At 35.5% G+C, this 64,247-nt stretch overlaps 1 protein-coding gene across 1 annotated transcript; it reads right to left on the bottom strand.

Moving 5' to 3' along the window:
* Window positions 1–9,552: 9,552 nt before the first annotated feature.
* Window positions 9,553–58,458, bottom strand: LOC117334244 (prolactin-releasing peptide receptor-like). The gene is made up of 3 exons (XM_033893747.1): window positions 57,197–58,458; window positions 14,072–14,287; window positions 9,553–13,057 (listed from the first exon to the last, which is right to left on the bottom strand). Exons 1-3 carry the CDS (start codon window positions 58,070–58,072, stop codon window positions 12,716–12,718), a joined length of 1,434 nt encoding a protein of 477 aa, XP_033749638.1. The 5' UTR covers window positions 58,073–58,458; the 3' UTR covers window positions 9,553–12,715.
* Window positions 58,459–64,247: the final 5,789 nt, after the last annotated feature.

The following is a 64,247-nucleotide window of genomic DNA, read 5'->3' as shown; positions in this document are numbered from 1 at the left end:
TTATTATCTCGTAAGTTTTTGTATAACATTCGCGACTCATCAAAATATGTAAACGTTATAACCATTCAGTGACAAATACACGTACTTACATTTAATAGCAGTAACATATATTCCAGATAAGCTAATATACAGCCAAACATTTGGTACAGCTAATTTTGTTGGTAGCTACCCTGCACCTGTTCACCTCATTGCTCTAGTGGCGTTATGACCTGTAACATTTATCAGGCGTTATGACCTGTAACATTTATCAGGCGTTATTTGTTAGGCTAGAGTTCTAACGGCCATACCACCATCTTCGTTACAATCAGCAACAATTAATGAATGAGTCCTCAGAGACGGTATCGGGAACTATCGTTCTGACTCCAGTAATAAGTGAATCTATCCCTGTCCCTCCACTCACCAATTATTCAAAATGCTTTGGTAATTGTTTGGGGAATTCCAACTGCATTGTATGCATCCTTGACTTGATTAAGACTTTTACATGAAGTAGATGTACCGAGCAAGGATTTCCATGCTCGCTATATTTGTCCAGGTCGTAATTGGAGAATGATCCCACATGTCCAATCTTGTCTGATGTATAAATAGCTGTCCCTGACAGAGACAGAGTAACACCACTGGCCCTGGCTAATCAGGGTCATCTCTAGCATTTAGTTGTATAATACAAACTGTTAGCCACTCATGTGATGTCATAGTTTTGTCTCCTGGACCAAAACAGAAACCTTTCCCCCATACCAACCATTGCAATGTTCAACTCATTAATTTTGCATACACTTTCAATGTTTATCCTAAGCTTTCTACATTCTACATTATGTTTTAGAAGATGGTATCAATTACTTATAAGTCAATGCAGCAATCCATCATGCAGTGTCCTATTCAACAAACCCACCCGTGCGTAGATGGGACATAATTCGTCTCCTATCCTCACAACACTACCCTTTATATGTACTCTTAAAGCCAGAAACAATAGAAAGCTATAACATCAATATCTACAACACAAGCTGGTCTATTCCTCGAGCTTTGTTTGGTCTTAAGTTGTAGAATATAAAATACCAATCAATATAATTATATGACTGTAAAATCTTGGCATGCTCCTTTATAAAGGGGAAGCCGTTTGTTATAAAGGGGAAACGTGAACATATGTTTTAGACTTGTAATTAATTTTAGCAAAGGTGAGCCAGAATTGCGGCATGATGGCCGCCGTACAAGGTCAGTCACCATTCGAGATTTATAACGCTACTTCTAAATATCTAAATATAGCAATAGGTCTCTCTGCTAAGTTATGAAACCAGGATAAGTTCGTTAGATTCCTTAAGATTCCTGGACTATGATGATATTTTCGTTAGATTCCGCAAGATTCTTGAACTATCAGGATAAGTTCGTTAGATTCCGTAAGATTCCTAAACTTACAGGGTAATTTCGTTAGATTCCGTAAGATTCCTGGACTACCAGATTAATATCGTTCGATTCTGTAAGATTCCGGGATTATGATGATAATCTCGTTAGATTCCGTAAGATTCCTGTTGCAAGGGTACCAGGATAATTTCGTTACATTCCGTTAGATTCCTGGACTATCAGGATCATTTCGTTATATTCCGTAAAATTCCTGAACCCTTTAGGATAATTTCGTTAGGTTCCGTAAGATTCCTGGACTACCAAGATAATTTCGTCATATTCCGTAAGATTCCTGGACTACCAAGTTATTTCGTTAGGTTCCGTAAGGTTTCTGACCCACAAGGGTACCAGGATAATATTGTTAGATCCCGTAAGTGTAAGATTCCTGGACTACTATGATAATTTCGTTAGATTCAGTAAGATTCCTGAACTACCAGGACATTTTCGTTAGAATTCGTAAGTCTTTTGAACTACCAGGATAACTTCGTTCAATTCCGTTAGATTTCTGAGCTACATATGTACATGTACCAGAAGACCAAAATTCAGTTCTCGGAAGAATATGCTATTGCGGTTGTTGTGATGCTTGTGTGTTTCCGTATCGGACCGATTATCAGGCATCAATTTCCATCAAGTCATTTCATATATTGGGGGTAAATATATTTATATATTTATATAAAGTACACGGAACTTTCGACCTTTTGAATACGAATTTATCTGGCCATCACACAGTTTACAACAGCATAATCCATCTTTACAGCAATGATTTATCATTTCCTTGTAAGAACGCTGTGACTTACACAGATATACTTACGCTGTATTTTACTGCCGCTTCCGTAGCCAATCGCACATGCTTCCCAGTTAGGAGAGATGAAAATCTCAGCGGGCAGATGTGTCTACCAAGTAAACCTGATAAACCACAGATGTCTAGTGTCTTTGAAGTCATTTTTAGAGTCGATGTCTACGAGCCGTTTCAATATTATTTGATCTATACGAAATATAAAGCGTACGGATGTACGGTATAGTGTAGGTCGGTACAATAACATATATTTCACAGCAGGTTACATTGTTTGTCCTATACATAACTACGGATTTTCATTTCCTGTTAATTTGTATAATCAGTTTGCGATACCTATACAGTAGTCGCTAACTATTATTCTGGTTTTACAGGACGCCACCTAAATAAAACACTTAAAACGCTAACAATGTGCTAAGAAGATTTCCCTGAAATATTCCAGAAATCTGCCCCACGAGATTCGTCAACGATACCAAAGAATACATACAAGTACGTGTATGTTCGGCGAGTGTTTTTACATTGAGTTGTGAGATGTTTCGGTGCGATTTCTCCATACAGACAGGATGTTTTGTCTATAAAATAAGATATTCAGTTTTTTATCTTTGTCCTAGTTTTTGTACCGATACTAACTAAGAGTACACAGACAGCATTTAACTGGCTGGAGAGAGAAGTAATCTACTTCCTATTTTTTTTTATCAAACATGTATTCACACACGTGAAGGACATCAGCTGTGCTGAATAGATGGATTTCCGTTTACAATATCATATACATTCATTGCATAAAAGTAAACACTAATATTTATGTTAAACTTTGGAACCTTTTTCTATGCCCTCTTAAAAAATATCTTATAATTTCTCATGTTTCCAAATATCTACAGAACATTTGTAAACAAAAAAGTAGCGGTATCTCAATTTCAGCGTCCCCCCATGCTGCGTATGAGGTTAGTTAAGTCTATTGAGAATTAGTTTTGAACTCAACTTTATGCATTTTCAAATATTTGTGTCGTTAATGCCGAATTAAATACATTTTTTACAGACTATTGCAGATGACTTAAGCTTTGGTCGGTTCCGGCGATCTTCTGGTGGATCGTCTGAAGATTACGATTTATATAAATTGGCATGGACATATCTTTACTTCATCCTCATGTCTCCTAGACAACCGTCACTGAGTAGATTTAGGATTACATACATTTGTATGCTGACCTGGCGCAGTTAATATCTCTACCATGCGTTTGATATCTCTGTTTCTTTGCGCTGTGCATCACTATATATACTTTGTATTTTGGCGAGTTGATCCCGGTCCATGATAATATATTCCTGATTGTCTCATTATCAGTACATTGTATATGGATATGAATTTTCTTAGACGACTGACTGGTTCCTTGTCTTTTAATGACGCCATTTATTACATTTCAAAGCATCTTTTTATTTCCCGTAAACCGGACAGTTTCTGATAGCGTACCTTTTCCCTTTCAGTACATTATGACATTTGAACAGTAATTAATTCCTAGATCATCTGGTGGATAACGCTTCCTGTGCGTGTGGTGCACCTAGAGAGGTGAATTTTTTCTTTCAATGTCCCCAATATGCCGATTTTATACACCATATTACATCTATTTATAATTTATTATATTTTATAAATCTTCATTGTTTATTATACGGTATCCTCAATGCATCTGATCATTTAAATAATTTATACACTATATACTGATATATACCATGTTAACTTATATATTAAATCATCTAAGCGTTTCTCTATATAATATGATAACAACTTATTGGTAGTAAACATATTATACATAGAGATATATACTTCTATCACTAGCAAGTTAAACAAGTGCCGTTTTGTGTAAGTTACCAAGGTAATCGATGGAAATCTGTGCCTATAATAGTTACCAAGATAAAATATGACGTTTTTTGTCTGTGATAGTAACCAAGGTTACATGTGTCAATTTGTGTTTGTGATAGTACCAAAGAAAAGTGACGTTTTGTGTCTGTGATCGTTACTAAGGTAACAGGTGATGTTTTGTGTCTGTGATAATTACCAAGGTAAGAGGTGACGTTTTGTGTCTGTGATGGTTTCCAAGGCAATATGTGACGTTTTGTGTCTGTGATAGCTACCAAGGTAACATGTGCCGTTTGTGTCTGTGATGGTTTCCAAGGCAACATGTGACCTTTTGTGTTTGTGGTAGTTACCATGGTAACATATGACGTTTTGTGTCTGTGGTAGTTACCAAGGTAACATATGAGGTTTTGTGTCTGTGGTAGTTACCAAGGTAACATATGACGTTTTGTGTCTGTGGTAGTTACCAAGGTAACATATGACGTTTTGTGTCTGTGGTAGTTACCAAGGTAACAGGTGACGTTTTGTATCTGTGATAGCTACCCTTTTAACCGACGATACTTTGTGTCCATGATTGGTTGCTATGTGGCTGGTATATTATCTACCAGGAGATAAAATCTGCCAATCACAATGGGAAACAAGGAGGCTTTTTATAGGTTTGTTCTGTTTAAAGAAAATGCCGATATTTTTAGTTCCCGCAGTCTTAATATAAACAGGACTAGAACACGATCAACTAGGTCAAACAATTTTTAATGCTTAATCTGTTCATTTTGACGACTCTCAGTTAAGCCTAAATGTCTCTTTCATTGTGACATTGTTAATATGGCTGCCCACGTGATGTCACGGGAGTGTTTATGAAGGCCAGGTTATTGCTGTTTGTCTTGACTAGTTGCTGGGTATGACAACCCCCATTTCCAGCCTCGTCAATCACACTTGGTGTGTTAGGCGGTACAATGAAATCCTTCTTTATCTTAGCACAGCGTAGACACTATAGGGAGCTGCCGCCCAATTACACTGGTAATTAAGGTATATCTGTTTACACATCACCAATACCAAAACCTTGTAGTTTTCTTCATTTTTTTTCTCGTTTTACCAATATTTCTGTTAACGCATTGCGCAATTGCTTAGGATTTCTGGTTCCCAGATGCAGAGGTTTATTTACAGATAAAAAGATAACAAAGTACGGGTTTAATTCGAAAGTAATTGAATTGTATGCAACATAAACTTCCAATTTGCTCTACTTGTAGAAATTGCTCGTGTTGCGTTATTGATCAACAAGCTGAATTAACAATGGAAATTGATTTAATGCACAAGCGACTCTATTAGAAGGTCACCGTTAATCTTCCGCCTTATTGGCGAAGACATGAGCAGCAATAACATTTTTGCGTAAACGTAAAATTCAAAAGGAAAACTGCGATTAACTATGAAATATTCATTTGTTTTTTCATTTTTTTTCCCATTAAGTCGGAGTGAAACAATGCCATGTTCAGTTCCAGTAAAAGCTTAAAAATGTTTAAAAGGTGTTTTTCAAAATTTGCAAAATCGGGGAAATGGTGTTCACATTGTACATTAATCCGTCAAATTGTTGATAATTTATAATAGTGAATCGGTAATTTGTTCGTTCCGCTTTTCCCCAATGACGCATTATAGCTAATTGATATTTGTACGCTTGTTAATCAGTGTTGACTGACACTGCGGATAACCTAGTTCTATCTGGGCGCTATGTGGCCGCTTGTTCTCAAAATATCTCCGTGTTTTCTATCTCATGGAAAATAACTAGTTAAACTGGAGGAATAATGGCACACTACATCTGCCGACTATTCTCACATGTTGAAAACAGATGTTTGTAAGTTTAAAAACGTGTATGGACAAATGTTTCCAAACACTGAAATCTTTTCTTATGTGTTTATACGAGATAAGTGAGGATTTGTTGCGGAAACATAACAGTATAAGTCTTTCACAGGAACGTACATTCAGTCACTCGTTATCGGATGATAAGCGGATACTACGCCTATTAATTGGTATGATTACATTTTGAAGCACTGAGAGGCCATTATTAATGCTCCTTAAAACCCTGATAAACAGAATTTTATAAGGTATTGCGTAGGGCGGACGCATGAAGGCACAGAAATATTTTATCTTCTTCGTTTGATCATATATATAATCGATATCTGGAGCTCCGAAAGCACCGATAACTGGAACGGTTTAAGATGAGAGGCCACCGATGTCGGTCTGTGTTGCCTCTGATCCACGATAGACACAGAGCTTTGCTTTACTAGTCAGTAATTGTAGTACAGAGGTTATAATATCTTGAATTCACAAATTAATTGCAGTTTATTTGTTCTAGGAATAAATAAATTCAGGAAAAAAACCGGAATAAATATTTTTGCGATTTGTCAGTATGTAAATCATTATGTCTACTCCTTCAAACGAAAGATTTATTTGAAATGTTTGACGTGGAAATGTATTCTTTCACCGAGAAAATTCCAACCTGTTGAATTATAAATGGATTATTACATTCAATCGATTGCGCCTACGCCAAATGGTGTCGTCTTAACTTTACATGAGGAATTCACAATTCTGTATCCGACTGTTTACCGATTTAGTTATCTTCCAGACAACGTTTCGATCCTAGTCTACGAGCAATAGGTTTATCTAAACAGGCATATTGACCCACAATGGCTTTGGTGACGGAAACGAATTTTATATTTCGACATTATTTCTGTAGATGTAGTATTTATTCGTTTGATAAGATTTGATAAGAGTTATGAATTATTGAGTAGATAAATAGTCCTTTAGATTTACTCTGATAAAGATTTATCATGTGGAAAATTTCATTTGTTACAGTTACGTAATTGTGTCTTGCGCAATATACAACACAATTCAGAATTTGATAAAGACGGATTTGCATTTTTGTGGTATACTTCACCAGATGTAGAGAATGCATAGTGTTTTTGTGTTGTTTTCCAAGTCTATACTTTCGAAATATCACGTGATCTGATCACATGATCTATTATAAGGGCTTTGATTTAATCTATATGAATTATTTAAACGCTATCTATTTTCACAATCGTTAAAATGATGGAAACCTGCCAGCAGTCTTGTAATGAGCTCTCTGTGAATAACCCACGTGGTCGGGCATGTGACCAAACGTCCGATCGGGTTATCGAACCCTGATGAAAGGCAAGTAACCTACCACTGCGTCAAACCCGACAAACATGTGTCTGTTTTTTCAAAATGTCATTTAAAACTGCGCACTATTGATTAACAGTTACTTAACAATTCTGTGAGTATAAGTTGTTTTTGTGGCCAATATAGTTGTTATTTCTTATGTAGCAAATACTATCTTTTTCAAGTGCTAATGAAAACAAAAAGTGTTCTATTTACGCAGTATTGAACCGTCAAAAGTATAGAGAATGTTTTATACGCTGTATAATTATTAATATCAGATTAAAATAAACAATCAACAACAATTTTATAATCCCTAGGATCCATCGCCTGATGACAATACATACAGGTGTAAGGTAAGCAGGACTAATTTGAGTGTGGTATATCCCACATCCTACCTTGAACTAATGGTGAGATGCTTTCGACACTAACACCACTATGTATCGTTAAAGTCCTTCATTGTCGGAACGGTTTCTTGGCGTAAACCCAATTTAACAATATTAACCTACAATAGTTGTAATTTATGTAGTATTTAATCGTTTGAGCGGAGTTGATGTGTACACATTTAGAACAAACTGTCAAAATTAGCAATTATATTCAGATGAATGACAATATACTGATACAAAATGGTGGCGAAAGTGAATTTGATTCTCCAGAAATACTTCGTATAAGTAAACACGGATTGACTGGATTGGTCCTTTGTGTACGGGTTTAAAGATATTAAACACGATGGTTTGTTCCTTTACGATGAGTTATATAATCAATAAGCTGACAATAAAAAGGAAGATAAGTAAAGCCATGCTATTAATTTGGATAGGTGGTATAACACATTCCTTCGACAATTTTATTTGCATTGTAATTAAGAAAATCTGTTATTTTTGTATCGTGTTAAGGTTCAAGATTCATTTTGTTAAGATATGAAGTTTTCACAAAATCCATTAGCCGCAACTTAAAAGACGTTATGTTGCACGCCTTACTGAAGTAATTCCACTCATTACAGATATTGCTGGAACGCTTTCGAAATTTTCATATTTGAAGCGTTTTCTTCTGGTTTAAATGTAAATGTTGCTTATCTTACAGCAATAACGGAACTAGTTACATCAACTTACATGTATATAAATCACTCTTGTTTTCCCGGACGGAGGCGCGTGTGGGGTCTTTCTATGGACCAGACTACCCGCGAACCTCCACGCGATCGTGCAGGATACTCCATACAGTACGTCGGATCAGGGTATGAAATATTCAGGCACCGACAGCGTAGTTGTTTTTTAACCGGTAGTACTCCAATCAGCACGTGAAGAATTTTCTTTCAAAATGAATTAAAACCTTTGTTGTTTTTTTTTACAACAATTGCAAAACAAGTAATAACAACTTATATTAATCATGCTTGTTGGCCCGGACTGAAGCGCGCAAAGGGTCTTACTGTGGGAGGAAACGTACCGGAGCACCCGGGGAAAATCCACGTGGTCGGGCAGGTGACTCCATACCTTTACACGTCCGATCGGGTATTGAACTCCGGCCGCCTAGGTGAAAGGAAAACCACTGTTCCACCCCACCACCCTGAACTTTAAAAAATGAGAAATTTACGTTAGTTAACAGGATATGACGGAATATATTTCGATGGACGATATATTACGGAAACGTTGGATATTAGGATAATTCTCGAATAATGATTATCGTAAGGCGTAATACTAAAAAAAATGTAGCTCGTAAATAGAATTAAAGTGGTAATAATTTTTTTTTTTTTTTTTTTTTTTTTAGAAATATCATCTTGTAATTCAAGATAAACATGTATTCGGTCTTTTAATAACTTCACGAGCAAGAAAGATATGCCACTTTTTCCAACACTGATACGCAAGATTCGACTTGGATATGGCCTTCCTTTTGGATTACGTGATGCAGTCTGGTATCTTTTCTTGTCCTGTTTAAAGTTGCGTGTCGGCCTTTAGTGGAGAATTTTACTTTTTTTGTGATAACGACATGGTGACATGTATTACCAAGTTGACATACTCAAATGTACATATCTTAGCGGTTATATCTTATTTCAGTATTGTTCCCGCGCGGAAAATATTTCGCTTAATTATGGTTCCGTTAATTGTACTTTAGCTGCATTTGTTTCTATGGCAACCAGTGTTGTTGGGCTAATTCATCATTTCGCTTCTCTGATTCAATTTGGTTTTGCGCAAAAATTTGAGTGCGGCAAGTTAAGTACGTTTACGATATTTGCCTGAGCAATCAGGAAAACAAAAAAAGAACAAAACACTGAAGGTTGTAACTTGTTGCTTCTGGAGTTGAATATAAAAAAATCACAATATTTGCATTAGAATCAATAAAAACAAATCCAGACATCCAATTGTTCAATTGAATAATTTAATAGCAATTTATACATTATAATTGTTCATAATGAACAATGGAAAAGGACAAAAATGCACTTGTACTCACTCCTGAACGCATTCTCACAATTGACCTGAACCACTTGTAATTAAAAAGTTGTTCAATATTATACAGCAACAAATAAACAACAGCATTTTAGACCAAAACTGTGTAAGCCATGTCGAGATGGATACATCAGGTAGTTTTGACGTAAATTGAGATGCCCTAATGTAGTCATATAAATAATGATTTATTTACAAGTTTTGTTCGGTAGTTTGATTATCGTCCGATTAAAATATACTTCTATTTGCAACTTAGACCGGTCATATAATAATATTAGAAATATGACTAGTGGCTATGATCTGTGACTTAGTATCATTGGTATCAATATATTTGTTTGGCACAATTCAAAAACGTGTTATAATCAAACTGATTACCAGTTTAACGTTTTCTTAGTTGTACAGTATGTGGTATATAACCGTCATTACTCATTCCAGTGACAGTGATTTCTATGTAAATGTTTACCAGCTACATGTTCGGTAAAACTGATTATTCCGTGAATACTTCTTTAGACGAACTCAATATCACTAAACGGCAAATTACTGTATTATTATCTTAACACCTTTAACGTCATTTGTGACGCATTATATTCTCTATCAAAGGAAATGAATTTGAAGGTTATTTTGATAAAATTTCAAATCAAAATCGTGAAGACTCAAATCACCAAACAAAGAAACATATAATCTTATGTTACAAGTATGGATGTTTGTCTCGGTGAATATAATTATGTCCGTATGGACCGTTAATTGAATGAAATCACTGTCGATCCTGTCAACTCGGGCTATATCGCTTTCTTAGGTACAAGTTGTTACATATATCACGTCAACAGACGTCCTTGCTTGATATTTATCAACGTTCAAAGTGATTTTGGAAATGCTACATAATTGATTGTCTTCCAGTTGCTTGGAAAAACCGAAAGTTCCAATGATTAAATTTTGTATCACATAACTAAACTATAACGTTATGTAATTTTGAAAATGATGTACAGTGTAGTTAATATATATAGTTTATCTTATATAAGAACTCCAAATACTAGATATATGATTTGATGAATACGTTATTCAGAAAGGAAAAATGTGCAATATAATAAAATGGGACTTTTAAGATTATAAGCGGGAGTCTCCAATATGATAATCACTTTAAATATCTTGCTAATGGATAAGAAAAAGTGTGAAAGACTACTAACCTTTTTCGAAAAAGTACATGCGTATTATTTTTAACACTTTATACTGATTATTTGTTTATTCAATAAAAAAGTATACTCACACTAAGATTGCGAGTAAATGACTGTAGGTGATATGTGTACAGTTGGATTTAATTTGCAACCTTATTTCACGTATTCAAAATCTGTGAAAAAAGTTTTACGGGTCTTGTTGGCAAGGAACCTAGTGCACGGGGCACCATTTAATGACAGACAGATTGCCATATGTGTTTACATGCTCGATCGCGGATCAAATTCCTGTGGAGTTGATGAATGACTAGTGTGTTAACTTACTGTTTGCTATTTGTTTTAGATTGATAATGATTCAGCGGTGTAAAGGAAGTTCGCAATCACACTCCATCTTTTACTTTTTTTGAAACTTTTCAAATTTCCTCCCAACGTGTTATATCAAAACCATGTTTCTTTAAAGGCGACTATAAACGAATAATGTTTTCAATACAGACGAAAAATGTGTATGATATACCTCGTTCCGTGATGTAATTACACCAATGACGTGAAGACTAAACACGCTTGTCAAAGAACTTGGATCTACATATCTTTATATGTAAACAAGTTATGGACGTTTACAATGATATACTGATTGCTCGTTCTAAACAAACAAAATCTTTATTACTCTGTTTTCCAACACATTTGGTTTTGCTTATGGTACATATCGTGTTTATGACTCTTTGATTCTTTACTGTTTGAAAACTAAAAGCAATATAATAGCATCCTCCATTATGGAAACATACCAAAATATCTTTCAATACTGTTGAATTTGCGGTTAATGAGTCTGTGCATTATGTAGTGAATAGAAAAAGATAGTAAAAATAGTCATTATATCCTGTTTATATGTTTATAAAAATACCATTGAAGAAGTTGCACAAATCTTCACATCATGTACAACGCAACAAAATATAACGTGTTTAACATTGAAGTATGCTAGACATTCGGCTTATTAAATCAAATTTAAGATGTTCATTAATTAATCTATAAAGTAAAGAAACATTGTACACCATTTACGTAACGCTCCTGTCATCTTTGACCATGACGGAAACTTCCGCGATATTCACGGATGATGTTAGACAATCCCGTGGGTCTATACAGCTTAGACACACAACAACGCAGTGACAACGATGTGAAGGAAGCATTTCTATTCCGATACGTCAACATTGACGGAACAAGTTATTCTCGGGACTTTTAGTAAGATTGACATCAATCCCAGTAGTAATAAGATTTTTGAACTCCATAGACCATATATCTGGGCAAGCAAAGTTCTTTGACTTGGTGTGAGATTTGTCTGTCTACCACATCAAACGTATGATGCCTTCTATCAATATACGCCAGGCGTCTTGGCAAACTTTATTAACCCACTATATAACACGTCTACGCCCGATGAGTAGTTTGATTTTATTTTATTTTGGTAATCTTCACAGATACTAGGATATGGTTCCTGGCCAAATCCACCAATTGGTTTCGATTAAATTAGCTGTCCTTTTGTTCCGATTCAAGTGATTTAATGGAGAATGTTAGGAAGCACAGAGAGAAGGACAGACACACAGGGAGAGAGAGAGTACAAGTAATCCTTGCAGAAAAAAAGTTAAAAAATAAGATTGCTTATTAACTATCCAACGGTTTACGGCGTTGTAAAGCTGTTTTCATGTAGTGAAATAGAATATTGTGATTCCGCCATATAGACAAACAAACATATTTCACGACTTTCACAACTTGTTACTGACTCAAATATTACCACTAAAAACCTACATCACATGAGAACAATTGAAATTCCAGCGGAATGGATTCCTTTAGACTAAGTGTACGACATAGACAGTTTGCTATCTATGTATTGTTCACTGTTACGGAATAGCACATTACATATCAGACATCACTCCGGTGCACTTCCGCTTGATTTGAATGATGGTGCTTTAAAAGAGTACACGTGACCGTTCTGTGCACCATTCACCGTTACTCTTTTCATGTGCATTTCTGATCTAGTTCTTCTGAATCCTTGAAAATCTTTTCGATTATCTCCAACGTACTGCATGGGTCTTGAGCGTTTAAAAGAGTCTGTTGAGCCCATGCTGTTTTTCACACTCCCGCCTCTGATGACTGTATGTTTTCTATATATAATACTGTCGTAGTTTGAGAGACTATACGTCCTTGTCATCATGTGTTTAAAGCAGCAACAGCACGGGAACCATTTGTTGAGTAATACTGCCATGTCTGCCTGAAACACAATAATAATCACATTTATAACACACCTTCATTGCGTAAATAAAACTGTTTTTAATATGATTATGTTTACAACACCATCAATATAATCAAAGACATAAAGTGTTAGTCAAAACAGAAAACGTTAAAGAGGATAACTTGCTTTAGTGATTACAGATCCTCTGGACAGTAAGTTCCTACACATATGGCATTTTTTAAACTGTTGATTGATTTGTTTTGCTACTTGATAAAACTTACTCTTGGTTATTTTATCAGGCTACAAGTACCGATATTATTGTGTTACTTGAAATAAATATAACGGTGACATTATTTATTATATAACTTGTAAAACTATAATGGTCGACATCGTCACGATTTCCTTTAGATGTACATATTTCAATGTGGGATACCATATATTGTTCAATATGAAGTACGTGTTTAATGTTCGTTCAAATTCCTGGTGGATCTTTTTCAACAACCTTTGAAATTAGTACATGCAATTTGCTATTACATTAAGTGCGTGCATGCACGCAACATAGCACCATCATGTCTACATATATTGTCGCAGATCATTTTTTATCGCGTATATCACAATTGACTATAGTGATACCATTTTAATTCAGTTATAAATTCTTAGGTATTAAAACAAAGTCCTGTTAAAAAGCATTTACTTCACTGACTCACTGACATTCGGACAGACTAAAGTTAGCTATTAGAAAACGGATCATGATGTGTTATAACCTTAAGTCGAATTACGCTATTTCGGATCATTGGTTGTTAAATCCTGTTTACGTATATTTTGCAACTAATTTATTCTATTTTACCAGATTTTTCTCAAAATGTCGGAAACAGAATTCTAAAAGGCATCATTGCTCTACTTAGTGTAGTGTTGAATTCTTCTTTGACCTACTCTGCTTTATGACAGTGATTGCCAAAAAATATTAAAACCACCATGAAACCTCCAAATACGGTTTTATTATATTTGAAATTTGCAAATACTGTAACGAAAGTTATATATGAAAATACATACCCTGAAGCTTGCGTTTGTAAAACCATAAATGATTGGGTTAGCAAAACTATTTGACATGGCCAGCCAATGGGCTGTTAGATAAATGCCCATAAAGAATTGGATATCCTCGTTTGTGGCCAAGAGCTCTGGATGAGAGTCTATAAACAGTGTGAAAGCGTGGATAGGCAACCAGCAGATACCGAACATCACGACGACAATCACCAGCATCTTCACCACCTGTGAATGTGAAAAAAACCCTTATATTTAGGGACTGAATGATAAAGGTTAAGCATTAAAACATGACAAATATACAGAACTATTTATGTATGAAGCATGATCATTAAATGTGAAAAAATAATTAAAACAAATATACAAATAATTACCAATAAATTATAATGAAAAAATTTAATAAAAACAATAAAAATAAACGACGTAGTCTTTGATACGTGTAGTTTATGACCAACCACTATGAACTGGTCATCATTATACACCGAGGTCGTATATTCATTTATATAACTCTATAAAAAAAACCCATTACAGGCACGTTATTTTACGTTTTGTAGGTACTTATGATATACTCATTATTATAACTAACTATACTAAGTGTCATCGAGATGGCGACATGTCGTCATCAACATGGCTGTCCAATCTAAAAAAAATACATTGTCGATAATGTATCACTTATTTAAGATCAAAATAGAATGATAAAACTGCCGATATATAGGAAATATGAATACCTTCAAATATTTGTCGTTTATAACAATATAAAAAAAACGATGCCAAGGCGTATCAGTGTTGAAGTAAAAACGCCCTTTGAACCTAATGGAATGGTTTGTGCATAAGCCTTGTAATTTCAAAATACCGCGACTTGGACCTGGTTCGCATAAAAATCTATATAAACATATTCAAGTAAGTTGTTTATTACATGTAGCGTGATACTTTATTGTCATTTTGTTTCATATACTATTCTACCGAGTAAAAGTTAACAGTATTTATTTATTTGATAAAAGCTAAATGCAATAATTTGACCTCAATAAAAGTATCAAATTACAACAGTATGTCGAGTGAACAAAGTAATCTCCAGAGATGTCCTTATGTTTCCGTTTGCTTTTATACTGCTTCAGTACGTACATCTGTCACAGGTTTATCTAGTGTGCTGTCCCAGTAGAACTATTCTGAAGTCATCAAACGGCGCAGCTCTACTTACAGACCGACAATTTAAAAACATTGCAAAATCGATGCGCCCTTATGGACATTTTCAGAAACGAGGAATGTCAATATTCTGCAGGCCATGAATTAATATTCAAATAACGGCAATTGAACAGGTTTTTTTTAAATATGTTCAGCATATAACATATATCATCTATTCGACAAACTGACAATATCATTTATTTGGCTAAAGTACATTTATGTTTATGTACTGCAGTTACCATGTCCATCTTTATTTTAAGTTAGATAAATATAAACGCTTTTTAGAATATCATTTTGAGAAATTGTAAAGCCCATTGTGGATATTACATTCAATAGATAAACTACCAGATTGTTTACTGCACGATAAAAAATAATCCTACTTCCACTTTTACACAAATCCTTCCTGCCAATTTTCGATAGTTCTTTCTCAGATGTAAACACGTGTAGCATGCAATCTTTATTACTGTCATGTAACACCAGTTTGGAATGAGGTTCCTGTAATAGGAATATCATAAAGTACATGTACACTGTATATGTAATGTGTAGCATGTTTAAGGCAGGCACTTAGGAACCATTGTACCTACTTTCCAGGAAACATTATATAATTCGATTTTAACCTTTGTGATGGAAGCTGGTGCTTAGGGATGTGGTGCACTGTGCTACAAGTGGTTACAATTTCAAATCCTTTTAACTGCAGTACTGGCGTCACAAATAGTTGACATTTGTGAAACACGTGCGTTGGTACAGTATAAATATATTATCGCTCTATCTAAAAACGTATGCACCCCAGTTCGTTTCTGCACATAACTATATATATATATTATTTATTGTTTAACTAAAAGGATATGTTGCCAACAATAGCTCGAAAGGTTGTAAGGTTACTTCCGTCAATAAGTCATAGACAGAAGACGTTTACCGTGTGGCTGTTGTTCTGCTGCCATGTACTATTGGTAAGACAGAGACTGTATCTCATTAACTACTTTCGGTGTAATAACCAGTTACAATGTACAATATATAACACTAAAAGGTATTTTGCTTACACAGCCGAGACGATCTTCCCGCAAATATACATGTTAAAAGTTAAATAATATTTGAACATCTTTAATATCCTAAACGTGATCTATTCAGATTCTTTGCATATGTCTTTTGTTAACTTTACGACTTTAGTATGCTGTATCCTACACAATGATAGGGTAATACACCAGCCGGTAAAACAAGGCAATTAGTGAAATAGCCATATGTACTTTACAGAACTCAGTTATGATGCATCTAAGTTTTATTTCCTTTACCTTGAATAGAAAAAAATCGTCTGTATAATTCCGGTAAGCGATGTTTCCTGACAAACCTAGTTATGGTAAATAATAATAAACGGGAGTATTTTGAAATCATGACATAAATGAGATTAATGGGACTTTTAAGCGTTGCTCTACAGCCATTGCAGGTGGTAATTTGGTGTCTATGTCAAATGTCATTGGACAGAGCGTATCCCATATCTGTCTAATGTGTCCAAAACAACGGAGAAGCATATATATATTTCCATTTAGACCAATTTTAGTAGTTAAATATGAAAAAATTGTGTCTAGTATGCCGTCTGGAAGTGTTGACCACTTAGACCCTTTCAAAAGCAGCGCATTATTTCCTGCTGACTACGTCCTGTTATCAGACTTAGTGTCTTCACCAAGGACCTCTATATCTTCTCTGTGGGACTAGAGCATTAAATGAGTGTTGAACCGGATGTTATTGGGAACCCACATTACCAGCGTAACCCAAACTACTTAATTAATTGGGGATTTATCACTGGGTTAATTTGAAGGAAATGAAACACGTGAAGAAGATTATAGCTGGTATGGAAGAATAGCTATTTTCTCTACGTCTACTTTGTCATTACTCCATAGCCACATCATATCATCCATCATGTTTATAGGCGGGAGTGTCAATAACTATACAGGGCCCAGTACGTGTGAAGTATTGACGAGTGATGTTCGTGCATGAATGGCAGACGTAATAAAGCTTTAGATTACGTAAGAAGGAAAAGCTAATTGCAAGTAACGATGTTTTATCAGACACAAAGCCACACGGACGCGACAGAGCATAAGTAACATACAAACAAATATATAGATACAACACAGTCTTTAATGTATCCGATAGATTGTATATCAGCCTGTCTATTACAGTGTAGTTGTAGACGTCGTACCATAGGTGATATATATGCAACGTTTCTCACCTATACTAGTAGTGTTGCATTGCGGAGTCAACAAATTAAATAAGATCTGTGACATCCAGGCCTCCATTTATGACAATGTTCCTGACATTTCTCTTTTTACATCTAATGCATTATCAACCGTACCCAGCATAAAGCGGCAAACAAGCATTATCTATCTCAACCATTATATACTATTGAGAATGCAGTCTCACTATCCTCAAACGCCGATTAGGTCATTTAACGGCGATAGGAGAGAGAGAGAGAGAGAGAGAGATAATGCATATTGCTTTGTACATTGTCTCCTATCACCCACGATCTGTCGCCTCCTGAGATGAAAACAGTTTGTGTTGTATTTGCCCTATCCTATATCACACCTTTTCCCGAGCCCGTGTAAACACATAGCACGATCCAAGTGCCAAGTACACTCAGATCGGGACGGATCAGTGATGGCGCTGTTATACACCTGCTTGCATTAAAAGCTTCCGAATCTTAAGATGTTGTTTAAACAGTAACTAAAACGGTATCTTTTGACAATCAAGCTTGAATATATATGTATTCCGCAGAGTGGAACGTGCAGCACAATATATCTTTATTAATCTGTAAAGTAAGATTATAATAGATAGAGTCAAGATAAAGTGTACATCTCGGGTAACGTAACGTCAAGCCGACCGCACTTTTAATACGTTCCTTATTAGAGTGATAGTTTCCATTACCTCCCACAATGTAAACACATAAAACTGTGATATTCTACCTATTCGCCTACGCCTTTCACGCCCAGGTTTGATGCTGTTCACGTGACATCTAAGACTGCCATAATGACACGTTTATTTGATAGTACACAGAAGGAACTCGTTCTGTGTTCAAATATTATTCAAGAGAAAAAGCTTTTTTGTTCGCTTATCCAAGTATTTGTATAAATGTATATATCGAAACTCATGCGAACATTCGAAATAAACAAAACTTCTCAGAATTCAGATAACAATATGTCATGAATGAGCTTTATGTCTACTGACAACCATCTTTTGGAATCTAACTAAGGCATTCATTGTCAATGTAATAGTTTTAAATTACTAAATGTTGATATCCCACGATAAGTTTTTGTAGCTAGGGCGTGATTCTAGTCGTATTAAGTTTGAAAGTTTTGAAAATTCAAAAATAGGAAATATATATCAGTCATTTAAAGTTTCCAAAGGTACTTTTGAGGAAAAATAGCCATAACTTTGAAAACATTTAAAATTCAATTGGTATTCTCAGACTTTAACTAACAGCGTCATTTCTTATTATGGATATCACTATTGACACCTGTACCATGTTCTGTTAGAAGGTCTTAATAGATGTGCCATTCCGGATTTGGATATAGACATATATCGTGCGTATTTACTATTTTCACCTTAAAACAATAACAACAAATATTAGGAAACTAATACAGTAATGCTTAAGATTTATAAAAGCAAGTTTCCTATAAGAAGAAGACACATAAACTTAACTTGAAAATTTGAATTAAATTCTTATGATTCAGGAACAGATTATGTAAAAGACCCAGGAAACCTCTTGAATCAAAAACGATGACTAGGAATTATCATACACCACACCTAAAAAAATACTAGAAACAGCTATGTGGTTGTGGATTAAGTATCCGATTGACTAATTGAACCTCCTTCTTGGAGGAAATCTGCATACCTTTATCCTTCACTTCCGGTTCTGCTTTGCTCATTGTGAGTCAGGTCATACAACTATTATACGCTAATTAGCATTAACCTTGAACGGTATTTGACTCGTCTTAGCCTGCAATTAGACCAAGACGATACTATTATTAACATGTTCACTAGCTGTTATCTGATAAATACATCATGACTAGCCTTGAGATTAGCATTGATGACCGTACGGTAATTACAACACGGATTGTGTTTTTATATTTATTAAGACATAAACACATACTCAATTTAGACGATCGGTTTTTCTTTATTTTGACGCTTTAACCCCAAAGGAACCTTGTAACCTGATTTTCAATCGTCACAATTAAATATTAATTGATGATACAAGGGTAATTTATCTTATTTTCAAAGATACTATAACGGTATCAATGGTTGTGGTATAGTATGTCCCTTTGTGCTGCCTTTTTGACGTTTGACTTTTTGACGTTTTGGTATATGTTGTCTTGCGTATTGAAGTTGTGGTATATGTTGGTTTGTGTATTGACGTTGTGGTATATTTTGCCCCTTTGTGTTGACGTTTTGGTATATGTTGTCTTGCGTATCGACGTTGTGGTATACATGTATGTTGGTTTGTGTATTGACGTTGTGGTACATTTTGCCCCTTTGTGTTGACGTTTTGGTATATGTTGTCTTAAGTATTGACGGTGTGGTATATGCTGTCTTGCTTATTGACGTTGTGGTATATGTTGTCTTGCATATTGACGTTGTGGTACATTTTGTCACTTTGTGTTGACGTTATGATATATATTGTCTTGCATTATGACGTTTTGGTATATGTTATCTTGTACAATGACATTGTGTACAGGTTGTCATTGTGTGTTGACGTCGTGGTATATATTGTGGTATATGTTGTTTGATTTTCATATGCTTACTATTTGGAAAAAAAAGTAGTTTAAGATACATGATATTATTACTAAAAGCATCTCTTGTGGTAAGAACCCGAAGACAAGCTAGGGCAACCTCGTCTCGGCGCCCGTCTCGATCTTTCTTCGATAGTTGGTTTAATCGGTCATAATTTGTTGTTTTGTTCCAATCATCTTGCCGTTGTACTATTAAACATTGTGATGCAAATGATTTAAAATCAGTAAAACGAAGTTTAGAATTAGTGGGTGGTAGCGATAAAGCCAGTTTTGCGGCGCGATAGGTATTTCATTACCAGATTTTCCTGAATTTGACAACATGAGGCTAGACAACGTAAATGTTAATAACTTAATCGAATCGAGATGAGTGTCCAGATGTCTGTTGCAAATCGAAGACACACAGGTATAGTCAGAATAGATGATTTCTCTTGGTCGATTTAAAACTGTGAAAACTGTTAACAAAATATGTTTTTCAAAGTTGAAGTAGATAACATAGCATTCTGTAGAAAAAAACCCAACTGAAGCATCACTTTGAAGCGGGAATCACAAGACTACATCTTTTGAAATCATTGCTGTGGTTCGCTTATCATTCTTTGAACCATCATTGTAGACTGATCTAAACCTCTATATTTTGACTGGATAAACGGAAGATATAAGGGTCAATGAAAAATTTGATTGTTTTACGAAGTACGAAATATAAGTTAAGCAATAAAGAATATCAGCGGTTCTGAAATGTTGGTTTGTGTCAACCTTAATTTGATCACTTCTAAACGAGAAGGAATGGGTTTACCAAAAAATGGAGTAAACTGTGGTTTTTATTTTAAAACAAATCTTTATAATTTTGATTGAATATACGTGCAACGCATGGCTTGTTTTTTTAAATCTAGGATTGGTATTGCAACGAAAGACAATTTATAGCAACGATTATACAGTAAAGTTCGCATGCAAATTGGGCATAACCATTTTGGACATTATTTCGTGTAACATAGTAACGCTACAATGATGGGTTTACAATAATCGCTTGTACATATTATCAAATATACCAGGGATATGGATAGTTAACAAGTTGCTAACGGGTTTCTAGGAAATCGCTAATCAGTATTGCATGCTCAGAGGTCGTTGCCGTTTCTACCCAAAAGCTCATTATCGGATTGTCTCATATCGTCAGCGAACTAAATCAAATTAGTAAAATCAAACTCTACTTCCTTCATAAACAGCATATGGTTGCACGCTATATCGGACATTTAAAACGTTTTTGCATGTATTTTAGTCGGTCCGTTTATTATGTTTTCATTACAGAATTATCAATTCATTTTGTGAGAAGGACAATAGATTTCATGGCGATAACAGGACAGCGTAAATGTGGTATCAGATGGATGAGACAGAACTAGATACGCTTTGTACGTGTGGCCTAACATGTAGACTCATCATAGTCACATCATGCGTGCAATTACGTTTTTAAGAGCAGATGGATGTATTGTATAGGGTTAAAATAAGAGACAATTCAAACAATACTACTTGCTGGAAATTGGTGTTTTTCTTTAATCTGCTTTTTTTAACATCCACTTTTTTATAACAATTTTATATAAAGGGATATCGTTATGTTAACCATTGGTTTTGGCCGGAATGAGGCTGCGAATAGTATCGGAATGCGTAAAAAGTAATTCGAACTCTTTTCGGATCCGATATGGTAACCTCGCTCAGGCCGTCTTGGTGAAAGACAAATTCGCTATGTACTCGACCAACAAACATACACTCTCACAGTGGATTGTACAACAGACTATCAGAATATCGACAAGCCTCGTGCTAGCCAGCCAAACCCTTACACGAGGGTTGAGGTGTCTCTATCGGCGTAACAGGCCGATGTTTGATATTTTTCTGATATACATTTTTACTTAAAAAAGTAACAATTTGCAAGTTGTTGCGAAACCTATCTATCGCACCATCATCAATTTCCCATTCAAAATGCGTCAAAATTGATGACGTTATCAATTTACGACATGGTTACTCTACATAAAACGATGACGTTATTGTGAATAGCGTAATTTACAGTGCCAGTTGCATTTCCCTAACTGGTATAGTAATCTATCAAATCAAATTAGGCCTAAACAAATATCAAAATGTATGAACTGGAGGTACACTGACATCGCAATTTAGGATTCTTTTAGTACATGTGCTGAACCGGTGTCACTATTTATAAGAATTAAAACGTGGAGTGTAGGATAACGGCTTACACAGGCGACATTAGCAAGGCTTACTAACCGGCACTCTACAGGATTGCACTAAAGACACACAAGTGTACAAAAAATAATTCGATATCAAAGCAATAATCAATTCTTTTCTAGACTGGAAACTTGGTAATGCACATGAAACCTTCTTTGTTTCGGAAGATAAATTACTTTTATCCAGTTTATTTGGCAGAAGAAAGATACCTACTAAGTAAAACAATTGTAAAGAAAAACAACAAGATAAAGACCTGTAAACAAAACCATCATTATAACTGTAATTATAGACAGTATAGTGTACCTCTCCTATACGCTGATGATCCTTCCTGACATTTTAACGAGTGCTGATATACAAATTGAAGCCGTGAGGGTAATGTCCACCAGATATCAGATGTGTGTTTAATTAGAACAACCATTACGCTGACTCGGTGATTAAGGTTGGGATATAAACTTCTGTGTTATGTGGATCTCCACCTGTGTTACCTATAAAATAGGCGAGTTTTTCTACAGCTTTAGTGTACCTAGTTCCACATTTGATATGAAAATGTAACATAGTCCCGCCTAATTGCGGTTGTAAAAACAAGTATTCCTTCAAAAGAAAACATTAAGATTATTTCTCAGGACAAACTGTAATGTTTAAACGCCCAATGATGAGAAAACCGTAGCATTTTTGAAGGGTTTGTGATCTGGCTATAAAAACAAAGCGTGAATTAAACTAATAGTCTTACAGTACATATCATAATACATCCGCACCTTTCCAACCTGGGGTTAACCAGTTCCACGCAGAAAAAATAGGTCAAATTCATTAGAAATGCTCTCTTTTTTGTTATTCAGACATGTGATACTTCAATACGTCTCTGTGCCCTGTGCTAAACTTATATATAAAATAGTCCTCTATATCCTAATGTTGTTTGCCTGTGGAATATAGCACAGTAAAAGATTGTCATCTGGCATGAAATTTCTGCTATTTCTTTAGGGATTTGGCGGTATTAAACAACAAATACAACGAATCGAAACGGTGTCCACATTTATGTTGCGAAACAAAGACCTTGATACAGATATAGTCAGAATAGGTGATTACAGTTGGTAAATTAGCAGCTTTTATGTTGAGGTAGATAGCATGAACATCTACAGAGAATATTGAAGCATCACTTAGAAGCAAACTGAACATGGCTACATCTGTTGAAACAATTGCTGCGGCTGTCCAATAATGATTCTTTGAACCATCATTGCAGACTGACAGAAAGTTACCATATGTTGACTGACTGAACGATGGTCATAATGGTCAATGAAAAATGTAATTGTTGTATGGTGTAGGGCGAATGACGTCAGCGATTCTGAAAGATTGGATGGTCTCAGTATTCCTAAAAGAGAAGGAATGCATATTATACCAAACAATCGAATGCATTGACTTATTTTGAAACAATTCTTTATAATTTGAATTATTTCAATTATAAAAAAATCAAAAGGATTTAGTTAGTAATTTGAAAATTAAATATAATTCCGAAATATTTCATTTCGAAATGTCTCCTAAAGATTTGGAAAACGACACCCTTCACCTCTAGGTGCACATAGATTGCACAGATTTTTTTCTGACTTAACGGTACCTTTTCTGTCAGTTCAGTATGGTAAAAGACGAATCCTGTACATATATACACGTTATAAGTCCTTTCAGATTGTACGAATTTAATTGATAAGCATGATCATACGTATTTGACGTCCAGATATTCTGTATAATAATGGCGTATCGGTTGGTTAGTGACCGAGTTAAGTGTTTGAAATATCAGCAGAACCCCTTTGTGTCGTTCGTAGCAAGGTATCAATGGTTAGAACTATCACTAGCCATATATTGAAAATAAACGAACTGTTGATTGGTGATTGTTACGTAATTAAGGGGCAGCGGTGGCCGAGTGGTTAAGGTGTCCCGACACTTTATCACTAGTCCTCCACTGGGTTGCGAGTTCGAAACCTCCGTAGGACAGTTGCAAGGTACTGACCGTAGGCCGGTGGTTTTTCTCCGGGTACTCCGCCTTTCATCCACCTCTAAAACCTGACACGTCCTTAAATGACCCTGACTGTTGATATGACGTTAAACAAATCAAACCAAACAAACCAAACCAAGTTACGTAGCTGTGACGGAAAGTGTACACTTTGGGGTAGAGCACATAACGAAACAGGTCAGTTCATGTATGAAACATAGTTTCGTTATTATATTTAGGAAAACATAGATTATTATTAAGTTATCATTAATTATGATATTATACAGCAATCCCAGTGATAATCGTGCTCGACACAAGTAAACAAGAAACACGTGCATGTATGCATTGGGTATCACTGCACTATTCAAATACAAAATGTACTGTAACCATATCTAAAATCAAGAATTCCATGAACGAATATTGAGTAAGATTTATTACAGCTTATTACAATGGATTGAATGCCATGTTGAGTATATGCGTGCCTTTCTAGTACAAACTATCTACATTGCAGGTTGTATATGACATCCACTGTTCTAACCGTCACACCAGGACGCGAACCTTACAAACCTAATTGCCTGGGTCCGATAGGTCAATTTCAATCTGGTAGTCAATTAAAGAATTCATCAGGAAAATGACACTACCTTATGTCTATTGTAATGACATTAGGCCCACGGACACATCACACGAGCGATTCAAGGCTGCTTTTGTATCAAAGGCTGTCACACAATGGAGCTACTCCGAAAATAGAATACAATTTTGATTGCAATGCATTGCACCCTTTTGGATGCACGCAACTTTGCATGTTTCTTGTGCATTTTAAATAGATTTTGCTCCGTAGCAAATACATGGTTTTGCACCGCAAGGACCCCGTTGTGACAATTGCTGATTCTGAGAATATCCTCAGGTTTATACTAGATATATTATATACAGCGACAAACTGACATAGTTAAGCTATGTAATGCTAACTGAAGTTGTCATGAGTAAAGAGTTTAGTTTGGCTTCTGTTATTCCTATGAGGAAGTGATATGGTTGATATCGTGAAATCAAGAAATATTTTAATTAAATGTGCAATATGAACTTCGATGGGTCCAATGCTGTTGATTTATGCCTGGTGTTTCTGTTGTCACAAATTCGGCGCGTTATGATTTAAGGATGTCAATAATATGTAGACTTACAATCATTATACTGTGCCTTTTCAGACACCCCTTTTTAATATTTTTGTTGATGCTTAACCCTATTTCATCATTTTTGAATTCGAATTCCAATTTGGTTTACATTTATATTCTTATTGTAACGTTAGGACAATCACGTGACGCCATCTAACAATTGCACATGTTATCCGTATGAAACCTGTATAACCGCAATAGTATGTTGTTGTTTTTTTTGCATAAAACTTTAAAAAATCTCCCGCGTTCCTATGTCTTTCTTAAAGTCATATTGATGCAGTATAAACATTTGATTCACAATATAAACCAAATTTAATCTCATTTAATGACGTCACGATTTTATATATCATGAATAAGTACGCGTGATTATTACATAACGACACATTACTGGATACGTCGATGATATGTATGTATATGGCTTTCGGCAAGTGAACTATTATCTTATGATTTGAAACCTGAACGATATGTTATGGTGCACGATTTACACAAGTGAAAACAGTGCGACGATAAATATTGTTAACAAGGCGAAAAGGGCTGATGAACTTTAAAATCGCTCCAGATAATTGCGTTCAGAATACATCCCCGAATATCGGAAAATCTAGGCGCCCGAAGCTCTACACGCGCCTTAACTTGAACAAGCCGCAGCATTAGACAAATTAAAGACATGTTTCAACATTAAACTGTCCTGATATGGTATCTATAGTCAATTTAAATGCAAGAGCTTTGCAGTGGAACCTCATATGTCCGATGCTCTGAAATACCGCATGAAGACAAACACAACAGTTGTTACAATGTTATACCATATATCTATGTGTGGTAAGTATATCTGACACAGATACGTAGTCAGTAGGTCAGACAATGTAATACCACATATCTATGTATGGTAAGTATATCGGACACAGACTCGTAGTCAGTAGGTCAGACAATGTAATACCACATATCTATGGATGGTAAGTATAGCCGACACAGATTCGTAGTCAGTAGGTCAGACAATGTAATACCACATATCTATGTGTGGTCTACATGTGTATACAATCTTTTTTCGATGTTTTGCAAACTAAACTGCCAGTTTTTTTTTGCGGTATTTGGAAAACAAAAATACTGTTGTATATTTGGATACTTCCTTGATTTGATTTCTTTAGAGTCTACGCGTTTCGAATTGCAAAGCACCTGCAATATCTGCGGAACACCTGCGTATCTGTGTTCAAGTGCAGCTGATTTTTAGATATAATTAACGCTCTTTGAGAAAAGATATTTTCTGCTATTTTTTTGCTGTTTTTTTTTTGCGATTGCTTTGTGTGGATATTTTGTCATATTGGATAAAATGGACAAGCTCAATGGTCATATTGATCTCATGGAAATTACATTTCTTTGTGTTGCACGAATGGTGATGTGTTAAATGATAATCACAAGGGTGTTGTATGGTTCCTTGTCACTTCCTCGGTTCTCAATTTGGGAGCTTGACATTACATGTCGTATGATACAATCCAGAGTTTCATGTCACAACTTAAACAAATATTGCTTATTATCCGGACGCATTACCTCGCCTTCCCTCTAGTTATTGAGGATGTTTTACATGTATTGCTTATTACAATGATGTCAGATTTAAAACAAAAACTAGGAAAATCTGTCATTAAATTCAACAAAGATCTACACAGCATTGTAGGTTATACCAATCTTCACTATGAATACACACACAAACTATCATCATTCGTGCATTCACTGGCTACACCATTCGATCCTATAGGAACTCATTATTGAAACCTTTCTGAAGTTCCAACATGTTTGTATGTGCTCACTCTTTGGATCCGTTTTGCTGAGAGTTCAATTATTGGCACTTTAAATCTTCTTGTATGTATGTATTCTAACACTCTTACTTGACGTTTCTATGCATCGGTGCGTTAAATAAAATATTTACAAACGCGATAAAAGCGTAGCTTTTTAATGAAAGGAAATGGTAGGTTGGTTACATTGCTATACATGTGTACCCGCACACAACACACTAGAAATGCTAGCATGCGCGGCGGTTCGTTTCACATTAAAAAAATGTGATAATTGTGTTTCCTCGGTATAGATGTACACCGAAACAACCACCTGATGGCGTCAATGATGTTCACGTGACCCGCACATTAACAAGAATTGAGGGTTAATATGCATTCGAGTCGTTAATTAAGACAATAGTTGAGGGATGTGCGTCTGTTTCCACGAACCCTTTCACCTCCGCAATAGTTATAGAGTCGCTCATGGAATGTGAAACCAGTTATAAATGCTTATTCCAGGTATTAGACAAAGTAGTGAACAATTTATTCTGCCAGAAAAAAATAAGCATACATGTAGCTATATCACTAGCATGCCATTGCTCCACTAAAGTCCATTGGATCATCTTGCTTTTCCTGTGCAATACACAAATTGGTACGAGGACCAATTGATAAGTTGTGAACTTCATATTGAAGGATTTTAATTTGAAGGACATATTTTAATATTTCAACATAATCCCCTTCAGTATCTATACACTTTCTTGCTGCAACCATATCATCATGGATATTCTTAGGTGTTAAACCTTTTATTGGATCACTTCTTTTTCACCGATTTTGTCCATTTGGGCAAAAGCCGATTGTCTTGTTTATTTTAGAGTGCTACCTCGTCGATATAAACTAACCAAATGAGACCAGTCCTTGGGTACACGGCCTTTATATAGTCAGAGAATAGTAGGACTTAAAAAATAACATCCTGACTTCCTCCTTCAATACGAGGCTCACAACTTATCAATCAGCCCTCATAGATACATGTAATTGTCTTGGGGTATTACCGACATTGACTGAAATTTGTCTGCACTTTTGACCATTGACCATTTTTTGATATTCATATATAGAGCTCGTGACGTGTCAAAATTCATTGATGCTGATATATATCGAGATGTTGATAATCGAAAATGCTAGAACTGCTAATCTGGCTTTCATTTAATCGGGACAGTTAGCCAGCGTCCTGATTGCTTTTCGAATGTTAAGGAGATATTTCTCACATCTTAATTTAGTATACGCTATAATTATATGATTACGTCACTACACTTCAGCGGCTGTTTTAGATTTTTGCTACACTAGATTATATTTTCGATAATACAAATGTAGTTTTGTTCACCATTCTCAGCCAGATTGCTCACTATGTAATTTATTCTTTTTATTCATTTTTTTCCATAAAATTCTGATGGACGGGAGATAAAAGCTTCCTAAACAAAAACATGCAATACTTTAAAGAACATTACTTAATATATAGGCCGCGATGTGTTTGTGTGTGCGTTTGTGTGGTAATTCATTGAAGATTACCATAGTACATTGATTGAAGAAACACATTTGTCATTTTATTCTTGCAAAACCTCGCAGCGATATCAAAATAAACATCAAATACTGATGCTGGAATTCATCAGAAAAGAACTACTCTCCTTGATACAAAAGAGGATATTAAACAACACAATGTTTGTAGTTTTGTTTTATCGTATAAAACATATATTCCCGATAGTGCAAAACAAAGAAACAAGTTGCGGTTACACTCCAATCATACCTGCCTTTTATTCATATACTATACAATACTTGGAATTAAACTATCTTGATTTCGCTAATTTGAGACCATGCGTCAGCGATAGCAGACGAGTTTTCCTGCGTAACAGAGGTTATGCAAAGATAGTAACCGCGGAACATACATGGAAGTATAAACTGCCCGAACTGATGTGAGTGGCGATCTCGGGGCCGGAGTTTGGTATAGACGACTGGTAATCTCATTGTGGTTAAACATAACCTAGATTAGTAACAGATTTTACATATTGAACAATGGTCACCCGCATCAGCAACACCAAGATAGTGACAATCATATTACTTAGTATTTATTATCACTTATACACACAATGTAATAATATCCACTTAGCAATAATCTATAATCCTACTATCGTTTGTGAAAACACAGGGTTTCAATTATTACGAATTTTTCAACATTATATCTGTCAGGTTCTTTATTTTTTACCTTTAGTCAATATTTATATTGTATTGTATCATGCAAACGGTAACATGGGCGTCAAGTAACATGGTTACGAAATATTTAGGAATATGAATTATCACATCATACCTATACATTCAACATGTAAGTTTCATCGCCTGGGTGGGTATACAACACCGAGAACAAAAACGGGAAAACATATATATCATTGATATCAGTGGAGGTTTTCCTGGTTCATTTCGTGTTTAAGATGGTCCGATATCCTAAACTCTGCAGAGTATTCTCACATTAGTCGCCTCCTATACACCGTGGGTAACTACATTGTAATCTTAGCTCAATTCATAGCTTGCAGGGGTGTTATTAGAACTATCACGTTTGAACCCGATCTCTACGCTAGAGAGCCAAGAACCTGTTACATAGAACTATTTATGTGCTGTATACTATATGCTTAAATTCATGCAACACACAGTATTATATATTACTACTGTATAACAATGTTTAACAATATGTGGTCAGCAGATGTGGATTGAGCCAGATCGAGGCTGATAACGACACTGATCGATGTGCATCTTGGTATCACGTGACTTGATTGTGTGATTATTTATTTTATCATCATTATGAATCTATTACATCTGTGTTTGATTGAGAGGGAAGTAATGCGTTACTGCTGTATGAAGTAGCGTATTTAATCAAGAGTATGTATTGTAGTTTTCTTGGTAGCGCCCCTTGATTTGCAATTAAAACGTTTGATCAATTTGAATTTGCATTTAAAATCAATGATATGTTGCAAATAATAATAGATGGTGATGAAACTCCAAACACTATGAAAATTTCAAAATAATTGCTGTTTCCTTGAATGTTAGGAGACATTTCGACATGATTGAAAAAGAACTCGGCTTTACGGATTGTTTAGATCCCAGTGCAATATACGGCATGCACAAGGTCAGGTTTCTATTATACACTTCAAAACAATTTTATTCTCCAAGACTCGTTAAGTAGCCGCGCAAATGCTATCCAGACATATCATTCAAGCAAATGACAATTCCTAATTACATCTCCACGACAGAAATAAACAGTGATAAGTTCAAAGTATACGGATATAGATCGTGTGTGTTTACCCCGTACTTATCGCTCAGGTCAAACTAGAACCAGATTCCCCTTCGTTGGTCATTTGATAAGCAGTGATGATGGTGTTCTTCAGCTCGTCAATCAGCACGAGGAAGCATTTGTTTATGTACCTATGGAACAAACAGCACCGCCATTGGTACAGATGGTGGTCTTAGAGCGGAAATTCAAATACGGATCATGGTGTAAAAAAACCGTCCAACTGACCACCGAGTTCATGCGAGACGTTGATGTCAATTGATACACTAAGAGCATAACAATGAGTAATATATTTGTATGCAGTGATTCGGGCCATACCCAACAGACGCGTCTTAAGAAATAGCGAACAACAGCTTAGTATCTGCGGATATTACCATAAATATAATTATGAACTAATATATAGCCTACACGGTACAGATAGGTCATCATATCATGTAGTCTTCAAGAAGTTACACACATCCTGAAAGGAGAACAAAAACATCATTCCTTCGGCGGACTGAAGGAAAATATTTCTTTGAACTGTCCGGTGTTGTTTCATTTAATTGACCTGACTTGTCATTAATGTTGGATATTTTACCTTAGTTGTTTGTTTTTACGTGTATGTATGTTTTAAGGTGTATCCGTAACCTTGACATGAGCCCGTACAGCGAACCTGGATGAACCTTAGTCCATGCGTGATGCTATCGAAAGTTTGATAGGTCATTCTGTGGTCGCCATCTACTAAAATATTCTGCGCATGCAACTTCAATACACATTCTGTGATAGATGCACGATTTATTAGGCACACGTCGAGAATTATCCTCGATACACACGCCTTGTTGAACACCGTGTAATATACAGCAATCCGGTCCTATCGTGTCCCCAGTAAATTAGGCACGTGGTCAGTCTTTACTGATAGCGGTCAGTTCGGGTCAAGGTCTATGTTGTTTAGCCATCCAAGGGTGATATAACGCAACATTTATAAACGTTATAAAGGCTAACACCAATGGCTGTTGGTTAAATGGATACATATCTTCCGCTCATTTGTTACGCCAATACTGGGCGTATTCCGTGATGCCAAATTAAAGTTGTATCGGTCTAATTGTACTAGTTTCCGGTCATAGTCATCTATGCTATATACAGTTCATTTTACATATTGCAATCCTCATAATCTATAACTTGTAATGAAAGAATAATCACCTATAAAAAAAATGTATCAAAACAACGAGAATACACGTAGCAAAGAACAAACAAGGCCTTTTTATTAATAAATCACAGTTACTGAATAGGTTTTTTGGCATATACAGTCGCTACAAATAGTGTCTTGCAGACAAACAGTTTTGCGTGCAAGCTCAAGCTCACTATGTTTTGTTTACATGCACAACTCAGTCATTTAAAACCACAAGGAATATCTTACACATTCCCTTCACCTTTTGGTGTTTAATATAGATTCTTACTTAAATAAGTTATGCATTAACGATAGCGTGTTTGAACAGAATCTTGACGGTTAACGGCACACATGGCTTCAATTAGGACGTCGCAACGGGAAAGCCACAGATGACATTTACAGTCCTTTAAGATACATTCGTTACAGGTTGTAGTATATATTTACACTTTGTGTCCGTTTCACTACTGTTAACATATCAATAAACACAACCAAAGCTGCTGACTAGGGAGAGGTTATTTATAATTAATAATTTATCGGTAATTAATTAGTCATTTTACAATGAATGCTTAGAAGACTGCCTAATGGTCGACGTCCTATTATCTGTCATCCATTTATATCAAAAATAAAAACAATCTGACAACATTCAATAGTTATATTTAGATATATTTACATACGTAAAAATCTGCTTTTGTTAAATGAATTTATTTTCACCAATTTCCCTGTTTAGTCATCTGAAAGAATAACATCTTTAAATCGAATATTCTTTGCTGTGATTGATTCGCAACCAATCGGACACACAGTGCAAAAGCCTTGTCGTGACAATAATCAACCAAAATGACGTCATAGTAACGTCATCACAATCCTCGCCGCGGTTGATTCATTCACTGTTCATATCTAAGCATTTCTGTGACATTGATCAAAATGACGTAACAAACACGTCATGTGATGTAGACTGCATATATGGACTAATAGATGCAACACAGATTACCATTGCAGTAATGAGAAACTGCCCCACCATATGTAAATATCAAAAGATGTACAAGCATACGTTAAAGTCCTCCTTACATCTATTGAAGCAAGTGCAAATGTGTAGACAGGAGATTGGACTGGTAGGTTGGTATAAGATTCATAATTACATCAAATGAAATACGACGCAGACCATCGTCTCCATTTCCTATCTAATAAGGAACAAGTGTTTACTTCTGACAGCCAGTAGTAAATCAAACGGATCAACAGTAAATTAGCATCATTAGATGGACATAAATATGTATCATATTTCAGGAAAGCTGACCATCGCCAGATTCCCTATATCCAGTATCATGCTTCCATTTCCTACAACAATAAACAATATCGTATTCTATGTGAACAAAACAAACAGTTAAGTCATATACCAATGTCTAATAAAGTCTATCAATCGTAAGATTCGAAACCTAGAAGGGAATACGACCGTAAGAAAACACTGTCTACATAACCAACTAGTATGTGCGCTGTCAACTCAACATACGAAGACTGTTAATGGATTCACTGGAAACCAATTAGGTCAAAGGGACCATGCGGATTAAACAAATAGTCAAACGTTAGAGGTAATCGGCTTTTTATCAGAACACACAGGGGAGAACAGCTGGGCTGATTTCTCCTAATTAGAACACACATCATCAAGCAAAATAACAAAGAATCATTATATGCTAAACAAAGCTAACCTGTTTATACATAATAGAGTGTAATTTAACTTTCATTGTATAATATAACGGAAATAACTATGGTTACACACATATGTTTTTAATCCAAATGGCGTATGTAAAGTAAATAGGACGCAAGCAGTTTTTTTGCCCGGTGCGACTAGAGCCAAATTGCAAACGTCTTATCCACACGACCATAAAAACAATGGTCCTTTAGTATTGACACTGTCCTTTGTTATGTAATATTTTATCCTTTATTTATTCTAATGTTACAAGTGAATAATTCTTAAATGACAAATTGAATACCCGATATCGAGAATTTATAATACCTCTCCAAAATCTATAACTGATGTTGATATGCAAACATCTGCATCTTGGATATAAAGCCATCCATAAAAATTGAATTTTTAATCTATAAAAAGCTTGCGCTGCTATTTTGCCTTGGTGTTCGGTTTTGAGGACGTGTCTATGAAATAAATATGAACGAAGACAGCTTCTTCAATGAATATTTGCAGTTTGTAATGAGGTTTAAACACTGTGCATAAGGATATGGCTTTGGTTATTCCTAAGACGATATTATGCAGATATCTTAACGTGGTTCGGTGTATCTTATCGAGCAGTAATGCGGATAACGAAAAACATTATGGTAATTATGGATTATGCAACATTTTCAATTTCATGAATTCTTTCAACTGGTTGTCAATATCAAAAAATTACAGAAGGAAACATGATAAAGCCCGATATGACACGTGATTATTAAAAGCATGGCTAGTTTCACCGGAAGCAGCTTCCTTCCTTTGAAGAATGTTAATAATCGCACAAAACCTTAACTTCAGGCTTGTCGGACGGATACGAAGTATCCCTCCTTTTATAAAATAATTTGAACAGAATAAATAATACACGTACAAGCAGATGTATAAACAAATTGAATTCAAACTCCAAACTAATAAGATAAGAGCAATATATTATTAAAATATGTGTTACAAAAGGGTAATCGTCTTCTAGCTCATCATTGACACTTGCGATCTAGGTCAAATCCAAGTTATGTCTCATCTTCAAAATAAGAAGAGCGGTATTGGGAACAGAATCATCTGCCACATAGGTAAATGAACATCGAAAATATAGTCGTATTATTGACGAACTACTTTTACTTACAAATCTTAAATAACTGTAAAATAACATTATGAGCAGTGGTATTCAGCAAATAGTGCACAAAAGAATACAAAGTTAGCAAGGTACTTATAAATAGCGCAAAATGTAAAACATGTTAAACAAGTGTGGTGCATGTATATTTGTATACTTTGAAACAGAACACATACACACAAACAATGCATTGCAACGTTAGACTCTAATTGTTTTGACTTTGCGTTTCAGCACTGCGAATTTACGGAGTTGTTATGTCTTGGCAAAGACCATCGTAGAAGTACCATTTAGACTACAGAAGCAGTAGGCCGAATGTAGCGCGTGCGATGTGCATACACAGACTATGTAAATGGTGATATGAAAGTCACGTACAATTAACACTAGCAACTGATGACGAGTCTACAGTACCTGTTTGCCAATGCAACTTATTGTATAATGGTACGTTAGCGAGCTAACGATAAGAATCAACCCATAAACAAGATTGTTACAAGTGATCAGACATCATTGTTTGCTGGTACTTTGTAAAGGTGTGGTCTAGTAAACCAATGTACATGTCCTTTATTACTTAGTATACGTTTTCCTTCGAAGTGTGGCATTGTATCAAGCATGTTATTGTTTCCTTTACATTTACATATGTTGAATTATGTACTTGTTAGAAAAAATACAATTTGATTTCATTACCGTTTAACTCTTCTTAACACTGGCCTTCCAAAGAAGAAATTAAAAACATGTTATGATGAAAACACATAGCAAGTTTTGTGGGAATTTTCCTATCTCACACACCTAACATATGATGGGCTATTTTTTCACCCCCTTTTTCGTGAAATACATGGGTAAATAGATCCAACATAGCGAAACGATATAGAAACTTTGTATTTTCTCTCGGTGACCGAGAATAAAACCAATTACACATTTGGAAAGATGAGAAAAAAGTATGGTATACCAAAATAAACTAAATTGTCAATATAACAACACATACAAATCAAAGTTTGTCAGAGGTGATCGGCTTTCGGGAAACTGCCGACTGATGCTTGACATGACGTCATAGCTATCCGCCCGTGCTAACAATATGACTGAATTTATAGGTCAATGGTCACAATTAATGATTTGTTCAAATGACACATAGAAAAAATGATACGGTGATTTGTGAAAGTTAGTATACATATAAACAAACAGGAGGGTTTTCCAAGTGACGTCACACAGTTAAAAAGTAGTACCGGACCAAAGGTCACTAGGTGCACCTATGTGGGGTAGAGATATTCCACTTGGGTGTCCACATGGGACACATGGATCTTACATATATATGCAAATGTGTGAAAATAAGTTAATAATTTCCTTTTGTTGAGAAACGTTGATGCAACCTGAGAGAGGATAGCAGGACGAGGTGACCATGTGTCGGTTGCCAAGATCAGGGGAGCATGGTTGGCAAGGAAGTCGACGTGACTAGTTACATGTAGGTTAGGGAGAGGAGTATGTATTTATATGATTGTTTTATCTAGTGCCTGGTTGTATCATTGGGTGACAATGTTAGTAAACAATTGACAGCATACATGTTTACAATAGTAAAAGGGGCAAGATGATAGACGTATGTACTTGTGAAGAACATATGGTATTTCCGTGCACAAAATCAAATATTACATTCAGCATACATCCCTGCAAAATGCATAAACCCTGCTGAAATACGCATGTATATGTGTCATTATTGTATACTAAGTTTATCAAATCTACCATCTTCACTGCTATGACCTACCAATCCCAGAGGTGGGGATGCTTTCTTGTTCAAGTCGAGAGACATTTAAGTATTCGATGTTCGAGTGTTTTGATTCCTCCGTCGTATTTCCACAGTTTACGTTACGAAGGACAGTTTTCTTTCCATCCCATAAATCATATACATTTGTATTCCACAACAATAGCTATCAGCATGCCTATATAATGATTATGGGTTTTCTTCAGATAAGCATGTCAAAACCTTAACCATTAGATAGTCTTGATCTTCTGACGTCATCTTATTGGGCCTATTATTGTGTTTGTGTTTACCGATGGGGAACAGGGGAATCAGCATCAGTTAAAACGAGAGACAATTTTGTCAATACTGGGTTAATGGTTCGATTAATACCAGGGATCACTACCCGTGAGCACATAATATTTGAACAGAAAATCAGGCTATAGAGCAGTCAATAAAGGCTGTCTGGTATGTTATGAGATCAAACCACCTTTGATCTTTTAATAGTACTTTATCTGTTGCATGGAACTACATTAAAGTAGATCACAAATGAAAAACACATTAATGATCTAATCGTTATCCCTTAAACAACTATGAAAATTCTTAGAATTCGCCGTCTACTGATTACGACTGGTATTGAGAACAAATAACTAATAAAAGAAGAATCGTCCCTTTCATCACCATACACAATAACTGCTATATTACGCACTGAATATCAATGGGCAGCGTTTTGTTAAATATAACAAATGCCAAACGATTGTTTTATAATTAATTACAGCCTTAGATCTTAAACTTCAGTTACGACGTCATTAGTATAGTAATGATGAATATTGATTATGATGGCGGTTGAAAAATTCTGAAAAAAAGAACACATTATTCATGTCAGAATACTGGTGAATTTATATCTTTGCTTATATTATACACTTAACGGATTATGCCTGATTCCATCCACTGAAGCTTGATGAATCAGAGTAACACATTTCTCAAAACAACACATTCATTTTCGTTCTAAACTCTGAATATTTACACATCGTTAATTTGAACAATATATGTAATAAAACCATTTCACATGCGAATGTTACCTCTGTTTTAATGTATACTGCATACATAAATATATCATAACACAGTCTTTATGGGGTAAGAAAAAGTATAAGGATATATAAGAACCTAACACGGAAAACAAACTAATCAAAACTTTCAAGAACGATAAATGATATTTTGAACGAGCTTAAATATGGAGAAAAACTATCTTTGAAAATAAATAAGCATATGTTGATGATTAGGAGTGTAAAAAAACCAATTGAACCTGGACAGAAAAAATGAATATACCTTAATCATTGCATAACTATGGTAAGATTTTAGCAAAACCAAAAACAATAGCAGTAAAGACAAACATATTTATTAATAATGGTAAAACATAGCAAAGTATACAGACATAATTACGAAACCTTAATTCCAAATCTAAATTGATAAACCGAGGGCAAAATATATAGATCTGCATGGATATATATGATGAAGTGGAATAAGACCAGGTGTTCCGGAGGAGCAAGTCGATCCTGATTCCGCGCGATGACTAGAACGTATTAACATGTACTTTTGTATTTGCTATTTCTGTGAGAACGATATTGAACGATGAAACATACACTAGACCGATAAAGGTGAATTATATATATATATCATTAGGGGAAATTGGCTTGGTACCCCATATTTTGGTAAAATAGACACATTTTTGTATATGTGTGGTCATAAAAGAGGACTGACAAAAACCAGGCAGGAATGTCATCCTTGAACCACAGTCTCGACCGCCTGAGTCCTAGGCTACTCTATTGATTAGGACAATATTCAGTAGGATATCACTATAATGAATCAGTAGTTTGGCAGCGAATACATATATCTCTACCTCACTAATGGAAACTATACAATAATAGCGATCGACTTCTTGGTGGATGTGACCTTCCTTTGAATGTTTGATTATTGTAATAGTGAATCTGATTTATAGTGCAGGCTTGACAAATTAACTATGATTACATCACAAGTATTCGGTAGCCATCGACAATGCAAAGCAGTATATGAAAGTCTATATAGTTCGTCAGGTCGCATTCTATTGCACTGTCAATTTGATTTACGTAAGCGTAGTAAATGAACCAGATTAATTTTGTTAGTTTTCTGTTGGAAATGTCATCGTAAATCATTGTGAATTATTGGAATTCCCACATGTAATTGACATTTACAATTTTGACCTGGTCACAGTCATTCAAAGTTCTGTTAGCTTTAACAGGCACGTCGGTACGTATATCTGATGGTGTATACAGTTGAGAACAACTGCAACATCTACAAACATATGTGATTCTAATTACACACTTAGGCACTTCGTGAGAAATGTGTCTACCGAAATAAAAAGCTGAAGTAGAGTTTTTGTGATATTGGAAAGCTAAGCGTTTTGTGAGGTCGGCGATGCCGATGTTCTTTTCTCTCTGTCATCGTGCATATAAATCGACAACTCATAAAATACAAGCTGGAAGTAATGCATGAATATTTATTGGCACTTCATGTATTGGAGATCATATGATCGGAATTTTAACAGTAGCAGTCACTCGAGGGATTTTGCTCTGACAATTACCAGAATATTAAATGAAATATTTTCGATATTCAGTAAATATACTACAAAGACCAGCAATGCGTTAGGTTGTTGTGACTTCTATTTCTATAAATGTTCATTCCGTAGTCTAGAGAAATAGGCTCTGCTCATTTGGTTCCATTAATTCTTTCTTATTTTGGGTTAACGGGCTACCAGAGCACAAACTGTCCCAGGAAGGACATAAACGAGGTACTATATTGTACAATTACAGTAAATCGTAACATCAATAGCATTTTAAAGTGGGACGCAAGGGATATGGAGTAGATCACTGATACTTAAACAGAGCCACGATGACCGTTAAGGAGACAATACCAATTGACCGTCATTGTTCTTTGGATTGTTTCACGACCATTGATTCTATTCATTAAAGAAATGTATGCTAAATCTACACGTCCAGAAATAAATACGTTTGTAATTTTTTATGTTTGGTCCTGAGTTTCAAAAAACGTGAAACTTTTTTGACATTGATACTAAGTATATTCATCTTCATCTGACTAACTTGTGATAATATTGAAACATTGGCAATGGTTTTGAAACATAGTGAGTTTATTTGCTAGCGAAACGGTTAAATCAAAACATCATTCTTCCTCAAATACGCCAATTGTAATTGAGTTTTTTTCTATAGTGACAAGAATGAACACTTGAATTAAACACGATCGTTCAATTACATCTGAATTATTGCCATTAAACACTCAAAATCTTCTTCATTTGTAGTGAAAAGGTTTAGACAACTTGCCATGTACCAATTATATGCCTTACTCACTTTTGAACTTTGTGAAGGGTGTTGTCTTTTTAAACGCACGATACATGCACTTTACTGGTACATATAATCCTGTCTTTACGCTTGCTTGAAAACGCCAAACACATTGGTATCGTATACATTTGGAGAGCTGCTCTACTCGAGAAATTCTTTTCTTGCCACTTCATTCAATTATGGCTTTTTTAATTCATTCTTTCTTTGAATCCAATTAGCTAAGTGGTAGTTGTGATTATGAAATATTTCCAGTCACTTAAATAAATACTGAATCTTGAAAGTATTCCAGAACGACACGTGATTTCCAGGGAATGACAAGATCATCGTGATACCAATACGCAAGCCAATAGTAGCTAATATAATACATTGTGTGCAACTTGTTGTTTTGCTTTATCATTTGATAAGTTAAAAAGTCTTACTAACGACAAATTATTTAACCAGAAAAAGTCTTTTGGAGAGAACAAATACAAATAAAATCAATATGAGATGTTCAGAGGTCAACGTAATAAAATAATCAAAATGTAAAAATGACGCTGCAAACAACGGAGAGAAAAAAAAAAACTGAAGAGACAGATGAACATAATAGACCCAATATTTACGATATGTAATCTTCAAATAATAAACAAACAAAAACAAACAAATCAAAACAAAATAAAAAACAAAACAAAAAAGGACACATACAAAAATAAAATAATTAAAAAACAACAACACACATACAAAACAACAACAACAACAACAATAAACGACAATGTCGATCCGATATATGTACTATGTAAGCTGTTGGATAAGCGTGATTTTGATTTCCAAAATGTTACCTTTCCATTTATAGATAACGATAACAACATTCCTACTCCTCTACCTAAGTTGTTCCATTCGTGTCGATATGAAAAACGTGTTCTCCTTATCTCGAATTTCATGACAGATGTGGACTACTGACGAAAACATCCAGGAACAATATTTTTACTTTGAAATCGGTTTACCGATTTTTAATAAGAAATACGGTTTCATTACGTCGGTAATCGCTGTTGTTTGTTTTGGACACAATGATCCTTTTTTTTAAATAACATGTGTGAGCTCTTATTTGTTAGACGTATTCAGACCTTGCTGTCAAACTATCAACAATATGGATCAACAATAGGAGCGAAAGCAAATGCCAGATATCTCTTGGAAAATTGGATTTAAATAAATTAACACAAAAAAAAAAAAAAAAATGGGTAAGGTCATTCCAAAAACAAAATACATGTCAGTCGTAAAGAAATAAAAGCAATGTACACAATAATGGATCCTAGTACATGTTAGCAACTCAGTGTAGGCTGTATATCGCTTTATCATGGTGATGACAGCACATTTCGCGTGCGTGAATAAATCTTCTTTATGTTTAAATTTAAGTAGTATTTTTTAACAGAGCTATATTGTTTCTCTGGCATAGTGCGTGTCGGTACACAATCTATAAGTTCACCGGTATATGGACGGCTCATAATAAATTGATCGAGTGTGATAAACTTAGACATCAAATTACAATTTAGGAGTTAGAAATCCGTCAGTAGATTATTAACACATCTTTTTTCCTCATGTACTTCAGACATCGTTACTCAACATTTAACCGAGGTGTAATTCGGATGTGTATATGACAATGGGCAATCTTATAAAAAAAAATACCTTTCGCGAACGCAATGGACAGCACTAACCTAAAGAGAACTACATTGTGCATAATATGTATACCTTTATATTATGCATAAGAGCAAAATGTGGCAATGTATCAACAGCTCTAAATAAAACACAACCTAAGGAACAAATATCAAGCTCTAACCGAGATCGACAACTTGTTTCATGTTTCTACCAAGCGTTTTCAGATACAGAAAATCAATATCTTTTGAACGCTATCAACCATATAATGATACACCACGTTACATGTGCCTAGGGTTATGGACGTCAATAATATGCATATATATATATCAAACTCCGTGTCTAAACCGTTTACTGGTGGATCTGTGAAGTTTCGACCATCGTACCATGCCTTAGTGGTATAGTCTTAATCTCCATTAAAGTACATTATTATGTATGACGATTTTACAATGATGAACGTTGCCTTTCTTGAAATTGACATTCGACGTTTGCGATAGATGGCGCATGCTGAAATTCTACACCTCAGCTTTCCGAGAAAAGTCTTATGATGACGATTATTCTTTGTCTTTTTTGTATACGTTGGATAATATTGTTTAGATGGAAACATTAAAACAAACGCCTAGTATAGGCGACTACGAGGTCTAAATCGACTAAGTATATTTCGAAGGACCTCTGAGCCTAATAAAGTGATTTATTTGTTCTAGTTTGAAGCAAGTGTTGAGTCAATAATGAATTGAGGTTTTACTGCTGCCTTCTTCATTCCCTGGTGACGGGAGGATGGCCTGCTAACACAATGTGGTAATAGCTTGGAACTTCTTGAATGCTTATATTGTTTAATGAACACACACTAAACAATAATGTATATTTGAGCTAACTCAAATACACAATGTGTACAACGTAGTACGAAGCTAGATTACTTTAACATCATCATGAATCAACTTTTGGCACTGATATAGACTACATGTAACTATTCAATGGAGGCCGTTATGCTCCCTAACTCCACATGATGGTGTCTGGCTGCCAAACAGAACTAAGCCGTGTTCTGTTTACGGGTCGATTCTATCATACATGTAAGCAGAGCAATTCAATGTTAAATATAACCTATTGGTCTGTTAATACAGCTTTGTGTTTTCTGTTTTAATTAACAAGGTATTATGAATACTGTTAAACAACTAACTTTTGTATGTAATTATTTTTTCGTTTTTCAAGGACAATTAGAATTCGCGAAAATTAACCGCCGTGCAATTGTTTTGTACTGATACATTAGGTCTTTTGTAACTATAAATCGCAAAATTGAACTGTCGCGAAAAAGTTGTTAGCATGAAAATGCGAAATCAGTCACCGTAAAAATGAATAAGTTTACAGTAATTAAATGATTAAACTTACCATTACAGAAATAATCAATAAAAGTGAATTTCATTAATATACAAATATATAATCGAGTACAGCATACTAACGGAGGACATCTCCACACGGACATAATATGTTTAGTGACTGTACTTTACTAAAAGGACATGCTCAAATTGCTGACGTAATACATTTTCATCAGATCATTTTCCTAAAAAAAAAACTGTCTACCACAGTTCATCCGTCCATCTCCTCGACGCAAAGCTCTATTATAGAAATCCCCTTTGTAACCTGTGAACTACTAAGCCTGTAAGGTAGCCTTTCAGTCGTTCTGTAAGAGATAATCAGACGAATTCTACGTGTACTTTAAAAGTACTCGCCGATAAAAAAAAAAAAAAAACGCAAGAGAAAAGTACAACGTATACTGTAGGTCAGTGATAATTTTACCTCGTTCATGGAGACTTAATATTGTTTTAAAACATCATAACCTGGCATGAATGTACATGTATTTTAAAACAATGGATGCTTTTGTTTATATCTTGCCCTCATGTAATCGATTTTTATCTTTAATTTTGGTTTTGTTATTATGTCAGTAATTGTTGTTGTTTTCATAAATACCCATACCTGTGTTTGTATAAAACATTGAACCTTTCCTTTTCGTATTGAATATTCTACACTTGCTTTACGTCTTGCCATGCAAAGATATTTCCTTCTCCTGCATAAAAAAGTAAACTAGCATTTACCATTGTATAACACTGTACCTATGTCTTTATAAAACAATGTTACCTGTCTGATAAAACATCGTACCCCTTCCTTTACCTTTGTATAACACTGTACCCATGTCTTTATAAAGCACTGTTACCTGTCCGATAAAACGAAGTTCATTTTCCCCTTGTCTTTATTTCACATTATATCCTAGGTAAAACAAAACCTACTCTTCATTGCATGAAACATCATAACCTTGCGCTTATCTTTTATGACATTTTTCTTCAGATAGTTCCCCTGTCTTCATAACAGTCCCTCGGTTGGACAGATCATTTTGGCTGTATTATTGTTTTACTTTGTAAAACAATAAACAATATTGATCTTCCTTTATAAAACAATCATACTCGTGTCTTTATAAAAGATGATTCCTTCCCTTTTTATAACATTGTATCATTGCTTCATAAAACTATCGCTCCCGTTGATAAATAAAAATCGTAAACTTACTTTTTAACACATTAGCTAGATAGTTTATTACTCAACCAAACGGATCTTTGAAGAGTATTCCTCACGTGGTACTCAAGGATATTGATGTTACAACCGTCCTACTGAATAACATTTTATATCTTAAGAACTAATGAGATTTTTTAATGAATCACCAGGTTAAAACCACGTGGAATATCTGCTTATGCTGATGATAGGTTACGATATGTGCCTATTGATGTCATGCTTACACCGTGCTGCATTTACAAAAGGCCTTCATTAAAAATATATATAATCAATTTTTTTTTTATTATCGAAATTCATTTTTCTATTTTCTTTTTCAGCTAGATGCTGTCCAATCAACTGTTGCATTAAGAGTATTTCAAGTATTTTACTTTAGGGAGTATTAGGTAATTGGAAACACTCTTGACACAATAGTAGGGTAAAGTTGTCAAATATATATTTCTCATTATAATATAAATTGCCATTTCATGTACGTTGAACCTCGTTATTTCGAAGTCACGAGGGTAATTAAAAGTTATCTGGAGTATTCGAGATAAAAGGATATATTTCGTTTAGACTGTTTGTTGTCGGAAAGGAGTGTTTACTTCGAGTTAAGCATGATCCTTGAGTTATCAAATTTGAGATAACAAAGTCTGGCTACATGACATTCTTTTATATTGGTTCGACGATAGCATCGCTATGCTTCAGATCAAGTGTACAGCCCCGTAATGGTAGGCGTAGAGGTAGAAATATGCGTTGTCCTCAACGTTATTGATTTATATGTCAGTGTAAAGATAATACGAATTGAAACCAGAGACTGCTTTGTGACGTTCAAATATATTTGTAGAAAGTCATTATATAACCGAAATGCCACTTTATTAAGTAAAAGACAGACCTTTTCAGTCAGTATCATTTCTTACATACTGTGAACATATGCATCCCTGATGTTGGGGCCGCGGTGGCCGAGTGGTTGAGGTGTACTGACACTTTAAACACTAGCCCTCCACCTCTGGGTTGCGAGTTCGAAACCTACGTGGGGCAGTTGCCAGGTACTGACTGTAGGCCGGTGGTTTTTCTCCGGGTACTCCGGCTTTCCTCCACCTCCAAAACCTGGCACGTCCTTAAATGACCCTGGCTGTTAATAGGACGTTAAACAAAAACAAACCAAACCAAATGCATCCGTGATTTTAATGACAGACGTCGTTTACTATATCAAAAGTTTACACTATGATTACAACATCTCAAATCCCACTACATCTACCAGAGACAGTACCAATGTCATTTAAGGAAGTGGAACTATTTATTACTTTTGGATGATTTTATAGCATTCACATCAATTTAACACATATGTAAGATGTTAATAAATCCATAATTGCCGATTCAAGAAGATTCGAAAAATATCACGGCGATTGCCTTAATATAACTAAGGACTCTAATGACGGTATTACTATGACTTTAAGTTTATCCGTCCATGAAGAGAACTAGCTTGAACGGAAACTGCAAAACGCTTCACCAATCTATAAATTGGTATAATTGTTGAAATGATTCAAATCGAAACATGCAGGTAATTAGAAATAGATGTGTGTTACATTTTATTTCTACCCTGTTAGGTAATCCAATGAATTGCCTGCACCTCTCTATGGGTATGCCTTTATAAAGGTCAGCGATCTAATTAGATTTATTCTTGGAAAATGAGTAGAAAATGAGATATCAGTTTTAAATCTTATGATCCACGGTCTTACCAAAATGTGGAGAAAGAGCATCGATATTAGTTACGGCAAGCTTATTCGAGTCGCTATGGCGATAAAATTCCTGGATGGTTCAAGTGGTGTTAACGTGTATTTAAACACTTGTTTCGTAATTTCAAAAACATCATGAAACAGAGTACATAAAGCTTCAAATATTCTCCTTTATTACTTATAAATGTTGAGTTACAAAGATACGATTTAGTCGTCTGTGCTACTAATATCAGTGCACACCAGGTGAATTTGTCTAAAGTATTAATATATTTTAATGTTATCTCAGAAGTTTTGGCTTTTATTATCAACAAAGCTTAAATGCATATCCTGTAACTTCACGTCCGAGCGTGATCGAGACCACCAAATGGTTCAAAAACATTTACTGTATTAAGCTTCATATACAAACATATAAATACCAGAATTAGGAGATATAATGTATTAAACATTATGATATATTTATGCCAACTGATAAGAGAAGTGTTAAAGACTTTGCCATGATCCTCAGTGAGTTTTATCACGTACATTCCATGCAACACTGGTTCTCTATGTTTTTCACGGTGATTCACATGGTTCAGGATCAGAGACCTGATGGTGAGAGTGATAATGACAGTAAGTGGTTTGTTGATCCTCCTTAAAATAGTTCCCGTACACCTGGCACTAACTCACGCCTATTAGGAACAGCTTAACGTGTTACATTGACCTGAAACAGACATTACTACGTAACTGGACTGGAAACTAGTAATTTGTTATAGAGAAGAGTGTCAAGATTGTTATCGCTACTCGTCCAGAACAAGATAGAGAAATAAGAGTCTTAGTTGTAAAAATATAAACAGCTGAACAATCTCAGCTGCTTACACTATAAACGCAAAGGTCAGCAACCTTCACCTTTCATGTCTTGCTTATAATGGGTACGTAATTCATAGTGAATCACAAAGGAATAAATTGTGTCATCACTTATTTATTATACATAGGTATATTTTAACAGAATATCTTAAGGAGAACGTTCTCGAATAGCTTCACAAAGTCATTAACATGCTGTGGTCAGTGAATAAAGTTTTAATGGGACTATAACAAAATTACGTTTTGAAAGCTTCCTTTAGAAACATCATCTGATGTAAAACAAATAAAACTGTCCTTCGAAGGTAGCAGATGTCTAATCAAATACAAAGAGCTTATTACATGTGTTAATTGAGATTTTTTCATAGGAACATCAATTACAAGATTTTCGTTTTACCGACGGCCTGGAAGCCAATTAAGACAATCTGTAATAAGCAATGTCTATTTCAATTTGACAACAACGATGTAATAGCATATTAGAGCGTGTACAGAGAATTAAAAGCAGGTTTAATTACAGTGTAGCAGCTTCGAAAGTAGTTTTAGATTCACATTTAACCGTTATAATTAGTCGTAATTAGGCCCTTATGTAGTCATTGTATCAGATACCGTCTTTGTTTTACTTTTATTACCCGTCATGAAGTAATTACTCCTAATGAGAAAGGATTTTGTTGGCTTTACTATCTCATCAACTTATCTTTTTATCTTTTAAATGCATCAATAAATAAGCTGCACTCTATACTAATACTAAGTAAATACACTAGTTATTTTGTATATTCTAGATCTTATTATATCCAATATAATATGTTTTAAAAGCAAGGCCACGCAAGACGAGAAGCCAGAAAATTGTATGGAATTTAAGAGGTAAACGATATGATCTAATCGTGGTCTTAATGCATGATGCGATGAGATATGTTAATGGTCTGAAATAATTACATTTATTTTGTTGTTATGGGAAACAACATGAAAATAAACCAGAACAAACTATTTCTCAACGTTGTATATAATTAAAACAAAGCACTCATTGTTAAAGAGTGATACAAGACACCTGCCTGTATTTTCGACCGATTTGTTTAAGGTTCACTTGGGGAAAACATTGGTTTCCTTACCGAAATAACGCAAACGACACGTTAACAATAACGAGTTATTATCGTATAGTTTGATTATCATTGTCTGCTGATTTGAGATAATGAGCTCAATTGGATATTGAATAAGGTATTGAATTGCATTCAGACATTTACAAATGATAACGTAATTCTAACGCTCAAAATCAACACTAGCAAAACGGGGTCGAAATGTGAACCAAATGTAGATACACATAAAAACCATTGAAAAAGTACGAGAAAAGTCGTGTCCCTGCAGGTAAGGATCTTCGGCTCCATCGACGGTAGAATGAATGCAACTCAAATCCAGGTAATATCGTGTTATAGATAAAGCCGGACTGCTTACGAGTATAGGCCACTTGTATGCCTCCTTGATAAGTGATAGAGGTAAAATTGATATTTGCAATGTTGTAATAACTACGTTGCTTGATACCTGTTGATATGACTAGTGGTTACGATATCACCAACCTAAGACTCCTTTGAGATTGTGTCGTTACCAATAATTGATCTATAATTGTGTGGCGTGTGGCGTGTGCCGTCGATGAAACAGGGGGCGCTTTCTCTTGCTGATAACCTGGTCTTATTCTCATTATATACTTTTTCAGGAGTCTCAGGGCATTTTTTTTCATACTTTGCCTCTTAATTTGAAACCAAAGGTAAAACAACAACAGTTAACATAAAAACGAAACACTGTTTTTCAACTATTATTGATTTATACGTAACTTTATAGCGCCATGGCAAACAAATGATGTGTCAATAGTATTACAAGTATAGACAATGCGTGTGCCGATTATATTATAATGATCTCTGTGCGTAGGTGATGCGAATGCCTATGGTTTTAAAGGGATACTGCAATAGGCGAGCTTCCGCCCATACTTTCCTTATAATTAGTAAGCATTGGTATTGATTATGTATCTAAGTTTACGTTCAATTAGTAGTTCAATATGTATGTATTTGCAATATTAGATATGATACGAAAATAAAAATTGTTTCCTCTGTTTAAAAATTACTTAGCCAATTTTCTATAAATGATACAGCCACACCAGACGTTTCTCTGAATTTAAACAGGATCATCTTTTAGATTTACTGTTTGCTATTTGCTCGTATATGTTTCATAATTCTTTCAAGCATGATCACAGGCAATTAAAGTGTGTTCCTGCTCTGAATAAAGAGGCCTTAATGTGAACATAATGTAGCTTAATGCTGAGGTTATATAGTTATCTGACAAGAATGGACAGTTTGCTATTAAATATTTGCAAAACTGGGAACGTAGTGGTAATACTAAATGTATCAAATGATAAATATTAACGAAAATCATCCAGGAGAATATCTGACATTAATATAAATTGGGTAACATATTGATCGAGTATATTAGAAAATGTCCTTACGCTGCTTCTTAATACAAATTTATTTTCAAAAACCATATGCCGTAGTTGTTTTCTATTAGATTCCGGAATTGTAATGCTTTAAGCATATTGCATCGACAACATTTGAGAGTTGAATGTTTACAGACATGTGTATAATATGTGAAGTTAACGATGTATAATGTACTGTAAACCAAATAATCTCCGCGGCGATATAATTTTGCATTTTCAAGTCAAACGACTTGTTCGCACCGATTCGAGTTTACAATCATAAATGGTCTGTTGTACCTGTGACTGAAATTATTACACGGCGATTAGTTTTCGAGAATTTTACTCGACAGCTAAATAATCGAAAAGACGTTGAGTTACAGTATGTTGTAGATTTGTTTCGAATAAATGAGCGCGATGGTAATGCGGATTGGGTTAATACAGTCCTATGTATCTATTTAAAACGGCATCCACTAAGCTCTTTGTTAGAGTTTTGATCAAAATCATCATAGCAGATTTATGTTTAAACAGTCGATAAGGATTGTTCATCAGTTCTTACAGAAACAATTCTAAAAATATGTTTTCTGCTGAAAATATTAAATAGACTATTTGATATTCTGTATTAAATGTAAATTCTGTTGTTTCTATCATTGTGGAATTTTAAGACTTGCTTTTAAATTTAAATTAACCAATTGTATATAAAGCATGTCAGCAAATTAATAATAACTGTCCCTGTATGTTGCGTAAGTTACATCAGCGATTGGACAGCCGATTTCTTATTATACGGATAAGTCATGTTCGTCCCCAAATTCCTCTTAAGAGGGCATATTATAACATAAAGAATACATAAAACGAATCGCAGATCCGAGCGTCTTATCCTTGGGGGATTTGCATTGGTGAACAAAGATGTTTAATTAGCGTTTTAATAAAAACAAATTAAAATAACATTAAAAAGACAGGATGCAGGCTATAATCCAATTTAAAGTCAAACCAAAATAAAACCTGGCTGTCTGCCTGATGGACCAAAGTAATCATTTAAAGAATGCAAACGCCTTAAATACTATGCAAATAATTTTAAACAAATTACCGCTATCACTTATTTCCATTAGCTGTATCCTTGTACTGGTTTTGATTTTGATAGGAACTCTAAGATTTTCATAAATCCCGTTTGCACGTTGGAATGTTCTGGCAAAACCTGTTTACGTCAATACTAAGTGCAGAAAAGGGTAAATATTTCATATCTGGATTTGTAATAAATCCTTATCGCATGTTTTTCCCAATGGCTCATAGCTGTGTGGGTAATTATTATTGAGGGTACAGGTGCCAGGTCGACAAGGGGAGGTGTTAAACTTTAGGGGATCTGCTCCTTACTGCCACGTTGTAGGTTACCTGGAGTGTTCAAACACTTTTATGTTAACACGATATTAATAGTCAATATATAAAATGCAACCAAGAAAAATCATCAAACTTCTTTATTCTACGATGGAAGGATCTTTCAATACAGATTGAGAGTGAGGTTTATAGAATCCGACATAGGTCTGATCCGTAGTCAGGGATATATCAACCCGAGTGAAATACTAAAGCTGACCAGCCAAACTCCTACTCGAGGGATGATATATCCCTGTCAATGGTACAGGCCCATATTTGGTTATTTTCTCACATAGTTAATAAAGGTAACACCTTGTAAAGTGGTGTGTAGCCTTTCATCGCGTCATCATCAATGTCTCATGAAATATGCGTTATAATTGATTACGTCACCAAAGTGCGACGCTACCTAAAATAATGACGTTTTGTTATTGTGAGTGACTTCAAAGCACGTTGTCATTCCCTCCCCGCGTGAGATTGATTTACCCTATCCCTAGCAACGATTATATCACTCAATGAAGTATGTGAGAAATAACATATCAAAAATGACTTGATACGATATTGAATCTAAATTGAAAGTGATACCATGTCGTGGTCAACATCAATTAACACAGCTGCAATATGTATAGTTCCATACAAAATGTGAATCATAACACTAGTGTATTCTTTTGCCACAAACCGCGATGATCATATTCTCTGTAAACTCTCATGCCACTTTAGTGTAGCGTTCAACTGCCTGCTGGTATTATCACCGCTTGTCTTCTGAACATTAGACAAGTTTGATGTAAAATGCACCCATTTCATGCTGATTCTATGGAAAAGCGTTGTAAGGCTTATTGAACCCAGGATAATAATTGGTCATCAGGTCATATTGATACTATACGTACAGATGTATTTGATGCTGATTAGAATCGGGTTAGGACGGAGCTTCTCAACCTTGTTTAGTTAGATATCGTGCAGCAGTGATTATGAAGGTTGCTGACAAATACAGTGAACAACAACAACGACAAGATAATGAAACAGTTATTCTAATTCAAAACCGATAAAACAAGGGGGAAATATGGACAAAAGTACATGGATTGTCATGGAGACCATTTTGAACCAGGATAATAGTACTAAGTATTCCTGTGTCATACAAATCTACGTAAAATCCGGTTTACGTCACATTCACAAAATGAAAACTAGGGTGGTGACAACGGAACCATTAATAATATAAAAAAAATCAATCACGACTAACTTCCTATCTCGCAGTGAAATTGAATATTTCCAATTAAAGATCAATATGTCAATGAGAAAATGCTCAGGGTTGTTGTACCCGGTTCTCCTTTGGAGAACGAGACATTACCTGGATTCGACCTTAACTTACATAGCGGGTGACCTTTTTTTCGTATTGTTATATTATATGGCTGGAGTGTTTGCTAGATTTCCCTTCTTCAATTTCCTATTTTCCTCTCAAGGACTTGTCGGAAAGTAGACCTGTTCGTGCTAAAAATAACACAGCTGGGAAATTCCCCCGGCGTTGCGGACCTGTTTGTGCTATATCTTAGTCTTAATTCGGCCTCGATTAACTAACTCTTTACCAGGTCCGTGTACACCTCTATAAAAGGCAATGATTGTATAATATATGTTCATATTTTGTCCGTGTTTTTATCAATTTTGTGTTAGAGTTATAGTTCGATCGCACATCTGTACACCATTGTTTTACAGCTCACATATAATTGGTATTGAACATTGTTCTCTTTAACATCAACACCAAAACCATATTACAGATTAAAAATTCCAGGCATTCGCATTATCAATACAATTACTAGCTGAAGACACATATGTAGTTTCAACAAAACTGTATGTGTGTGTTTCGTGTTCGGATAAACATAAACAAATTAGTCTAGATGTCTCACAAAGGTATAAAGGTAAGATCCAATGTAGGCTCCACTTTGTTTTTCTAATCCTGACAGTGATTATGAACCTCTTGTGCTATTTTTGCACAGAGTTTAATAGACCCTAGAATGTAGCATCCCGCAGGGTATCTAGAAAAGACATCAATCCGATACGCTCTCCGCACATCTATCCAGAAGGATTCGTCCAGTTGTAGATCGCCGAGGACAATTCCATCAATAGATGTGTTTACAATTCTAACCCCGAGTTAACATGTGTAACAGATATTAGCGGACTTTTCATGATAAGTGGCGTGTGTGATGTGACCCGAGCTTTTACACTTGGGAAATGATTCCTTTGGTTATATATAGTCTTGTTAAAATGTGGTAACAAAACAAATGTTACTATTTAAGAACAATCCTGCGGGGAGAATAAAATGTGGTAACAAAACAAATGTTATTATTTAAGAACAATCCTGCGGGGAGAATAAAATGTCCGGGATGTCGTGAGAAGGGAAGGCCTATATAAGTGTTGGCTTATTGCATGTTCCATGGCGCAGCAATTGTGGAGAAATCTTTACAGCTGTCATTGATTTTGAGGAAATAACCGACAATATGCTAAATATGTAATTATACAATACTTCCAAAATGATGTTAACATTTACGCATACGTCCATGTTTATATGTTGACCGCGTAAGTGGGAAAGCCGATGCTGCCAATGTATCCATGTATTGAATGTCGATCGTGCTGGACTTGCCTTGCTATGAGTACATCACACTCAGCATATAGTCAATAACTCACACGTCTTATTAATCTATAAACAACCTTCATCTCCCCGAAGTGACATGTAAATCTATATATAGGCAGATAATTTATATGAAATATCGCCGACTAATTTACAAGTGCTGTAAATAAGTTTCTGTGAAATCATTAGGACGTGCCGGATACTTGATACAGTCTTCCGGTTTCCCTTATTATATTATACCACGTCAGTAAATAGAGTTAGCTCCTTCCGTATCCCCGATACTACTTGGAGCATGCCTCAGCGGACCCACTATCTGATCAGGGTTCTAAAATTGGCTCCGCAATTTGTTGGCCATTCGTGTACAATTTATTTCTCCTGTTCGATGGTACCATCAATTATAACTGTACTGTCTGCATATAACGATATATATTGTGTAAGTAGCCTGCATGGCGCTTGTGATATGTGTGTTTAAGAATCATAAATGACTGGGATAACCCGTCACTTATTTAGAATCAATATCATATGTGATTTGGTACAAAGTAACCTCAGGAATCTATGGAAGTGTGATGTGTTTCTTCAGTTACTGTAATGGGATTTATAACATTTATCTATATATGTATACTATTGTCATATATAGTATTTACTAAGTATCTATACTGGCCTTGTTTAGACAATGGCACTATTGACTCAGAGTATTGTCGAGTTGAGAATGGAACTATTTTCCATCACGAGACAATACTATAACGTAATAGTGCCGTCTCAACAAGGCCAGAATGGGTTTTGTACGTCACGCGTTTTAAATTGCTAATTTCTATTATCGGCCACCTGAGGGACTGTCAGCTGCAGCCACTGTCGTCACAGAACAGTAACAAGGGACATCACTCTATATCTAAGTTTAATCTCACGCCATATCTTATAATGTCTTGAGGAGCGTGCCCTACCGCCTAAAAGTACTTCTGTGTGTAGTCAATGACAAGTCAATATTCTGTCACGTGGCGTACTCACATAACATAACTATTTCAATTTTAAATAATAAATATAACAGTTTAACTAAAAGAAAATAGCTAAGCGTATCATTTATCATTAAACCCGACTTAGTTTATATCACAAATAAAAAAAGAAAAGTTTTAATGCTGTAATGGTTCTCTACGACAGAACTGTCCCATTACTTGCAACAATTCTCCTAATTAGATGGAACAATATATAAATCGGAAACAAAGGCGATGTATGCACACGTTTCCTTCACAACGCACTGTAAACATGAAAAATCATCCTTACTACATCCGTACTGTCAATAAACCTAAGGGGAACACGGAGTGCATAAAGACAGATCCAAGACCTCCATACTAATAAAGTAGTATCGTGGGGAGATTCTTAATGCACAAAATCTAACTGATGGCAGACACTGAGTACACTCGTATTACAAGAGCATCCTGATCACCAGCTCGAGCAAACTGAAAAATCACGGCAACAGGTGTCTGTATACTGGAAAGTTAGAAATATAAATAACAATAACCCAGTATATGCTGTGTCTGTAAACTTCAGAGACATTAAACATTCTACACTACAAGGAAGGCTACGATCTGTATCTCCAGGCCTTGACATTAAGTATTCTACCCTACCAGGAAGGCTATGGGTTACATCTCCAGGCCTTGACATTACGTATTCTACCCTATACGGAAGACTATGGGGTATATCTCCAGGTCTTGACATTAATTATTCTACCCTACCAGGAAGACTATGGGGTGTATCTCAAGGCCTTGACATTAAGTATTCTACCCTACCAGGAAGGCTATGGGGTATATCTCCAGGCCTTGACATTAAGTATTCTACCCTAACAGGAAGGCTATGGGGTATATCTCCAGGCCTTGACATTAAGTATTCCACCCTACAAGGAATGCTATGGGGTGTATCACTAGGCCGTGACATTAAACATTCTACCCTTCCGGGTAGGCTGTCCAGGCCGTGACATACAAATGTCGTTAAAACGTACCCAATGTGCCATGTTTCAGGCTCAACAATAAAAGTGCTACACCAGGAATCATAGCCGGCTCGAACCCTAGTCGGTATGAGTGACAAAGAACAATAGCATGCCAATGTCATTTCGTTAGGACCGAAGTCAATCAGTGGAGCTCCAATATCTCAAAGTCATGTCATGAATAAACCCCGTGATATTTCCAATATCTAATAAGGACAAGTGACTAGCCAGTACCTTTACACGGGATATAAAACAGTCCAGCACTCTATATAGGGCGAATATAGCAGTAGAAATAATGGGCGAAAACCGACGTTTACTGATTCGACTCACAGACGGCATGTTCTTTTTCAAGTGTTTAATATGTTATGACAATACATACTGTAGATATATGGCTTGCATGTGTTGAAATCGGCCTTAGGATTGTATCGTATTTACGACATGAATAGACTAATTCGAACCTCAAAGCTTTCATAAAACGACAATTATTAAAATTCTTATCAATGTGATTCTCAATTGACGTTACAAGGGTAAATATTATTTGGTTTGGTCCTATTCACAGCTAAAGTAATTTAAGGACGGCCTCCCGTGTGTGCGACCTGCATGCGTGTGGCGAGTGCGTATGTGTGTGTTGGGAGGCTGCGGTATGTTCGTGGTAAGTCTCCTTGTGATAGGCCGGAACTTTTACCGATTTATAGTGCTACCTCACCGAAGCATACTGCCGAAGACACCCAGCAGGACACCCCACCCGATCATATTATACTGACAACGGGCGAACCAGTCGTCCCACTCCCAAAATGCTGAGCACTAATCAGGAGTGGCAACTACCATTTCTAAAGACTCTGGTATGTCTCGGCTAGGGGACATAACCCAAAGCCTTCCTCACAGAGGCGAACGCTCAACTGAAGACCAAAAGTGAGGCATTGTCAAGGGAGACATTAGGAAGAATAAAGTTGTTCAGAAAGAAGAGAAAAGATAAGATCCCAAATTTAGTTGCCTCTTACGATCATGCAATGGGGGCAGCAGGTACAATTCTTACGCCCTACCCGCAGGGCAGGGTAAATATAATAAAAAATAGTATCTGTCATATATCTTTTATGTATGGCTAAAGCAGTGAACCTTTATATAGGTGTATAGCAGTTTCATAGGATCTGTAGAAACGGAATCCATCTACAATAAGGACTAATTGTAATTGGGACTGTTACATAACTCCCCAAAACGACCCCCGCAGTCGTTAATAAAGTAGTCGGTATCGCAATAGTGTTCTTGTATCAGACTACTCTTACATATATACCAAATTTTATCAAAATCTGACATCCATTCTTGACCAATCAGAGGCCTTGGTCCTGCTGACTGGTCGAATGACCGATCGAAAAACGAAAATACACCTACGTACCACCGGTCATACACTAACACTCATGTAAAGTGTTGTTGAATTCCGCCCTTGGTTTTCGAGAAATGTGATGATACCTCGTCGGCATCACTAGTATAACATATATTATGAATTACATATATAGTCTAATTATACCCACAATAAATTGCTACAAATCGTCAAAACATTATACAATGTATCCATATCATACAATATAAAAGAAGTTAAACAAAACATTCTTGAAAAGTAGAAATAATTTAAAAAAACAAAACAATATACATATTAATGAATCTTGTATCCGACAAAGAGAACTCGTGTACTTCTCATAAATATAAATTCCGTAGACCGGCTAATGTCAAACATTTGAACATAAGATTATGATCAGATTATATTATCTTGTTTTCCTTTGAGTACTACGGGCATCAAAAACAACATAGTTTAGATCTATAGGTACATACGCTACCTATGTAGTAATTAATGTACGATTACTCCAGGAAGTTCACAAACACGTAGTAACCTTGGATGTACGAGGAGTATGTCTAAATGATAGGGTCAGAACTCATAAGGAGGACTTGGCTTAAAATGGTTATACCTAATAAAACAAATCCCTCGTATATCGTAACATATGTTAAAATGTTAATACCAGGTGTCGTGTATATGAATACAGCAGATTACACCCAGTTACGATCTGGAACAAGACTAAACATTAAGGTAAAATTATCATACAGTTTAATTATTCGTAGTATTATCAAAGTTAGTGTAAGAAGCACGTTACTTCTAGATGAAAAAAAAAAGTTTTTGCGAATATTTTCTGTAAAAATGATAATAGCATAAGTATATGTATGTATTTAGCTCTGTAAAATAATTCAAACAAAGCTAATATATAGAGTACCCTTCATGCCAAATTTTAAAGTGACATCCATATTAATACGATATTCTATAGAGCACCTGCTGGGTTTATCATATTATCTTACCATTAATTAAGAATGCACATCATCTTTTAACTCATGCCCTTTGGAGGTATCGTATTGCGATATAATTTTAAGGTAATTATTTATTTGATATCACTGTAATTACTGTATCAAAGCTGACTTTCGGGTAATTGACTCACCTTTATTTTCGTTCGGAGTTGATGCATGTCACGATGAGCATGCTTATTTCCAGGTGTGGTCCTCTTCCAGAGTAAAATTCCAACTATTGAATAAGTTATCAAAAGGATAGAAAGTGGCATTATATACGTAAACAAGAGAACACAAATGGTAAATGTTTTCCGTTGTTCGGGTATCGGCCAAAGCTCCATACATTTTACATTACCCGATCCGTCGTCGATACCCCTCCCGACCGCCAACATGACGGTTGATAAAAGTATTGAGGACAACCATATAATCACAATAACATATTTAGCACGTCTATACGTAATTCTGGATTTTAAAGGAAAACTAACGGCCATGAAACGATCTACTCCGATCGCCATGTTTGTGAAAACGCTGGCCGCTACAGAAAACAACTGCATGAACAGGACAATTGGACACATAGGCTTTGTAAATACCCAATGTCCTAGGATGGTATCTGCAAATGTAAAAGGCATACAGAATACGGCCATGACAAGGTCTGCAGCAGCCAGGTTGATTAGAAAAAGTCTTAAATCCGTTCTGGACCTTCGACCTTTTACGAAGACTAGAACCACGAGAGAATTACCCCCGATGGACAATATTGTAGTTATGGAATACAGCACCATCAGAATTATTAAGGACTCCTCGGACAGACCCATAGAAAACTCGGTCTCCGTAACATTGGTAATATTTCCATATTCCATGACACTGGACACATTAAGTATACTTGAAGGAGTTACTGACGCATTGACCTCGTAACGATGCACCACTGCAGGTTGATGCATAATATTAATATTTTCATGAAATCCCAACGAAATGTTCACTGATATAGTACTATCTATAATAGTACTTGTAGTGTTTTCCAAACTTCCCATATTTTCCTACTTGTCATATTTTTTCTATTATATAATTTGTGGTGTTATTCCGATTTGTCATCACTGTTGTAACGTTTGGAAGGTAAGACCAACATATGCGTAAAGGTACGGAGCCGTAACTACGGCCGGATGCTAGGCGGAGTCTCTCTTCACGTGAGCGTTCCTTCTATACATCGATCAAACTAACGAGTGTCGACGTACCAGCCTGAACGGTATAACGCGGGGAGGAGGTACCAAGTATCTCTGTTAATTAGGGGAGAAACTCACCCATCTGTGGCGAGATACGCTGTATATATATATAAAGCTCCATCGATATAGAGCTTTTATCTCAATAGCGGTAGGTATCCTTGGACGTACACCGCACACATATCCGTGAACTATATCGATAGCTTCAATCAGTCTGAATACCAAACACTCCACATGTCTCAGACACATATGCATTCTACATAGATATCAGCAGGATCCCGTAAACATCCTTACACTATATGGAGCGTGAAACCACGACCTGTCCTTTTAATGGTTCGAAAATGTGCCAGAACCACAGACAATATGTTGTCAATTTGTACATAATAGACCAGTTACATGTACCAACCACTCACATCCTCGTTAAGGTTTACCTGTCGGACGTAGAGTTGAGGACCATTCAGACAATATGTAGAATTCCGTAGTGTATACAGGTGTTTTTATGTATACCGACATTTACTAGTCGTTAGCATCATTATACTAATGTCGATAGGTCCCAGTATGTCTTTGACTCGGCAGTGCAGGTGACACAACAACTCTGTACGTTTACCTTGTCATGATAAGTTTAACGACCCCGTGATGCATCGCTTGCGTTATCCTGACACTAATTAGTTTTTCATATAGTCCCTTTTTAGAATTACAGGTAAAAAAGACGATTAAAAATTCACAAGACATTATCAGGACATCTACATGTACATGCCCTTTGCCAATACAGAAACGATTGACGAGTTGTTCATTATCGCGTAATCCCAAATACCACATACAACTACATTTTTGTAGATAAGTTCAAGATGCGACTTATTTGTTTTTATTCTACATTAGACAATTATGTCAAATCATTGTTACTAGATATATTGAATTCGTACAGATACACATTGATAGTGCTTATTTCCACTCACACTTTCTCGTAAAATACGCATGGGCGTATAACGCTTATATGTTAAAGTTCAAAAAGAGATATTTATAATCATTAATTCGCAAGAGGAGCACCTGGATGTAACCCAGCACACACGAGGATATTGTGACATTCTTTGTTGGTCGACTTTATCTGTATCCGTCCCGATGGAAAATGATTCTTGTATAATTACACCGGAATTTACATCATTGTTGCGTATTTTGACATCTCTGTAGGTTTGCTGTCAAAATATTTAACTCAATCTTAATTTAAGCACAGTGACACCGATAACGAATTCGACGAGCGGTTTTTAACAAGGGAAAGACATTACCTTGGCATTTAAAGCCCATGTCAAAGCTGTAGGTATGTGAGCTTCTTTAGTCAGTGTTCATGTTTTCGAAGTGTAAACAAAATGGTTGATCTGTATGTAACTGTATTTTATAGATCTTGGACTACTATGTAGCTAAGTATACCATACCATACAGCTGTGTAAGCAGGCCTCTGTTGGCTTTAGGTAAAACGAATGTGGTCATAGGTCACATGTTTTATCAGAAGAAAAATGGCCACCTATTCGGAAATAAAGACATATGATATCTTTCTGTATACAAAAAAAAAGTATGATAAAAAATAATAAATGATACCATATCGATATCAATAAAACAACATTACGTCTTTGATTACTTTCTTTCACTTTTTTTCCCAAACAAGCTATCTCTCAAATGATCAGTTTGTTGTTAATTGTTAAGAGGATTGAACAAATAATGCGAACGACATATTTCGGCCATATAAAACAGCAAAATCTTCAATAAAAAAAAAAAATTAAAAAAAAAAGAACAATGAAACAAAAACATTTAACAGATATGAACTGTGTTAGATTAGTATATGAGCAAATATTTGAACATACTGTGGTAGATTAGTATATGAGCAAATATTTGAACATATCTGCATTTAGTACAATACTGCTTAAATCGATTAAGTCAAACACTAGCTCTAAAATGATCTTACAACAAAGTTTCATTATGATCAAACTTTGGTTAGGTAACCTCACGCGATATGATGTTAAATTTAGCGCTAAGTGTTGTAGGTCGTGTGCACAGGTGTTAACGCTAGTTGAGCCAAATGCACGTTTCTGCTGCAGCGTCATCATTGTATGAGGTCAAGATAATGTTTACAATTAGAATTAATGTTCAATATGCATCGATCTAGAAAGCTAAATTACTTCTTTAATTATCTTGATCTCATGAACCACGTGCAAATGAAGTGAACTGCGAATCATGTACAATTGCATGCTGTTCATTTCCCTTCATCAGTCCATGGAAGCAACATTAATGACAATCAATACTTATATTTACGTTTACCAAATTAAAATTTGCTTTATTTGGCCGCAATGCTATGACGTAAGTGCGTCACTTTGTAACGTTGTTTTACTTTTCGTGTATGTTTGAACAGTAATAGAACATCAGTCAATCAGCAACTCTCGTCCTAAAGGCAACCCAAAACATAGTTCAAGATAAGTTTTGATTATAACGGTGTTGATATAAATTAATCTGATTTTTTTTTCAAGATTAATAGTCATTCACAGCAAATATTTAAACGTGTTTTAACAAAAACTTAACCACATCCCTATAAATAGTGTGAAGAGTATATATCATATGTGTGATTTGGTCACTCGAGACACAAGGGCTACAAGAGGACAAAAGTGAAATACCACAACACTCGAAAACCTTTTTAAACTCGATTTTATAAGGTTTTGAAAAGTTTTTTAGTCTTGCGGTTATTCCCAGAAAGCATATGATATTGAACACTTAAAATCAAACTCCTGTGACCGCATACGCGATGTAGTCTGATAGCCGGTATGTTTAGAGCTCAAGATTACTAAAAACAATGTGAAATTTAGTTGCAAATTAGTGGAACATTTATGTGATGTTCTCGAAAAATTTCATTGTCACACTGGGATGTAAATTTTGATAAAGTAAGTAGAGAAACATTGTTTTGAAAATTAGCGGTATTCGAATGCCCGAAACTAATGAACAGTAACCTCCATTGTCATATATGAACTCGATAAAGCGTTTTTCTGATACCAGTCTGTTTTGTATTGTCTAACAGTGTTAAAATTGAGGCTTCGTTTTTTGTTGCCAATAAAATGATATCCAACATTCGAGACAGCTTTTTCACTACGTAGCCACAGGTCGTTAACTCGGTGCTATCTGGAGTGTCAGTGTACTCTCAGATCATGTGTTTTCTAAACTGTCTTCATTACACTGGCATTTGTTTTAGCACATAAATCAACTGTTCCACTTGTGTTTATATACGTGTATAACAATATAACACACTTCACAAAATGAAAGTGCATTCAAGTCTGAGGCGGTACAAAACTAGACCGCCAATGCGAACATCGAAAATATTCCAACGCTGTGATTCGTCTCGATCAGAACAGAAGCACGCGACCCAAAATCTTCATCGGGAAATTAATTCATATCAGTTTACTAGTTTCACTGAGGCGGAGCGAAGTGAAATTGTAAATGTTATATATTGAATGTCACAACAAACATATGTCATTATATCAATATAATTGCAACTTAACATTTTATATTGATCTCTGAAATCCTTGGATCCCCCACCCCATCCAATCCCCACCCTGGGTCGGGCCTCGGGGTATTATTGCATTACAATTGATATGGGGACGAGCGCTGAGGTAAAATTGTATGACAATTGATCTAGGGACGGGCCCTTGGGTAATATTTCATTATAACTGATCTAGAGACGGACCCTGTGGTAATAATTTAAATTTGATATTGGGACAAGCCCTTGGTAATCTTTCATTATACATGTAATTTATCTGGGTACGGGTAATTGGGTAATATTTTATGATAATTGATCTGAAGAATGACCCTGGGGTAATATTTTATGTTAATTGATCTGAAGAATTACCCTGGGGTAATATGTTATGTTAATTGATCTGGGGAAGGACCCTGGTGGTAATATTTTATGTTAATTTATCTGGGGAAGGACCCTGGGGTATAATTTTATGATAATTGATCTGGGTCATAGAAGATATAGGTCATAGAAACGTGTCAAAACTCTGTGAATCAAACCGAAACTTCAAATATATACTGAGGTATCATTTGAGTCTATAACGCGACGAGTACAGAATAATATTCGCATTTCGTTCAGTGTTTCGTATTTTTAAAATTTTATTTCCTGTGTTTCTAGTACCCTTTATCACTAAAAAAAGAGTTGAAAAATCCCTACGTTAGATAACAGTCCATTATCTGTTCCGCATGTGACGTCCGCCACCATGTCTCTAGCGACTTCACTGATCACAGTCCTTTTCTCTGTAGTTGTCGGTGTAGGCAGGTGTCCTCTTTGCGTGATGTTCGCGATCTGATGCTTTCATTTCGTTTTAAATGTATCCTGGAATAGCACCGTAAACCAGTTAGGTGATGCAAATCTACTGCACGAAATGCAGAGCCACCACTGATGTTAACACGGAAGCTGTTACAACAAGGTGATATCACTCCAGGGTGCTGTATCAACTTAGTGTTTTATGAGGTTAGAAAGAGATGCATTGCATCCCTACAATTTTCCGAGAAAAAAAAAGAAAGAAAAAGGAATACATACATATTCCAATCACCCATAGAAAATACTTTTTATGACACCTGAAGTGTTATTTCACCGCCTAATCTAGGATGCTAAACACTTAATATATCCACACATCTGCATTTATCTTTAGAAATGTATTCTGTTGGTCAGATACGGTGCTACAGGGATATTTCATTGCGTAGAAATGGCTTTGAAATTATACAAGGTGTTATGGTGATCACGTCCACCTAATGGTTTACTGTATATTTCGAGGTCTATTGAGATTTGACGCCAACAGAACCATTCCTAGCGGTGCCGATGATACGATTGGTGCCGATTTTCTCACTTTTTCAATAAATACATGTAGAACATAAACCTAACAATATCCATTGATTATCTTGTTGTAGACAGATACATCTCACAACTTCGTGTATAATTGAAAAGTCGAAACTTCATAATACAAGCCTGTCAATTCATATATACCCATTATATTGTAATATGACTTTAAACGCAGTAAAATAATACAGTCTTCTCACAAATGACGACCATACGGCTGGCAGTTCTGCTGAAATGTGACGCCACTTCCCGTTAACGAGAATTCGTTCCGTGAGTTGCCTGTTGTCTTTGTTGTTACAATGAGGTGCAGTGGCATGAAATGATTTAATGGCGATGCTTATTGGATCTCTTAGACACTGTTGATATAAATTCAGACAAAAAGCATTCATTAACTAAACAGGCGGACAACTGTTTATTTTATGTTTCCTCTTATTTAAAGTGCCTTCAGAATATTTGGCAGTGGAATATATGATGATGCAAAGACATATTGTTTAATTCATAAATGCGCTTAGAACTCATTTGCAATCATTGGATATTACTCCAATGAACTTTTTTGCAATTTCTGAATATCTCCTCGTTCAATGATGAAAGTGTATCTATGTAAGAGGATTGATTGGTATGTTGTGTGCCTCATATTGTAGGATTTGAATTTTGCTATAAACTAACCAAATGAGACCAGTCTTTGGGTACGCGGCCCTATATGGTAGAGAATAGTAAGACTTAATGAGAACATCTTTGAGTACCTCCTTCAATGGGAGGCTTACAACATATCAATCATCCCTCGTACATCACATAGAATCGATAAAGTTAAGTAAAAACAATATTTTTGTTTACCAGGCAATAAATAAACTGGTAGTCAGTCCCCATTAAGATTTATTTGACCGGTCTAACAATAATGTGTATACATTATTCTTAGTAATGTAGTTTAACGTATTCAACCATACGATATCTAAGAGTTTTGGTTGGGTCTATTAAAAGACCAAACTACCGAACTACGGTATCAAGGCGTTATAAACAATATACAATGTACTATTTTTACACCGGAGACATGTGTCAAGAGCTCATCTTTAGATTTCTGATACTTACATTGTTGACCATTGGTGTACTTTTTTATTGAAA

This window comes from Pecten maximus, chromosome 1, assembly GCF_902652985.1.
Source record: "Pecten maximus chromosome 1, xPecMax1.1, whole genome shotgun sequence".
Taxonomy (NCBI): Eukaryota; Metazoa; Mollusca; class Bivalvia; order Pectinida; family Pectinidae; genus Pecten; species Pecten maximus.
Note: the sequence above shows the minus strand (reverse complement) of the source record. Positions and strands in the feature narration are given on the sequence as shown.

Excerpts from the sequence above, each read along its gene's own strand:
- LOC117334244 (XM_033893747.1), bottom strand. The coding sequence starts at position 58,072 with ATGGGAAGTTTGGAAAACACTACAAGTACTATTATAGATAGTACTATA. Across the intron at positions 14,288-57,196 it reads AACTCCGAACGAAAATAAAG|GTGGTGAAGATGCTGGTGAT; the intron begins GTGAGTCAATTA and ends TCACATTCACAG. Across the intron at positions 13,058-14,071 it reads TTACAAACGCAAGCTTCAGG|GCAGACATGGCAGTATTACT; the intron begins GTATGTATTTTC and ends ATTGTGTTTCAG.